At 41.4% G+C, this 72,089-nt stretch overlaps 1 long non-coding RNA gene across 1 annotated transcript; it reads left to right on the plus strand.

Moving 5' to 3' along the window:
• Positions 1-4,695: 4,695 nt before the first annotated feature.
• 4933416E03Rik (RIKEN cDNA 4933416E03 gene) lies at positions 4,696-38,644 on the plus strand. The gene is made up of 7 exons (NR_040498.1): positions 4,696-4,830; positions 8,324-8,463; positions 26,212-26,368; positions 31,605-31,683; positions 34,609-34,684; positions 35,590-35,710; positions 38,226-38,644. It is a non-coding gene; the product is annotated as an RIKEN cDNA 4933416E03 gene (long non-coding RNA).
• Positions 38,645-72,089: the final 33,445 nt, after the last annotated feature.

Consider the following 72,089-nt stretch of genomic DNA (forward strand, 5'->3'; position numbering starts at 1 on the left):
TCCTCTGTAAATGTTCTGGGTTTGCGCTGTTTACATATCTTCTCTGTAGTTTTGGAATCTCTGATTCAGAACAACTGCTGCTGCTATGTCTGTGTGCACATTTGTCTGCTCATGGTTCCTTCAAATGATGGGTTTATTTTCTCGACATTTCCCTTGCTTCCCAGATGCTTAGCAAGTTTAAATTCTGGCATTGTGTAGTTTATGTGGTTAAGAGTTAGGTGGTGTGTGTGTGTGTGTGTGTGTGTGTGTGTGTGTGTGTGCGCGCGCGCGCGTTCTTGTACATGTTCTTGAACTTTCATTTGTGATGCTATGAGTTACTTCAAGACAGTTCGCTACTTGGAAGTGTGCGTTTGAGTTCCTATTTTGCAAGAGCTGGAGACTCTTCACTGTGGAGATAATTTCTCTCCATGTGTGAAGGGAGACATTTCTGTAAGCCTTGCATAGCTGGTATGCGGTGAGTGTCAAGGTTTCGCCATATGATAAGAGCCATTAATATCACTAGTCTTCTAAGTCTTTCCAAAGACTCCTTCTCTACCCTCAGGTAATTTACACAGATACACAAAGAGAGAGGAGAGGAAGAGGGGGAGAAGAGAGAGAGACTCATTTAGTGCTAGAGGGAACCCTGTACAGGTCTCTAGAGTTCTTATTCTCCTAGAAACCTTAGCAGCCTTTCTATCCCCTAAGGTTTTTCTGAACGCTCAGCTCCTAACCTACTCCTTGTATCCAACAAGTTCTGCCTGGTTCTCGCCTTGCCTCACACTAGAGCTTGGATCTCTCTTAGGGCAGTAAATCTAGAACCATTCAAAACATCTCTTTATCATCTGATTCTAGTCTTCTGAAAAATTCCTGTTTGACTATATTATCCTCAGCTTTAAAATGCGTTCATTTATTTGGTTAATAACTCCAGTTGATGTTACTCTATCCTGATGTAAAATATAGGACTAAAGGCCAAAATGAATTGATATCTCCCCAATGCTCAAAGCTCTTCATTACCAATATATGGCAAAGCTGATACTGGACCTTCCTTAGGACAACGAAAAGAAGTTATTGGGTACATATTATGAACAGTTAAGAAAAACTCAGGAGCATACTATTATGCACACACAGGAGCCTTCTACATCTACAACACAGATAATTTCTCCATACATTTTCAATTCTAAGGCATCCAACATTCAGAGAACATGGATTTACCTCCTGGTATGCAACTCACTAGATCTCTAACCTTACACATAACATTTTTAAAAAATATTTTTATCTTTGTAAGGTGTGTGTGAGAGAAAGTGTGTGTATGTGTGTGTGTGTGTGTGTGTGTGTGTGTGTGTGTGTGTTCAGATGTGCTTGTTTGTATGGGCATTTGTCCAGGCCAGAAGCTGATGTCTTTTTTCCAATCACTTGTCTGGCTTGTGTTTTTGACACATCATCTTTGGGGTCGTGTAGAGCTTATTTCAGCCAGACTGTGGCTGGTAAGCTCCTGGGTTCTTCCTGTCTGAGCCTTGCAGCAGAGAAGTCAAAGATGTGTGTTTTTATGTTCAACTCTTATGTGGATTCTTGCATCTGAACTCGGGTCCCTGTGCTTGCTCATCAAGTACATTGCCCAGCAAGCTGTATTCACAGACACAGCAGGTTAACCTCTCCAGGCTTCAATGGCTCTGTCTGAAAAATGGAAATAGTAACAGCACAAGAGTGTGTGCAAATTGGATGATGAGAGACTTCAATGCAATATTATGCAAAGCACTTGACTTGACAGTAAATATTATTTTCCCATGTATGTGTTAACCAAAATGGTAAGTTAGGTATATCCTCAATAAATTCCAGCTGTTTCCCTAAATCATATTAAATTCTTTCTTCTTCTTTGTTCTTGTCAACATTATGGAGCTTGTTTCCTCCTCTCCAGATTCCTGAGATGTCTGTGCAGTAGGCACCTCTTTTAGAAACCAACTGGTCCATCTGGGCTCCATTTTCAGAGTCAACGTGAAGTGTTTTTCTCTTTGCTGGTGACACTCATGTTTGTATTTGTCTTTACTGGTAACATCGGCCACCCAATTTTTCTCTAATGTTCTTTTCTAAACGTTTGTGCTTTGTGTGTTTCCGACCTCATTCAGTAACTTTAGCACTGTTCAAACCCATGTTTTCCTCGCCCGACCCCCAGTGCTGCACAAATGGAATTCTCCCAGACTCACTCTATGTACGTCACCTAGCTGCCCACTACCCATGTAAACACATGGAACCAGGGGTGTGTCATCATTTCCTAATGCTTGCCACATGGCATTATAGGCACATTTGCATGCATTTTTTGTTTTCTGCTTCCATTGCATCTATCCTTTCCCTGGGCCTTGGAAGAAAGAATAACTCTTGTTGGTTATCTTTGTCTGACACATCCTGAAACTTTTTTAAACACTTTGAGGAAAAGGAGAACAAAGAGGAGAGGTGAAGAAGTAAAGAAGCAGGCTATCCCTTAGCTTGCAAGACAGTTTCTCAGGTTGAGGTACTCACAGCAAGAACCTGAGGACTCAGGTTTGATCCTTGAAACCCATGCTTGAAGAAGCACACACACACACACACACACACACACACACACACACACACACACACATCAAATAAGTAAATAAAGACATAAATAAACTTTTAAGGATTTTAAAAAGAAATGGGGCCTCTTCTTCAGGCAAGCATTTACTGTTGAGAAAACTGAGACACGAGGTTTAGAGATCTCCATGGTACACAAAGACACCTTTGGTAAATGATCTCATTTAACAACTGTCCCCGAGGAATCACACCCTGGTTTCACACATCTCTCTCACAATGCACTGAGACACTGGGCCATGTATTTATCATGTCTCTGGAGAGCAAAGACTTACATATAAAACTGGGGGAAAAAAATCTCATCAAAGTTGCTAAGAAATAATTATATTTCCATAGCTGATACTAAGCAAGAAGAGAGAAAACTGTTCTTTAGCAAAACTAGAAACATTGTATAGTCAATGAGATGGAGCTGAGTAGAATCTCATATAAAATGGCATTTGGGTCCCATCTGATTTTAGTGATAAGGGCTGCAACATGACACAAATGTACCTTGTGTAACATTTGTCATCTCATGCCAGCACTCTGACCTGGATCACCTTAGATGATGCACTTACAGACACACCAAACAGCAGAGGGACAAGAAAAGTAAAAGAAGCCGAATCAGGTAGGCCAGGCAGTTATGTCAAAATAAGGTTTATAAAGGAACTGGAACACTGTTAAGGCCCAGGTGATTCCAAATGGTGTGCAAAATAAAGGGGGGGAGGTGTCAGAATCCAAGGACTAGGTCCAAAGTGCATCGGCTAAGAGCAGAAGACTCGGATCCCACATGAGAAATCCTTTCTCTAAGTCTACAGCCTACTTTGTTTTCTCTTCACAGATCTCTCAGACACAGGCACCATTACTTTCATCTTGGAGAAAAACCAGAGCTCAGAGAGTGAAATGGAACGTTCCAAAGTCAGAAACCAATGCCAGAGGAAAGGTTCAAAAGTAATCTTGAGTTCTAATGCTGAGTAGAAATACTGACACATGCATCCACACCCACCCACAAATACACACTCACACATAAACACACACACCGAGAGAGACAGAGACAGAGACAGAGAGAGAGGCAGAGAAAAAGAGGAGAGAGAGAGGGAGGGAGAGAGAGAGAGAGGAGAGAGAGAGAGAGACAGAGACAGAGATACAGAGATACAGAGACAGAGACAGAGAGACAGAGAGGCAGAGAAAAAGAGGAAAGAGAGGGGGAGGGAGAGGGAGAGAGGGAGAGAGAGAGAGGAGACAAAGACAGAGATACAGAGACAGGGAGACAGAGACAGAGAGACAGAGAAAAAGAGGAGAGAGAGAGGGAGGGAGAAGGAGAGAGGGAGAGAGAGAGGAGAGAGACAGAGACAGAGAGACAGAGACAGAGAGACAGGGAGGCAGAGAAAAAGAGGAGAGGGAGGGAGAGGGAGGGGAGAGAGAGAGAGAGAGAGAGAGAGAGAGAGAGAGAGATGAGAGAGAAGAGAGAGAGACCACCAGAGGAGACTCATTAAACCCACACACTTCCTGGTAGCCTACCCTATTTGCATTTTACTCAGTTGCTCTGAGGTAGAAAACTGTGTGGGTGATTGAAGTAATTTGGAAGTTAATCAAGGAAAAATATACCTTGTCAGTAACAAATGACAAGCTTTCCTAGACAAAAATCACAAAAGATTGGAAAGCCCTCATAGCACTGAAAGTGGTGGGAAAGGGATCTCAGAGATGCTTTTATCAAGGTGATACCACTTACTGGGCAGCACAGTGGGGATCCAGTATGTGAGAAAATTTCTAAGGGCCTTATAACTCCCAGGGTCTATTTTATCAATAGATGACAGTTGCTAGGTGAGGTTTAGTAGGGTTTGTGAATTAGGTAAGCTCTAATTGGCTAAAAATCTGCTTGCTCAGACGATTTTTAAAGTAATTATATGTGTAAAACTTTGGGTTTGGTCCTGGTAGGTGCTTGAGCTAATGGGCCTTGTCCTGACGGTGGAAACATTAAACAACCTGGGGCCAGCACACAGAGACCACCTTTGACTCATCTGGATGACACAGTCGTATCCCCTTGGGAGATGACATCGCCAGGGTGTATCATAAAGCGCATGTTGAGAAAACAAAGCATGCTTCCTCCTCCCGGTGCCCCGCTGTCTTTACTCACCCACAGCCAACGTGAGCAGTGGATAAACAGGTCCATCGACGGTTTCCTAGGAGAAGGTGGCCACCCGGGAAAACAATCGCAAGGCAATCAGCGCAGGAGGTTAGCGTCAGTGTGCACACCTGCTGGATGGGCCTCAGGTTGGGATTACAAACTCGTTCTTCTTGTGGTAACGAGGACACATTTTGTTTTCTTTGCAATTTTCTTGACCAAAGCCTAAGGGCAGCAATACCCACTCAAGATCCCATTCTTAGACCTAACCCATTTGAGAGCGGGAAGGACCACCTGTGCCACATGTGGGCCGAGCCACAACTACAAGGCCAGTGCTGGCAGGAACCTTGCCTGGTATCTAACGTGAGCTTTTCATGGAAGGGCTCATTAACTGAGTTTGACTGCAGGACGTATGTGAGAATATCTATAAGTAAGCCGATGTACTTAGTGTATTCAGGTTGGTACACCGAGAAATCCACGAGGAGCTACTAACTCCGACCGGTTCTTCCACCATCGCTGTCAGACAGGGACTTCAAATTTTGCCTTTCCCACAGGGCAGACTCACAAACCCAGGTTTCTGGGGTTAAGGTGATATTTAAGCTAGTTGTTACCGAACAGATTTTTTTTTTTTTGAGAGTTGTAGGGATAAAAGAAAGGAACACCTTGATTGGGGGTGGGGGGATGGGGCTTGATGGGAACACTCCTCATCCCCTTCCACAGGGAGGACAGAAGAAGCCATCCAGACCTGCTAGCAATTTGCTCCCAGTTTTCTTTGCCCATCTCATTCTTTCTGACTTGGTCAAAAGTAATCTAATGTCAAAGTAATTCAATATTATATTACCGAAAAATGGTTTAGCTAGTGGTATCAAAACTGGTGCAGCCTCCAACACCAGATTCTGGTTTGTTGAGGATAGGCAGTGGGACCATGGTTACCTGGCAACAACTACTACACTGTTGCCTTTACCCCAAGCATCAATGCTCACCATCTGCTGCCTGTACGGAGGCACCATGAAGAGCTGGGTGGGACACATTGTCTTGTGAGTAATGAAGATGAAATATTCTAGTGTCAGCTTTCAGATAAGAAACTGATGTTTATCAAGGTTGACTTGATCAAAAGCTGAAGAGGCCATGCGTAGAATTAAGAGTCACACTTGAGCTTCCTACTCTTTTGTTGGCCAATGACAGTCTCAAATGTCTTAATTTGTAGACTCTGCTTCCCTTCGTAGTCAGAAGTGCAGGACCCTGGTCCAAACCTACGACTCTATTTGAAAGTGGCATACCTACATTTTATCTGTCAGTGTGAATGACACGTGTCTCACTGGGATACTTTCTTACCAGAGATAATGAATATAGACTGGTCTTTCTCAGCATTACCACTCATGAGGCTCCTATGATGCATCTACATTACTCAGGCTGCTTGCCCTCTCAAAGGGTTTGTAAAGCTTTGAAAACCATACACCCATCCCATTTTACTACTCCTTGACTCCGGCACCAACATGACTTTTTATTATCTCTTTACCCTGCCAATTCCAGAGAGGATTTTTTCCTTCTTTGAATGCAGAGTCACTAAGATGCCAACTCCATTACCCTAATGAGCTTTTCTTTGGCCAGCATCATTTCTCATAAACAAAGTGTCCACGTATGTCAGGATGCCAGCCTTTGGAGGTCTCATCTGGTCTGGAGAAGCAACCGTGGGAAACCCCACTCACTTTCACTGCCCTGTTCCCTGCCCCTCCCCATGCCAGGACCTATTTCCGTTGGCTCTTAGCCTACCAATCAACACTCTATCCATGCATCCCAACTCAAAACGGGATAACCTAGCCTGTCTCACAAACCATCTGACTCTTTAGTTTTTGCTAATGTTTTATTTTTTTTTCCATCTAAGCATTTAAAGTACATACGAACAGATGGAACTGTTTTTAAACACAGTTGCAAATATTTTCCTCATAGACACATGTCCACACATTCTGGTAAGTGAGTTGAGTAACCTGACTAAGCTGTGAAAGGTTGTCTGACAGCCACTTTCCAATGCATTCGGAGCTCTGATGATCTTAGTATGGTTGCTCTCCTGTGCCCATCATTTCCTTTCACAGAGGAAATATTAGAGCTGCTGCTATGCCACCAACTAACTACACCAATGCCAGCTCACAAGATGCTTCCTTCCGACGACCATCTATAAATCCTGAGAAACACCCACCTCCTGTCTCCCAGAACAGCAGGCTAAATCTCTCCTTAACTTTTATCTTCTAACATTGTCCTTCATACTTCTGGTGCCTTACACATTCCCCGGAGTGGCTGTGGCATCCAATGACTTTAGAATACAGTTTTCATAAGCACCAAGTGCTTTGGCTGAAGCTAAGGGTATTTATGTGAGGTAGGTAGCAAGGAAGGAAATTTTCATCCACTTATATGCTGGGGGGGGGGGAGGTTTCTTGTTTTGTTCTGTTTTGTTTTGTTATGTTTTGTTTTGTTTTGTTTTTGGTCTATTTTTTATTCTGGAATAAAAGAAAAGCTATAAAATAAAAGATTAAGAATGATTATAGACAAAACAAACAAACAAACAAACAAAACAATTTAAAGGGATCCCAGAAACATAGATTCTTCTGGAAACAATGACCCTAGAACGAGAAAACCCCACTCTATAGATGCCTGAATCAACATCTGTTTTGTGACTGGAAACCCTTTCCTGCATGGGGCTGACTAGAGCTGCATGTGTCCCAGGCTCTGCTCTCCCAAGTGTTCCGGGTTCTACTCTCCCAAGTGCTCCGGGCTCTGCTCTGCCAAGTGCTCCAGGCTCTGCGTTCCTAAATGCTTCAGGACCTGCTCTCGTAAGTGCCCAAGGCTCTGATCTTCCAAGCTCTGCTCTCCTAAATGCTCCAGCTTCTGTCTTAAAGTGCTCCAGGCTCTGCCTTGAGTGATCCAGGCTCAGCTCTTCAAAGTGCTCCAGACTCTACTTTTCCAAGTGTTCCAGGCTCTGATTTCCTAAGTGCTCCCTGCAAGCTCTGCTCTCCTAAGTGCTCCAGGTTCTGCTTTCATAAGTGCAGCAAACTTCTCAGAATGAGTGTGAAGAAAAGAGGAAGAAATGGACCTTCCAGCCCACAGTTTCAAGTTTTCCAAAGCCTATTTGCTTTGGCCCGCCTCTGCCATTCCTTTCTCTCTCTTTTTTCAGAAGTGTGAAATGGGTTGGTTGCTGGTATTTGTTCTGTGGTCTCTGCTAACTCTTCCATCTGCATAAACTTAACTCTGCCAATCCAGTGCTTTAGCAGCACTTTCTCTGCAGCTGGCTCTGAGGCACATGGAAGGTCCTATTAAGTGGTACTTTCAAGGCTTGCAAATGTGTGTGATCCAGGCTGTCAAATGAGAGCAAGAGGCTTAACTGTGCTGCCCTCCCAGATGGCTGGCCTTTACTTTATGAAGAGGAACTAAACAGATGAGGACACATTGGATCCAGATCTGGATCTGTCTGCCTTCCCAGGAGCAGAGACACGGCAACAGTGACTACCATGTGCCTTCCTGAGCCACAGGGAGATGGAGGTTTCTACTTTCTGGAATCTTCCATTCTATTATGGGGCACGAAGAGATCACAAGAAGGATCTAACTTACCATGTTCTCTCATTTCCTTCCTTGTTTATCTGTGTCTAGGTTGATCCTCTTCAGCAAGATATAACCCTTTAAGCAGCAGTGTCAATGTGTCAGCTTGGATACATTGATTCTCCACCAGATTCTGTCACACAGAAAACTATTGTCAACAGTGCTCATGTGCCTTGGGTCTGAGACTAAAAGTGAGTAAAGCTGATGGCATTGGGTGAACTCGACAAACGTGTCTGTGGGATGTAAATATCTTTTAGTGAAAAAATTGACACAGTTGAATAAACCATGAGTTGGATGACACATGGGCCATGGGAAGAACTATCAGTCGGTGTGTATAATGTCCAAGGAAGAACCCAAGTCAATGTCATCCTCAGTAGGGAAATAACAAAACCTAAGGAAGGCAATTACTAATAAAAAATGATTGAGCTATAATGCCTTGTTGCCCATAATAACATTAGAAATACCCCCAATTATATCAAGAATTAATCTCAAAAGCTCTTTTTCGGTTTTCTCAGGTTAGATATAATGGAGTGTTTAACCCATGGCTTCTTGGAGAAAATTTTGCTTTCAGTTACCAGGTGTTAGTAAACCTGGGCTTACTAAATTTATGTAAATACTTAACCTTCAAAACCTGTCTCCCCTTTATATCCATGATCTAGATCACTTGCTAATTTTCTATAATGGGAAAGTGTAATACTCCACAAAATTTATTCTCATACTTTTAAGTATCATGTTGTGGTCAATAATTCCAAGACATGAACCTCAAATGCAAAGACGAACATTCTTTTCATGGAAAATTGTCCCACACTCCAAACACCTTTTATTCACACCACACAGGGGCCATTTGCACTTTGGGATTTATATAGCAGAAATTTCTTATGATGGAAGCAATGGAAATCATTGGGAAATATTCCTGTAGAGCCAAAACACACATGAGTCAAAGCATGCACTGTTAGTGCTGTCAAGACAGGATAATAGGCAACCATAGGATATATCAAAATTCAATTAGCCCATGTGCTTCTGACTTTCTTCATCTAAGTTAGCACGGAACTTCCTGAAGGAGGAGCTTACATCTCTCACATATCTAAAATAACAAAGCACAGTGAACATTGGGTAAGCTAAGAGACTGGCTGAGGTTCAAATTTTGCCTCTGACATTTCGTACCTATGGTACCTCTGCTCCTCTGAGCCTTCAATTCTTTCATTAAATGAGGTGGTTTTTTTTTTTTTTTTTTTTTTTTTTTTTTTGCTGTGTGGTGTGAATAAAATCACTCTACATATTGAGATCCCAGAGCAGTGCCTGACAGAGATTCATTATGGGTAAACAATACCCCGTGCCATGGTCACCCCAGCATAGCCTGTTGCTTGCTTACCATCACTTGCCACTAGGTTTCCTTTCTTACTAACAGAAGACTCATTTGTGGAAACTACATGAAGAGATTCTATTCCCATTTTTTTCTAAAAGTGATTTATCTGGTGTTTGACTCATTTCTGGCCAGGGAGATGTAATGGATTTTGTTTTGTGGAACCATTTTCAGGGGACTAGTCTCCCTCAAAGAAGAATACATATGAGTGTGTATCCCCATACAAACTAAATGGTCAAAGCCACCATAACCATATGAAAACCACCGCCAGCAGACTGGCAGAATAAAGTCTATAAGGAGAGACCTGAATAACATGGGATGGGATGTGCTATGGCTAAGACACCAAGTCTTAAACTGCCTGTCTGCAGCTCTCACAGTGATATGACTTATGACATATGACATATGACATATGACTGATATGGTCATTGAGTGTCTTCTAACACATATTCACATAAATCTGTGAGAACAAGGTACATCTATGTACCTTGTACTTATAGTTTTCCACTCTTATATTTAATTTAATTATATTTAATTTTTAAATATCTCAAGTGCATGAAAGTTTCACCACATTACACAACATCTCTGCTTTGTACCTATGAACAAGACTAGGCAGACATTAATATTTTGTTTTATTTGCTTTATAGCCTTTTTATCTATCATTTATGAGATGAAATGAAACATTAAATTTTAGGCTAATATATCTCAACATCTTTCCCGTTAATGAAAACTAATTAAAAATATCTGGTGTTTATAGTTTTATTAATATCTCTCTCTATATATAGAAAACATGATTTTGTGTATTTTTCAATTTTCAACAATAGGCTCTATGCTCTACATATTAAGGACTAAGTCTGACCTTTTAATCCATGTTAATATAAGTAATGCTTGCTCCTTGAAAGTGCTGTATAATATTCCCTTTGTGTTTATCAAGCACATTTCCGAAGCACATTCATCCCCTGTGATATTTTCTACTCTGTTATCTTCCTTTTGGTTGACCTACTGAAACACATTCTAGATTCTAATTTCTGCTCTATAGCCAGTGGTGTGACTTGAAAGCAGCTCGCCTTTGGTCTTTGGCATGACTCCTGTTTATGGTGGTGTTACTATTACTGCCTTTTGCTTGTACTTTAATTATATGTATTAGACCTTCCCTTGTTGGTTTGGAAATTTTTGGCTTAAGAATTTCTTCCCTAGCCTAGTTTGGAAAGAATGTTTTCAATGTTTTCTTCTGGAACTGTGAAACTTTCCTTCCCATTTTTTGTTCAACTTATACTCTGTAGAATGTATTTCTGTATAATGTAAACACTAGGGATCTAACACCTGCATTTTTTCCATAGGAATAATCTAAGGCCTCAGAACCGCGAGTGGAATGTCTAGTTTCCACCACTCACTTGTATGCCTTTCACTCTGCATACCAAGTTCCTCCATACACAGGGGTCTATGTGGTAGTCATTAGTGTTGTTTACCACATGTTCTTATTCCACAGTCTCTAAGTACCCTGTAAATTTCCATTCCCTGACCTCTTTGTGCTCAGCTGGGGCTGTGGACCGGTTCTGCACAATGTGCTACCAACAAATCTGACAAGCACACCAAATGGCCAGTGTAAATCGCCACCAGAGAGGTCTATTAGTCAATAGTAAAAAGTGTGTCTCAAGTATAAACCTGGATACCCTAGTGAATTGTGAGAAAGTTACTGAACAACTTCAGGTGGACTTGTGGCTGTAGACAAAAGTATCCTTACTTTGCACGTCAAAATCGGGGGTCTGTTTGTTTCTGCTGCAAGACCTGGCTTACTCTAACTACACTATGAATAAATAGCAAAGACAACAGCTGCCACTAAACACAGTATAGATTGAAGGCCTGGGCCCCAGATGGTAAGAAGTAAGAAATAAAGAAGTTGGTCCATAAGTTGGTGGGATCTGGATCTGTGTTGTTCAAATGTAAAACATTTGGTGAAAGCTATCCCTCAAATAATTTGGAATTCAGACTCCACTTGCTGGACTTCTAGCTCTAATGGGAAAAAATGGAAATCAGAACGTAAGTAGAGAGTGCTGGATGGCTTTGGCTTTATTTGACAAAGTGCTGCAAGGAAGAGTTGGGTTCAGAAAAGAACTGACTAGATCACAAACAGAAGTAAGAGACAGCGAAACCCACAAACATGGGGATTCGCAGTACTAGTGGAGCCAACAGATCCCCCTGAGTAGCTAATAGAGCATAGTTCCGAGAAGACTCAGGAGTGGGGAGAGCTAGCTTTAACTTGAGAAGGTGCAGAGTCAAATCAAGAATATGACATGCTTCCAGAAAAGGTTTTCAATTACCTATGATATTCAAAATGGATTAAACTAAGAGAGTGAGTTTCCAGCTAGAGTGAGAGACTTGCCCTTGGCTAAACTGAAAGAAGGCATGGCCAAGAAGAGGCAGAGAAAAAAGAGGGAAAACATAGGAAGAAGTGGAGGTTAGACCATGAAGACAGAGAAAACAAAAGTTATTTCCTATGTCCAAGTCTGGAGAGTCTGCTTTTATTTTAGTTTCTTTCTATGTTGGTTGGTTTGGCTTTTTACAATATTATCTCACGTTTTAAATTTAGAATTGTACACTGTATATGAAAATCATAGAAAAGATATCTTGTGCAAAGAAAAAATTGTTTGCTCATATTAGGGAGATAAGCAATCACAAAGAAATCACAGTCTAACCCAAGGAATTCAGACTAATCTATACAATGTTGAGATATTTCATGAGTTTTCTTATTGCTAGGGGTTAGTCCCTTTAGAGTTCAAGCTACATCCTACTTGGGTGTTCTTAGAGCTCCCCATGTTCCACAGCAGCTGGACGTCAAGTGGCTTCCTTTGGTTACCTTAAGCTGTAAAATCTCTGGTCAGCTTTTACCTCCCAGTCACTTATTTTGGGGCTCAGAGAGTACCATCTCTCTCTCTCTCTCTCCCTCTCTCCCTCTCTCCCTCTCTCCCTCTCTCCCTCTCTCCCTCTCTCTCTCCCTCTCTGCAACACCAGCCTTTAGAAGCTTCAGTTTTAAATACGGTTCTATTCATTTGTTCTAGCTGTTCATACTAAGAGGCAAACCTGAATTTTGTTGTCCACCAAAAGCAGCAAGCTTTTAATGCTCCTGAGAACTAGGGGAGAAGCCCTTAATGAGCCTATACCAGACTTCCTAGACCTGTTTTCTTGCCACTGGAGCAAGAGTTAAGAAGTTTGGCCATTAGCCCATAACTCTTTATCACTTTCAATACACAAGGTCACCATGGGCTGAAGTGACCTACTTTCTGAAATTCCATTCTACTCTAAGCTTCCAGTTCTCCATCCTTCTTGACCGGAACCCAAGCTACACACACATGACAGCTGAGAGACCTGCCAGTGTGAAAAAGCTATACTTCAGCATGCCTCATTTTGGAGGGGCCAACATATTTGACCCCAGAAAAGAGCATTCAAGAACGTAAAAGTGTGGGCATTGTTTTTTTAAACATCTGGGAGGAAACTTAGAGGCAGGCAGATTGGATGATACCTGGACAGATCCAAATGAAACAGTGTCTACCTGGCTGTTCTCTCACTAGCCTCTATGGCAGGACCCAGGCCTCATTGAGAGCATCTTGAAAGGCAATATGATTGGTCATATGTGGTTGGTTAGCAGCTGCAATCTTTAGACCGGTTTAGTTAGTGACAAGATGCTACTATTTATTCTTAAGAAAAATCACCATATTGCCAAATATAACCTAGCAATTTTCGTGTCAAAGTGATTTCCCTATATTCAATGCTATCTTTGATGCATTCTTTAAAATGAAAGATGAAGAGTGGAAAGATGGTTCAGAAGCTAAGAGCATTTGCCGGTATTTCAAAGGAACTTAGTTCACAGTACCCGCATCAGGCAGCTCACAGCCACCTATAACTCCAGCTTCAAAGCATCTGATGGCACTACTGCACTCTGCAAGCACCTGCAGACAGATGCACACAGACACACACACAGAGACACAGAGAATATATAATAAATAAATGTCTATAGTGAAGCATGAGTCCACTCCTAGATGCAGACAAGATTATCTGTCTGAGAACAGTGTCAGAAAGGGAATGTGAGTCTTTGGAAGAGTTTATTACTGAAAGTAAGAACAGGACTCTGGGTGGAAAAGATCTGAGTAGACACCAAAGTGGGCCAAGCAAGACTTCAGAACTGGAGAGTGGCTTCCTCCATGTCAGAGCCAAGAATCACATCTTTATAACGTCCGTCTGTTAGTGGCAGTTTTTCCCTGTGGGATAATGTCAAACAAGTTTCTTTTTTCCATAACAACCTCATAGGTAATTGGATATAGAGCCCTTGTGCCTCACATCCATCCCTTCCTTGTGTTTTCTGTTCCTCAGGTGGAACAGGCTCCATCCTTTCAACTCTTTCTGATACTACACTTTGGTGGCATGAAACACAGATGGAGGAAAAAGTGTGAATAAGTACTTGGGGTACACTCCGGTACATGGCAGATCTCTCTCTGCTCTGTAAGCCAAACATCCTGACACCACATCAGAGCACACATTCAGAGAGGCGTGTCAGCAGGCAGCGCTCTGAGAGTCCTGCCCATCAAGAGAAACGTGGAAAACTGGCCAAAGTGTTTCTGCCATGTTAATAATGAAGTTCTTTCTCTTCGATGAATCTAATAGGGAACGGCTTGCAGGGTTTTTTTGTCCTTTCTTGGAAGTATTAATTTTTCATATTTTAACATCTTAATGTATCTTTCCTTAATATACATTTGGGATTGTTTCAGCATTGATTGCATCCATCTATGCATGTTCACATCTGCCACGGGTCTTTTACCTTACCATAGGAAATAAAAATAAACAAACACCATAATGAATGTCTCTGTTTTCAGAAACTGTGGAGCCAAGATAGAATTAAATAAGGCACAAATTAGTATTTCTTTTGGAATTACTGGAATCAGTTCCTACTAGCTGGAATTCTAGAGCCCACATTCTCCTGATCTTGTCTACCTTGTTTATGGAAGCAAACCACAGAAGTCAAGAAATAGACTTACTGGCTGTGCCAGTAGTAGGCAGATTCTGAGATCATTTTTGTAATCTTAGATCTGAAGACCTTGAGTCTTGAAAAGTAAGATTCACATATCTACTAATATCACTACTAATTATGACAAGAGCAGAGCTAGCCATAATGTTCTCTATTACACCAGAATGATTTTAGTGGGTCTTCATTATTGAGGGTGTCTTTTACTCAAAGACAGATTTTTAAAATCATGATTAAAAAAAATAACCAAGATGTTGGGACTAAATTGGGTTCAATGGTTAAGAGAATTCCTTATTCTTCCAGAGGAGCCAGGTTCACTTCCTAGAAGCCATTGGCAAATCACAACCACCTATAAGTCCACTTCTATGGGATCTAATGCCCCTTTCTGGATTCCAAGGGCAACTAGATGCCACACATGGGGCATATACATGTAGGCAAGCCAAACACTTATGCACATAAAATAAAAAAATCAAATTAAGAAAATAACCAAGACGTCTAGAAAATTTGATGGCTTTAATATTTTAAAACATTTTCCTATTTTGTATATTTTATTAAATATTTAATCAACCAATTGTTGCAATTGTTGGAAGTATGCATGATATGTTAATTAATAAGATATCCTAGCAGATTGTCAGCTTTTGTTGGTAATGACCACATGCTTTCATGATTTACCCGTCCCCAACATCACAGTTGGTAGTGAAGGTCTGGAACAATAAAAGTTAAGCCTCAGAGACAACCTAAAACCAAATCATGTCACTAGGTAACTTCTGAAAACACAAAACAAAAAATGAACTGGTCAAAACACAAAAGTAACAGAACTTGTGTGGTAGCAACATCAATGTAGAAAGAGGCAGAGGAAGGCGAGACAACATCCAAAACCAGAGAAGGGGGAAACCAAAATGGGCCATTGAGACTCAGCTAATTTAAGAAAAACCAGCTTTATCCCTTTTGCTCAGAATTGCATTGGTTATCTGGGTTCTTATCTGGTTCCATATGAAATTTAGAACTTAGTGTTCTACATCCATAAAGAATGCTCTGGGTATTTTAATGTGACTGCATTTAACCTGTAAATTGCTCTTGCTAGGTCAGTTATTTTCACAATATTAATTCTACTGATCTATGAGCATAGGACATCGCTCTATATTCTAGTTTCTTTCCCAACCTCTTTCTTCAAAGATTTGAAGCTTCACTGTAGGGGGGTTTCACCTCTTTACTGATATTTATTTCAAGGTACTTTATTGTCTTTGATGCTACTGTAAATGGGAGTGTGCCTATGAACTCTCTTTCCGTGTGTTTGCCTGTGGTGTATGATAAGGTTACTGATCTTTCTAAGTTGATTTTGTGCCCTGAGACATGCCTGAGATCACTGGGTGTTTCTAGAAGTTATGTGGTGGAATTTTTGGTGTATTGTATGTAGAAGATCATAGCATTTGCAAATAGGGATAACTTGGCTTCTTCTTTTCCTATTTGTATCTCTTTCATTTCCTTCTCTTGCCTTATCGCTCCAGCTAATGCTCCAAGTACTAGATTAAAATGGGATGGGGATAGTGGACAGGCCTGTGCTGTTTCTGATTGTAATGGGATCGCTTCACATTTCTCTCCATTAGGACAATGCTGGCTATGAGTTTGTCACATAGACTTTATTGTGCTGAGTGCTTTCCCTGTCCTAGTCTCTTTGGGATTTCTCTCATAAATGCATACTGTGTTTCATCAAAAGCATCTTCTCCATCTATTGAGAGGGTCATATGATTTTATTTAAGTTAATTAATATGACTTATATGACAATAATATATATTCACTTACATATGTTTAAGCAACCATGCATTTCTGAGATAAAGCCAAATTGATTGCGATGGACGGTCTTCTTGATATGTGCCTGTATTCAGAATTCCAGTATTTCACTGAAGAATTTTACATTTATGTTCATCTATATGTGAACATACATGTTCATCATTGTCCTATAGTCTTGTTCTTCTTGCTATGTCTTTAACTTGTTTGCATATTCAAAAACATAAAAATAGAAAGGTCATTCCCAAATTGTTCTGTGAAAGCCATGACCTTTCTATTTCAATTTTGGTGTGTAATTATTTTATTAAATTATTTTTACTTATTTACATTCCAAATGTTGCCCCCGTTCTCTGTCCCACCTCCAAAAGTTCTTCACCTCATTGCTGAACCACTTTGCCTCTAGGAGAGCGATGCCCCTCCCACCTACACTCCTTCCCTATTCACCCACCCCTGCCTCACCCTCCCCATTGCATCTTACTTCCCTGGGCCTTAAGGTCTCTATGGGATTAGGCGCATCCTCTCCCATACCAGACAAGGCAGTCCTCTGCAACATATATGCCAGGGGCCATGGACCAGCCCATGTATACTCTTTGTTTGTTGGCTTAGTCTCTGGGAGCTCTGAGGTGTCTGGGTTGGTTGACTGTTCTTCCTATGGGGTTGCCATCCCCTTCAGCTCCTTCAGTCCTTCCCCTAACTCTTTCATAAGGGTCTCCGACCTTAGACGAATAGTTGGCTGCAAGTCTCTGCATCTGTCTCAGTCAGCTGCTGATAGAGCCTCTCAGAGCACAGCCATGCCACAACATGACATCAGTAATAGTGTCAGGGTTTGGTGCCTGTCCATGGGATGGATTCCAAGTTGGGCTGGTCACTGGATGGCCTTTCCTTCAGTCTCTGCTTCACTTTTGTCTCTGCATTTCTTTTAGACAGGAACAATTCTGAGTCAAAAACTTTGAAGATAGGTGGCTGGCCCCATTCCTCCACTAGGAGCCCTGTGTATCTACTGGAGGTGGACTCTTCAGAATCTATCTCCTCACTGTTGGGCATTTTGGCTAAGGTCATCTCCATTGAATACTGGAAGTATCTCACATCCCAGGCTTCTGGGACTTTCTAGAGGTCCGCCTGTCCCCCACCACCTGCAGCTGCATATTTCCATTTATTCTCCTAGCCCATTGTGCTTCTCTCCTGTCTCCCCCCATACCTGAACCTACCCACCTTCCCCTCCTTCTCCTCTCTTGTGTGTGTAATTAAAGAAGTATTGATTGTAGTTCTCTGGTAGACTCCTTCCATGGCTTCATCTAGACCTGGGCCTTTTTTAGTCACAAGCTTTTTTATTACTTCCTCAATCTTATTTGTTATGGGTCTTCAGAAATCAAATCTAGAGTAAAAAGCAAACAACTGCAAATAAACATAATAACTAGTTAGGAGGAACAGGAATTAAAAGGAACAAAACATTAAAAATAAAAAAGAGATATAATGATTTATAAGAGATGATAATATACTGAATTTAACGAAAGAAGCCTCAACAAATGTATAGTAGTCTCCGATGAAAAGAAGACAAACAAGAAATAGCAAAATGTAATGAGAATGACAACTCTTCCAAAAATTAAAATCTGTGTTACAGTTTATAATAAATTATAGGTAATATAAATTCCAAACTACTCATTGAAAAGGTGCTGAGCCAGAAGAAGCAGTGCTGAAGCATCCTAATGAAATTACTGGAGCTGAGGGAGAAGTGACATTTTTGGCATTTATGTAGAGATACAAAAGCTTTACATGAAAAGAACATATGGGTTTATCTCATTGGCAATGTTCGAGGAAAACTGAAGCAAGTGAGGGGCTTGGTGTTTATCCAAGTGAAGACAGCCTATAAAGACTATAGATCATTTATACATCATTTAAGGACTCAGGTAGTGCCACTTCTAAAGAACCTTCTAGAAAACAAACCTAGGACAAACAAAATTATCCAAAGGACACTGGGACAATAATTGATAGTATGGGTAAAAATCAGGTTTACCTTCACTGTTTTTTAAGAGTTAATAGTAGCCTTATTTATAATAGCCAGAAGCTGGAGACAACCCGTATGTTCCTCAACAGAAGAACAGATACAGAAAATGTGTTACATATACACAATAGAGTACTACGCAGCAATTAAAAACAATGACTTCATAAAATTCGCAGGCAAATGGATGGAACTAGAAAATATCATCCTGAGTGAGGTAACCTAGACACAAAAGAACACAAATAGTATGTACTACCTAATAAGTGGCTTTATCCCAAAAGCTCACAATACCCATGATTCAATCCACAGACAATGTGGAGCATAGGAAGACCAGGGGGTGGATGCCTCAGTCCTGCATTGAGAGTGGAACAGGACTATTGTGGGAGGTAGAGGGAGAGGGGGACCAGGGAGGGAGGAAAAAGGGCAGGAAATAAGTGTGGCAGTATCCGGAACTGGAGAAGATGTGAGAGAGGTACAGAGGGAGGGTCACGAAATCAAACAAAAATATGTAGCAGGGGGGATGAGGAATTGAGGATAACCACTGGAGGGTCCCAGATACCAGGGAAACAGGAGGCTCCCAGGGCCCAACAGGGTTGACTTCAGCTGAAATTCTCAGTGAAGAGGGAAATAGAACCTGTTGAGACCTCCTCCAGTAGATAGGCATGGGCCCTGGTTGAGGAATGGGACCATCCACCCATCTCAATGTTTTTTAACCCAGAAATGTTCCTGTCCAAAAGTAGAATAGAAACAAAGGGGAAGGGAGAGGGTGGTGTTGGAATGGGGGATTATTGGAGGGGGTAACATGGAAGTGGGATATCATTTGAGATGTAAATAAATAGAATGATTAGTAAAGAAAAACAACAAAAAAAAAAGATGAAAGGACAGAGGCATAGCACGTGGTGCTATAAACACTGACATTATTTTTTAAATGCCATTATTTTTCAAGAATTGGGAAGGAAGGTGATAAGCATTAATAATATTTAAAAGTTGTTATATTGACAAAGTAATATTATGTGCACCATTTGGGGTAAAGTTCATGAGTAATGAATTTCTGCAATCCCCATCTTCTTGGGAACTCAGATTAATGACTACTGAAGAATGACCAATCTGTAGAAATGATCTAGAGAATTGGAGGTAGCCTGAGCACAGACTACAAAAATCAATATGAACTCCTAAAATGTTGAACTTGAGGCTTCATGACCAAAATGTCAATATGGCCGGTGTCTGGATCTATCTTAAGATGCTCACCCTTGGAAGCCAGTCACCAAGTTAAGAAGAGCATCGAGCATGTAAAGAGGATATTTGTTCTAGAATTAGAGCCAGTTGGGAACTCACTGATGCCTGGACTCTAACAGCATACACGGAAAGTGAGTCAGTCTTCAAATGATCCCAGTTCCAAGCCCAGGAGCAAAGATAGACCAGTCAGCCTCCATGTCAGGCCCTGCCTGGATCTGTAAACAGACTCACTGAAAGTGGTAAGTGATTGCCTCTTTTATATAAAATGTCATTGCTCTAAATGGTTCGATTAAGCAACATATTCATTTTTTCATTACTGTGAAAGAAAAAGAAAGAGAGAGAAAGAGAGAGAGAGAGAGAGAGAGAGAGAGAGAGAGAGAGAGAGAAAGAAAGAAAGAAAGAAAGAAAGAAAGAAAGAAAGAAAGAAAGAAAGAAAGAAAGAAAAGAAAGAAAGAAAGGAAAGAAAGAAAGGAAAGAAAGAAAGAAAGAAAGAAAGAAAGAAAGAAAGAAAGAAAGAAAGAAAGAAAGAAAGAAAGAAAGAAAGAACGAACGAACGAAAGAAAGAAAGACCCTGTCAGGAGAAACTTACAGAAGCCTAAGGGCTTGGTGGAGTCTCAGAAAGAAAAGTACTGCACAAATATGAGGGACTGAATGAGAGAAGTGGAGACAGGAGGATTGCAGGAGCTTCCTGGCCAGCAAGCCTAACTAACTCAGAGTTTCAGGTTCAATGAGAAACCATGACTCAAAAAACACGGTGTGAAACAATTGAGGAAGGCAGTCAGCATTGAAGCAGATACCCAACATCAACCTCTAGCATCCAAATGTGTAGAGACAGAGACAGGCAGACAGACAGACAGGCAAGCAGATAGAGACTGAAAAGCAGAGACAGGGAAACAGAGAGTGAGAGAGACAGAGAGTTACACCCTCGATTGTATCTCTGTCTTTTGTTTGTTTGTTTGTTTTCATTTATATTTGTCTCATCATTACTTTGGATTTGTTATTGATTCTTTTGTCCAATAGGGACCAATGAATTCCCTTTTCTCTAAATTCAATATCTGAACATGTATGTTTCTTTAGTATGTGAATCATTTAATTTTTTGATTTACTACCACGAGCAAATGCTCAACAACTAGTTCTCTGGTGGAACAAAAACACAATATTTTTAGGATGAGAAGAATTTCCTGAAATAATCCCACCATGGCTAATGTCATGTCACTATGATGTCAGCAGAGGCAGAGTTGGAAAGCAATTGTTAGGAACACATTGCCATTTACCACATACCATTTTATACACAACACACACACACACACACACACAGTGGACATTTAGAACATAAATGTAAAATAGACATAAATGACATCATGTTCACAGATAATCTAACCTGTAGCAAAACAACTAAGAAGTAGGGAGTCAAGTACGTATTTGTTTCTGTTTTAAGTAATTTGTTTAATTATGATTATATATAATTTAAGATTAGATAGTGGCTTTCCTTTACAGAGTAATGTGTTCCCTGACAGTCAGCTCTGGTGAAGATATTCCAGCTAGGTTCAACCCTTGGTCGCACTCTGTGTGCTTGAGAACACTATTATCAGTGTTCTTCCGCTTTTCTTCATTTAACTCTCCCATGTAGACACTGCAGCAGACGTTTTACAATATGAAAACTAAACTGATATAAAGTGTGTCTGATTTCAGAGAACACAGACAACCTGGAAGAAGTGGCAAGTGTTTTAAAAATTAAGAAAATAGTTATACTCAAGAATGAGAGAGTAGTAAGAAGGACAGTTGTTGCCAGAACAACCTAAAGGTAACTTAACCACAGAACTCAGGTTCTGGAAAAGGTACACAGCCTAGCATTTCAAGAGCAGTACAATAGGCACAACTGGAATTCAAATGCCATGTGGTAATTGTGGATTAGAAAAGTTCTGCCCAGTTTACAATCCCACCAGCAATGGAGGAGTATTCCTCTTTCTCCACATCCTCTCCAACATGTGTTGTTCCTTGAAGTTTTAATCTTAGCCATTCTGGTTGGTGTAAGGTGGAATCTCAAGGTCATTTTTATTTGCATTTCTCTGATCACTAAGGACTTTGAACATTTCTTTAGGTGCTTCTAAGCCATTCGAGATTCTTCAGTTGTGAATTCTCAGTTTAGTTCTATAACCTGTTTTTTGATTGGGTTGATTTGTTTTGTTTTGTTTTGGTGATTAGCTTCTTAAGTTCTTTATTTATTTTGGATATTAGTCCTCTATCAGATGTGGGGTTAGTGAAGATTTTTTTCCCAATCTGTAGGTTGCCAATTTGTCCTATAGACTATTCCCTTTGCCTTACTGAAGCTTTCCAGTTTCATGAGGTCCCATTTATCAATTCTTGATCTTAAAGCATCAGCCATTGGAGTTCTGTTTAGGAAATTTCCCCTTGTGCCAATGTGTTTAAGGCTCTTTCCCACTTTCTCTTCTATTAGATTGAGTGTATCTGATTCTATGTTGAGGTCCTTGATCCACGTGGACTTGAGCTTTGTACAAGGTAACAAATATGGGTCTATTTTCATTCTACATACAGACAGCTAGTTAGACAGCACCATTTATTGAAGGACTGAAGCCCTAAGGGCCAGCAGAAAGAATGGAAACAGGTAACCTCAGGAAATAGGAGGTTTGGGGGATGTTCCAGAATGCACCAGAGACCTGGGAGGTAAGAGACTCTCAGGACTCAAAGGGAGGAACCTTAGATGAAATACCCGACAGTAGGGAGAGGGAACTTATAGAGCCTACCTCCAGCAGGAAGACAGGACATCAAGTGAGGGATGGGGTTGCCATCCCATAGTCACATCTCTGACCCATAATTGCTCCTGTCTGAAAGAATTACAGGAATACAAATGGAGAGAAGCCTGGGGAAAAGAAGGTCCAGGGACAAGTCCAAAGTGGGATCCAGCTTCAAGGGGCAGTCCCAAGGCCTGACACTATTACTGAGGCTATGGAGCACTTACAAAAAGGGACCTATCATGAATGCCCTCCAAAAGACCTAACAAGCAGCTGAAAGAGTCAGATGCAGATATTTGCACCCAACCAATGGACAGAAGCAGCTGACCCCTGTTGTCGAATTAGGGAAGGCTGAAAGAAGCTGAGGGGAAGTACAATCCTGTAGGAGGACCAGCAGTCTCAATTAATCTGGACCCCTGAGATCTCTCAAACACTGAACCACCAAACAGACAGCATATACCAACTGATATGAGGCCCTCAACACACATACAGTAGAGGACTTCAGGGTCTGTGTTCATTCAGAGATGATCCACCTAACCCTAAAGAGACTGGAGCCCCCAGGGAGTTTAGAGACTAGGTAGGGTGGGGGGTGGGTTCATCCATGTGGTGACAGGGGGATGGGAAGGAGGTGTGGGTTGTGGAGCAGTTGGAGGGTAGATGGGAAGGTGGCAAATGGAATATGGAGTATAAAAAATAAATTAATTTATAAAATAAAAAAGGGAGACAAGAGAAAAATAAATAAGTCTTTTTTTAAAAAAAAAGAAAAAAGAAAAGAAAATTTCTGTCCACTAAACCCAGTGGTAGTAGTGCAGACCTTTAATCCCAGCGTGTGGGAAGCAGAAATAGGCAGATCTATGTGAGTTTGAGGCCATCTTGGTCTATAGAGTCTGCTTCTGTACAGCCAGGGCTACACAGAAAAACCCTGTCTCAAAACAAAAAACAAAAACAAAAACAAACAAACAAAAAACCAAAACAATGAATAAGACGGAAGGAAAAGAGGAGAAAGAGACAGAGACAGAGACAGAGACAGAGACAGAGACAGAGACAGAGACAGAGACAGAGACAGAGCAGAGAGACAGAGAGGAACAGAGTTCTTCCCACTGGCTCAGAAGTAAATCTTGCATGTTTGGCCTTGAATCAATGGAAAGAAAAATCACTGGCAAAATAAACTTCTACAGCTCCAACCACGGGTAGAAGTGTCTTCCAGACTCAATTTAGCTGGAAGAGAAGAATCCAAGAAATTAGCCTAAAAATCAGTTTCAGTCACTTAAACCATTTAGATTTCTACCAAACACTCACATCACCAACCATCTCAGGATTATGTAGCAGTAGTGACTTTGCAAGGAAGACATGTAAGACTTCCACACATTAATTAATTCCTTCAGAATTGACACATTTGTTAAAAGGAAGAAAAAAAAAAAAACAATAAGGAGGAGGTCTATGGGAGCCAGACCCAAAGGTCTAGATGACCCCAAAAAATTAATAATTGAAGAAATGGAAGGAGTTATACAATTATAGAGAAATACTTAAGTGCCAAAATATGATTAAAAGTATTTGTTATAACTAAAATAACAGAATTCCATGGAAAAAAACAGTTGAGTTTGAAAGAGAATTTCTGGAAATGAGTCAGTAGTTCATTAGATGTTTTAAGAGGAGAATAGATGGGTTTTTTTAAGTTGGCTGTATCTGAAAATTATGTCATTAAGGTGGGATATAGTAACTCAAAAAATCATTTTAAGCTCACATGAGATGTTTACAAACACGCTTTTAATACAAATACAAAAATAACCAGTATCACGGCATCCCTTTCTTAGATAACAAAGAAAAAAGAGGAATAAATGTTCACATAACAAACCACATTTTTAAAAGATGTAAACAAAAATGTAAACAGAAGAATGAAAATGAAAATTATGAAGTACTCCAGACCTGAATGTCAATGAAAATGCCAAGGTTGAAAATTGTGAAAATTCAAAAGTGGCTGGAACAGTATTGGAGAAGCATGGAAAACTTTGATCAAAAACATTCAGAAACTGGAAAAATAATGTGTTAAATGTTCAGAGCAATAAATTGCAAAATAGTATATTAAAAATGAGAAAGTAGAAAGTTAAAAATCAGAGAAGTTAGGGAACAAGAAAAACAAAACAAGATCAATAGAACTAAGAGCTAATTCTCTAGATGATCAATAAAACATGCAAAGATTTGTCAAGATTGATAAAACAAACAAAATCAAATCCACTAAATATCAAAATAAAGACAGAAACATATCTGATATTTAAAAATCATTATAAACATTATTCCAATAGTGTTAATGTAATATGAAACAGACAATTTCTTTTCACAGCACAACTGTAAGAAATATCAATCTCAGGTGATGTCAATTATACCTGAAATTTGTTTTATTTTTATTTCATACTCATACACTAGAATTTTTAAGTGTTTCTTAAAGAATTATCAATTAATACTCAAAAATACAGACATTTTTGCAAAAAAAAACAAAAAAAAGAAAAAAATTGGAAGTATTTCTTTGTTTATCTTTTCTTTTATAAATTAAACATTTTTAAAAGCAAGTGGACAAGACATTTTATGAAAATAGCACTATTTTTAATAATTAACTTACATTCCTGTCTATCTTCCATTTAGTGAATTAAAACTAGGCAATGTGGTTCTTTCCATGTGACCAATGGGGAAACTTTAAGAATGACAGTAAGTCTGTCCAAGATCACACAGACTGGAAGTGGTATGAACACCCACAGTAAACTTAGATAGTCCAGGTTAGGCTCTTCTCTTCTTCACTACTGAATTTCTTTCTTAATAAAATAAATTTATAAACCAAGTGCAGCTATAGATTCTTAATGCTCAGTGATGGTGTAAGGTTGGGAGAGCCATGTCTCCAGATGATTTCTTCTGAGTTGAGAATTCACATCATTATGTTAGGTGTCTCCAGTCACCTCTCTAGGATTCTGCAGCATTTTATAAATCAGAATGTATACCTTCCATCTCCAGCAAGCATTTGAGCTCAGATTTGTTCCTTTGCTGTCCCTTTCCATTCTAGATTTATAAGCATAATAGTTGATGGCCATATTGCTTCCTCACCATGCACGTCACCCCCTCCCCCATGCTCAAGGGCATTTGATTATTTATAAATACTTTTAGCATAAGAAGCAAATTGCTCAGAGTGGCCTCCAAGGTCGGTCTATCCATGCTGTCTTCTCCAGCCTTTGCCTGGCCTACCTTCTCCACTGCCTTCTGACCTTTAACTACTCTGGCTTTCCTCAATGCCTAGCATTTGTTCCTGGTACTTTGTCATGGTGTCCTTATACCTATCCAACTGCCCTGATTGTGCCCGGTCCCACTCTTCAAACCTCACCTCAGGAATCAAAACTCAGGAAATCCCTCTCCTAAATACTTCCCCACCCCACAACTAGGTCAGCATCCCTTGTTGAAACTCTCATGCTACATCTCTCCTTAGCACTGTGCACACTTTGTCATTCCCTCCCAGTTCTGAGATGATTTTATTCATCTTCCTCTTCTCCATGAGAACATGTGCTGTGGCCATGCGAGAATAGGGAATGTATGTGGTTTTTTTTGGTATCGATTCCTTAGTGTTGAACACAGGGTACTTACTTTGTTAAAGTAGTCAATGCGCTACTGGGAGGGACAGGAAAAGTGGCAGAATGTTGTTTGCAAAGTATCTGCTATTATTCTCCTCCCTGTACTCATGTTCTTGCTATGGCCAAGAGATGAGTCTGTTTATCAGGCTTGCCTTATGACTTCATTTCTTCTAAGGATCCACCAGAAGAAATGGATGTCAGCTCTGCCACGGATCCATATGACCAAATCCAGACTAACAGAAGGTGTCCATCCAAATGCTCAACTCAAGACCATCTTACATTACTCATCCCATCTCCCACACCCTGCCATGATGGTTAGACTAGCTAAAGAGGTAAGTTTTCAAAGAAAACACAAAGGTGAAACCTCACCTCTGACCACCACAATCCCTTCCGGTCACCACGAGGATCGAGCATATCTCACTAGAAGGTGCATAAGATTTAGGCCAGTGTGGTGGGGACTTTTAATTGCCAATTTAACCCAAGCTAGAGTCACCTAGGAAGTGAGTCTCAGTGTGGAATTGCCTAGATTAGGTGGCTTCATGTTCATGTCTGTAGGGAATAATCTTGATTACATTAAATAAATTTAGAAGACTCATCCCCTAGGGTGGCTGTAGGAGAGTCTGAGTTTTATCACGGTAGAGAATTGAGCTGAGCATAAACAGCCATTCATCAATTCATTGCTTTACATTCTTAACCATGGGTGTGATGTGACCAGCAACGTCAAGTTCCTTCCCACTGCTTTGACTTTCCCTCAGTGATGAATTATAACCTGGAACTGGAAGCCAACAAACTCATTTCCCCTTTAGTTGCTTTTGTCGTGGTATTTTATCAAACAAAAAGAAAAGAGGTCAGGATTGGCTTAGAGAAACAATCTTTAAAAGTAGTAAGTACTCTGCCAGGTCTCAAGTGTTATTATTATAATTCCCTACCTGGCAGGGTTGCTTTTCAATAGATAAATCTTGAGGAGACTGGCCAATGAAACTCCCAGATCCAATAATCCAAAATCCTTGAGGACATGTCCCAGTCCTTTTGGAAAGCTAATCAAACTATATGCAAATTGGGCAAAATACCATATAAATCTTGATTACTGTTTTATTTAAACCTCATTCTTCATTCTGAGCTGTTACTCTAGGTCATAGAAAGGAAACAATGAAGAACCTAAAATGTATCCATGTCTGTAGATCTGGACACACCAAAGTAAAAATATTCATATTAAGAAGGCACTAAAACATTGGACTTTCTCTGGACCAGGCTGCCCTCTGAGGGCTTCGCTTATTTATTCTTAGAAAATGTGTATGAAATGAGGTCTAGGATTATCTATCTTCACTTTGCAAAGGAGGAAAAGAAGCAGGGGGCAGGAAACAATCCTCCTAAACCTGCTCTAGTGTCTATTTCCTGAGCCCCTACACTTCTTCAAGTACTTGTGCCTACTCCTTCCTCCCCAGAGCTCCCACTCTATGCTATGGACTGGAATTGCAGTTGGTTTCTAGGCAGACTTTGCATGCAAGTTAAGACCCCAGTTACAAGTGCACATGAACCTGGATTTTCCAATTGAGCTTGGCTCCAGCTCCCTGGAGAGTTTATAGCAAATTGGGAAAGCTAGAACTGTCTCCTGCCCACTCTTGCTAATTAAACTCCTCCAACTGACACTTTTTGGCTGGTTCCAAGAGGATATTATTTTTAGCTTGTGAGGGTTAAAGGGGAAGGGAAGTGTGCCAGATTCAGGTTGTTAGAGAGGGAAGGAGAGAACAGAGCTCAGAGAGATGCATAGTGATGGTGGCTACATTTAATAATACGATGAGAAAATTGGGAGCCTGGGTCTGTCTTGGGCCATAAGGAAGGTTCTACACTCTGTTGACCTCCTAATGGCTCTGCCACATTAAACTGTGGAGGATTTCCATGCTCACACAGTCCCAGAGGAACTGAAGCTGCAGATATTAGGAAGATCCTGATGGGTTATTGTGATTATGATTATTGCTATTTACTGGAATAAAGGAAGAGTGAAGCTTCCTGGGCCCTGGTACTTGCAGAGCTCTTTTGCAGCAGAGATAATCAATGACTTACTAACAGGACCCTGATTAGAAAAGTTAGAGACACAGAGTTTATCAACAAGACCAGGCTAGACCCTGCATAGTGATTGATAAACCTCGGCTCATGTGACCCTGGGAATTCATCTGAGGTGGACATTCTACAGCCCTGTCTCCTGTGACCTCGTCTATCTAAGTTAGCTTCACTCTTCTGCCCACTAGCTCTCCTTCCTTCCAGTCCCTTCCTCTCACTTCTGTGCTGATGATTAAAGACGCCAGACCCCCAACTATTTACCAAGAGCTCTGTAAGCTATCACAGCCCGAGCAGCTCAGGCCTCTTTAGATGAGGCATAAAACCTTGCAACCCCATTATACAAACCATAAGACTCAATTCACAGGAAAAATAACCTTTTTTGTTTGCCTATGCTCTTCCCATGATTAATAGACACCATTGTTTAGTCTGACCGCAGAGGCAGCGTTGAACAACAGGCTAACATTTTCACTCCTAGACAGATCAAGGAAAGAAAATACTCCCGACATTCAGTAGATCATTTTTCTCAGAATTCACTACATTGCCTTTTTTTTTTAAGAACATGTGGGTGAAATTTTTAGGATGTACAATAAACATATATGATAGAGGTAAATTAATCAAAGTTTTGCTTTTGTTTTATGATAAGGACTCTTGTAAATCATACTGGCCTCAAACTTATGTATGGAAGGCCGACCCTGAAAATCCTAGCCACCTGCTTCTACCTCTTCAGGTGCTGAGATTACAGGTATACACCCTATGACCAGGATTCTGCCCATATATGTTAGGCAAGCATTCTATCAAATGAACTACATACCCAGTCTAAAGGTATTTTTGTTTTTTGTTGTTTGGTTTGGTTTGGTTTGGTTTGGTTTGGTTTGGTTTGGTTTGGGACAGGATCTCATAGTCTAAGTCTTGAAAGGAATCTATCATAAGAGTGATGGTTAGATAAGTGTGCTAATTGAGAAGGGGGAAGGACCAGATCAGAATTTGGATCTCAACCCATACCCTTACCACCTAAAGTACCTTAGGCAAGCCATGTCCCAGTAAGCATAGCTCCCTTACTATAGTAGTAGTTACCTGACAGGGTTATGCGCAGGATACCATGAGATGGTGCCATTAAACCTGAGGAAGGACCTGGCCATAGTCTTCCCTTGTACCAGTTATGTTATTAAGTTACCTGAGATCAGAAGGAGCAGGGAGTGACCAGGGGGAGGAAGACTGGACGGACAGCATCACTTCTGGCATAGGGTGGATGGGAGAGGCTTAACTTCTCAATTTTTACAAAATGCCTGGCCTCTAATAATCAATGAGAAACAAACACATAATTGCCATTGGTCCAAAATGATTGCTCACTTCTTTTCTTGACCTCCTCCTCTTTCTGTGAGCAACTACTATAAAGCATGCCCCAGCTCACAAAAGAAAACAGGGCTCACACTTAGGAGACAGCTTCCAAAGACTACTATGAATTGAGTTTTAAAAGTAGGTGGTCAGTTAGCACATAATGTGCTTTATAGTAAACTCAATAGTTTTACTAAGCCACGTCTTCCAAGGAAATGGGATAAAAAGCCATGAGAAGCACTGAATCTTATTAAATCAGTTGTTCACTGCTCCTCATCAGGAGGTAGTTTTGGTCAACTACCCTCCCCCTACAGACACTGGCAGTATCCGGAGACATTTTTGGTTCTTACAACTGCAATGGGGACAGTTTCTGGTACCTGCTGGGCAGATGCCAGGCACTCTGCTGAACAAGCCCAGAGTGTGCCTCCACAATAATTTAACATCGTCAAGATCATAGTGTGGATGTTGGGAAACCCTGTCCTAACCAAGTTTTCAGGGCCATGCAAGATTCTGCATATTATAATTGAATATTAAAATACTTAAATCGTCGGAAGAAATCTAGCTAAAATGTAAATCACTGGCTCCAAAATAAAGTAAATTCATCTCATTTGTCAGTGATTTATTATTCGTATAGTTCATGATTCATTTTTCATATTTAAAAGTATTTTCCAGAGCCAGGCATTGTGATGCCTGCCTACAAGCTCAGCAATAGCCAGGCAGTGGCAGGTATATGTCTTTGAGTTCGAGTCTAGCCTAATTTGTGTAGCCAGTTCTGGACCAGTTAAAGCTACCTAATGAGACCAAGTATAGAATGCAATGGCCATTTACACAAGCACTGCCTCAAAGATACTGGAGGCAGTTTTTATGGTTCGTGCCTGCATAGAAAATTTGAGAATCTAAGGCCCAGCTAATGTTGGCTGTGCTGTTCATGCTGATACTTGCTCCCCAAGAAACCTTCTGCCTGCATTCTTGCCAAAGGACAAAGAAGAAAAGAAGGAAAGGAAAGGAGAGCAAGCCCCTGTGAGGACCCCACTCACCTTAAACCCAGCATAAGAATTTTCCTCGGCTCCGTTCACCCTGAACATGGTTCCTAGCACAGGCATAGGGTTTCTCTAACGGCTGCCAAGGTGGAAATCAAAACATTGAAAGTACAAGGACCGGGGTAGAGGTCCCATTCGTTGTTTAGTTTTCTTCGCCTCTCCTGCCCACAGAATATGGCTTTGCCCATCTGAGAAAGCCATTAGTGAGAGAAGAGACATTATAAGCACTTCCTCTCAAAATGGGACATGTTTGCTTTTTTTGGAAACTGTCAGCCTGGAAGAGATCAGATTCAGTAGAGGGCAAAACTACCAAAATAAAATCACATGCTCCTTTGATTTCAGAGGCTCCTGATTAGAATTTGGCACCGTGGCTCCCCTATGCCCATCTGTATTCCCATGAGCCAACCAGGACCATGTTATGGCCTCAGGAAGTTCACTACATTGCTTGGCCCATGAAAATACAGGTCCAAAGAGGATCTAACTGGGTGTGTGACGTGTGGATTATTAGCCAGAAACCCTGCACAGTGCTAGGAAGGCATTGGTTGCTGCAGGGGAATTTCAGAAGGGGCAATTAGGTTAGTGTTATAAAAGAAATAAGAGAAGGTGGCTTGGATAGATTCTTATTTAAAGTTGCAGTAGCCCAATTTGGATTTAAAATGTATTTTTTAAAACATATCAATGAGTTCATAAAGCTACTGCCATATTTAAATATTCCCCCTCAGCCTATGGCTTCTTCGGAGGCAGGCTTCTTAGGGCCAGCAGCTATTAACATCTAATTTTTCTTTGTGGTGAATCATCATAGATTCTTGATGAATTATTCCACTTTAATCCCAACATAGATGGTGTCTCACATGATCCCTATAACACAGAGAGATGCTAATACAGAAAGAATGTCTTTTATTCTGACTTATCTGCAATACACTAAAGACGAAAAGCAAATTTTCCAGGGGGTGTATGGTCAAATGAGAAGGGACCGAATTCAAACAAAGTACTGTTACATAGTATTTAGTGACTAAATGGTGGCTCATTTATGTGGTGTTGGCACTGGGAATGGCTTTGTAAAATGAAGTAGCTCTATATCTGCACAGGAATCCAGATGAGATTTGCTGTCTCTGTCTCTCTCTGCCTTTAGAAGTCCCCTGGGCTAAAATAAGATGTTCACTGTGGAGCCCTTGTATGCACCTGATCTACATCCCACTTTAACTTACCAGGTTAGTACTTTGGGTGGAAGGATACTTCTAAGGTGTAAACAACAGAGCCTTCCTAAGCAACAGACACAAGGTAAACAGCATATAACCAATAGAAATGGATCTCCAGAGACCGGAAGCCCTGTGACTATGATTTGAAAAATGAACTTCAGCTTTAGAATGGGCAGAGGACTGCGTGATTTGCCAAGGTTATTTACCTGAGTAACCTGGCATCTAAATGTTCTTTCCATTGAATCCACTAATGGGGTCTTGAACTCAGTCCCTAGAGGTATAACATAGTGGGCCTTTGCTTCCTATGGCCTCTTAGTCTTTTCATGTATTGATCATATCACTGCGTTATTTCCTAGGATAAGACATATTCTGCCTGCCCCCACACATGCATCTTAGAGCAACTCTGGGGAATATATACATTATTTGTTGATAGTGTATAATAATGACCAAATTTAATAATAATAATAATAATAATAATAATAATAATAATAATAATAATAATAAATGACAGCAGTAACTAAGATTTATTGAGACTCTGTCAAATGCAAGGTATGGAGCTAGGAACTATCCTTTATTCAGAATCACTCCTTCCATTACTTAATAAACCGTTTTTTTTCTAGGATCACACATCTTTGCTCTATGCCTGGAGGAAACCGGGCATTTGTTCCCTCAAGTAACAGGTGTTACTAATATATGCAAATGGGTAGAGGCCAGGGAAACTGGGGTGAGATTTAGTATCAGGAAGTTAGCAACTATTTCATTAAGTGATTTTTCCCTTGTAATCTATTTGAAATAAATTACTTGAATAATAAAGATTTGAGAACATTTCACAGAGAGGTGGGGGATTAAGATTCCCAGCTGTTGAATACATGGCCAAGGAATTAAACGCAGAGACAGAATGACAGGGGCCTGTGGATTGGTGATTCCCTGTAGTCACCTGCATGATCCAATCGAACAAGGGCAAGAAAGAGTTTACTGGAGTCATTTTCAAAGACAGACTGGAGAAAAAAAAAATACCTCAGTGGAAAAGGACCACTACCCAGACTGAGCAAAGTCAGAGATTCAGAGTAGACAGAGAGAGGCTAGAGCCAGGCTACCCACATCTACAGGATGCTAGGAGCCTTGAGGTACGCGTAAATGTCTGAGAGTCAGAATGCAGCCTGCAGGATAGGATCCAGGCACACAGACGCTAAATGGCTTCTGTGACTGTCTAGTCAGATTTAGCACTCAGTGTGCCCTTCCCCCAACCACAGCCTCTGCCCACCTTCAAACACTTTCTTCCAGGGACTCTGTCTCCATTCCAACCTCTTCAGAGCCTTTAGGTAGTTATCTCCTTGGGATTTGATTGAAGTCTTTTATGTCAAGTGCTCAGACAGAGAATGAGCTGGCTGTGGCTGGTCCCGCAGCTGCAGGAGGGCCCTCTCCAGTTGTCTCCCCAGTAGAGCATCACCCAGAGTACCCAGAACTTTCAGATACATGTAATAAAACAGGTGCATCAAGAGCGAGCTCAAAATCCAAACTAGGATTTAAAACGATTGAAAATGAAAATTCAAAAGGAGCAGGAACATAGGCTCATTGTGAATCTACGTAGCTTCCTACTGTAGACCCAAGTAGGAGATCTAATGAGACCAGCCTCAGAGCTATTTGGCCCAATTTTGACTCTGCAGTCTCTCACTAGGCAACTTGCTTAACCTCTCCCTCTCGGTTCCCTCATCTATAAATTGGAGCCAAAAATAGAATCTCGTATGAGGTTTTTATGAGGACTCAGGAAGTTAATAAATATAAAGCCCTCAGGCCAGTGTAGGACCTAGGATGTGCTCCTTAAGTTTTATCTAAAGGCATGCGAATAAAGGGGCTTTGTATAAATCTGAGCCTGGGAGTAATTCTGACTGGAGAGAGGAGCTAGAGTGCTCAAAGATGCAAGACTGCAGGGTAAAGAATGCGGCTTCCCTTGTAACAACTGCCCATCATTCCTTAAAGGTTCTCCAGTGCTACCCTGCTCTCATCCTGCCTTAGCTTAGCTACTCTCTACATTCAAATGAGGATTCTTCCGTGGGCTTGGGGTAGGTGAGTGTGGGGACACAGATTCTAACACCACAGGACAGAGTCCCGAAAAGAGCCCTAGCTATGGATTCCAGACTCCTCCCAGGTGTATGGGTTGAGGCTTGCCACTCAACTCCTCTGCCTTCTTCCTCATCTGCATCTATGCAACATGTCTTAAATGACTGTTGAGGAAGTGAATTGTACAGGTAAGACTTAAAGTATTCAAGTGGCCACTGTGGCATTTCCCTTTCTCCATTGACCTTGTTCCCGACTGAGGTTCAGAAAGAGCAAGTTCTTATATATTAAGTATGGTGCCAGCCATAGTCGCTTCCTCATCTAAGGAATGCATTTCTATGGCACATGATGCTACCCAATTCTGCACAGTGAAGCCAGCGGTGTGCATCTGCCTCACAGATAGGCAAACCTTGTTGGGTCTTAGGAGCTCTTTGAAATTAAGTTTAGAGAACCCCAGATAGAAAGAAACCCCAAATGGAGTGATACAATGTGCATGTGAGTATTCGTGTATATGAGAATCCGTGTGTGTGTGTGTGTGTGTGTGTGTGTGTATGTGTGTGTGTGTGTGTGTGTGTGTGTGTTACACAGTCAAATGTGTACATATGTATGTGGAGGCCATGGGTCAACCATTCTTCAGTCCTTGATTGCCATTCCTCAGGACACCATCCATCTTGGTTTTGAGACAGGGTGTCTCACTGACCTGGAACTAATTCAGATTAGATTAGCTAGTGAGTGAGCTCCGGGGATCCTCCTGTCTTTGTTTCTCAGGTCTTGGATTACAAGCTTGTAATGCCTGGCTCTTTAATGTGGGATCTGAGGCGTAAACTAGGGTCCCTACACTTGCATGGCAAGCGCTTTACTGACAGAGTTCTCTTTCAGGCCTCTCGAATTCTTTCTCTTATGAAGATGAACTGTACAATGGATAAGCACCAAGGGAGCATGAAGAGAAACAAAGGTGAAAGCCTGCAAAAGTCAATTGGGAAGTAGAAATGGCCAGTCATCAGGGAGGCCATCAGGAAGTAGGAAAGCTTCCAGCACATGCTGCATCTGAAAACCTCCTACTGTGAGGAACAGACACTTCTGAATATCAAGAGCATCCATCTGGCTTCCACAAAGCACATGAGAGACAGAAATCCCAGGCACTAATTCTACTCTGGTCTTGCCCTATGGAAGCCAGGCTATCCATTGTCTCCTGGGATCTGGGAGGCCCAGACATGTGTTAAGATGCCTACCCAGCATATCTTTTACCCATAGCCCTTGTGCAGAGGTTCTCAGAAATAGGTGGTTTGGTCCCCATGAGGCACTGAGAATTGTTTGGGGTCCGTTAATACTATCGTAACTGGAGTAAGGAAGGTTCTCCAGCATCCAGTGGGCAGAGGCTGAGGCTGCTGCTAATCAGAGAAGCAGGAACTGGATGCCAGTGATGTGTTCCGAGATGGCAACCCTGAGGAACTCTTCCTGGGAGACAACTGCATTGCTGGAAGCAACCACAGCCTCTCTGTGCCTGTGGAAACCTAGAGAATTGAAGAAGCACGATGTGCTTCCCATCATGCCCATGATTACTCCTCCAGAGTACTTTGGGGAATGATAGGTTTGCATCCTCCACCAAGATCATCTCTTGGGCCACAGTGCAGAGCCATCATTTACTATAGTGGATTTGCCTTGTAATTTAAGTTGGGCTTTAACCTACAGATTAAACCATACAGACATCCCCACCCTTGAAATCACACTAATCACACATCACACTATGTATATACAACATGCATAGGTTGGGGGGAGGCACGTCAAGGGGCTCAATTTGTGCTGACTTTTATGTTTCAAAATCCAAAGTTGAAATGCTGGATGCTCTTTCTCTTCCAGTGCCAGGCACTGCGGAAGTCATGGGTTTAACATACAGACATGGCCATGTCCAAGAACCTCAGCACACACAACCAGTCCTGCAAATGGCACATGAATGACATCAAGAAACTGGGTCACAAAGGCAAGAATCTCTTAAGGGGGTTGACCCACAAGAATAGGTGTTGTGCCAAGAAGCAAAACAAGTAAGACCTGAGGATTCAAGCCAATAGTGCAAAGGCAATGAGCGCATGTGCAGAGGCCATCAAGGCCCTTGTGAAGCCAAAGGTGGTTAAGCCCAAGATGCTAAAAGGCCACAGCTGCAAACTCAGATGTCTTGCATTCATCACTCACCAAAGCTTGAGGGAGCGTATTTGAAGCTATATGGCCAAGGGTCATGAGCTCTGCCAACCTAAGCCCAAGGTTCAAACCAAGGCAGAGGTCACAGCTCCAGCTAAGGTCCAGGCTTCAGCTCCAGCTCAGACTCCCAAAGGTACCCAGGTCCCTGTAAAGTCCCTATGGAAAAGGTTTCTATCTGCCAATGTGAAGCTAGGTGGACTGCTGGGACATACATACCTACACATGATTTGCAGATGACCAGTGTCCTATGAGACAAGATCTATTTAAAAGAAAGAAAGGAAAGAAGGAAGGAGGTAGGGGAGAATGGGGGAGAGAGAGAGAGAGAGAGAGAGAGAGAGAGAGAGAGAGAGAGAGAGAGAGAGAGAGAGAGAGAGAGAAGAAGAAGAAGAAGAAGAAGAAGAAGAAGAAGAGAAAGAGAGAAAGAGAAAGAGAGAGAGAGAAAGAAAGAAAGAAAGAAAGAAAGAAAGAAAGAAAGAAAGAAAGAAAGAAAGGAAGGGAGAGAGAGAGAGAGAGAGAGAGAGAGAGAGAGAGAAAGAAAGAAAGAAAGAAAGAAAGAAAGAGAAAAAAAGAAAGAAAGAAAGAAAGAAAGAAAGAAAGAAAGAAAGAAAGAAAGAAAGAAGAAAGAAAAGAAAGAAAATCCAGAGATGGCCATCAGTATATTGAGACATTTTACCTGGCAGCATTTCCTGAGACTTGGAAATAGAACATCAGCTATGTGACCCACTGAGAGAAAAGACTAGAGAAATTTCTATGGGGGCATTGTGTCTCCTATTTGCACACAGATAAAAAGTGCACAGTAAGAACCCACAGTTTAGCAGGCTCAGTCTATAGTAAGTGACTCAGAAAGCAAGAGGATGCCTGTCTGCTTATATTGATTATTGACTGCATGGACACTGTCTGTTGACTGTATTGATGCAGGGAGATCTCAAGGAGAAAATAGAAAGACTCATAACATTGGCTCCATGTTCTAGGGAAATACTGGGGTTCATCACAAAGTCTCAAGGTTAGCCTATGTGAATATTCTCACATCCAGATCAGAGGAACAAGAGATTTTTGTGAGACTTGGCTATCTGTGGGATAAAGGCTCTGCAAGTAAAACAGACAAGTGAGAATCAAAGACACAAAGGAGGGAGATTGGTTGGAAACATTCCAGAGGGATTTTACCTAAGCTGGGACTCTTGAATTGACACAAAAAGATCAATAAACCCATAGAAAGCTGGGGAGATGTCTCATGGTAAGGCCTTTGCTACACAAGTACAAGGAACTGAGGTCAGATCCCCAGATCCCATGTAAAGCTGGACACATTAGTATCCATCTGTAACTCTGACATTACAGCATAGAGATGGTACACAGAGATAAAAGAGACTCTCTGGATTCTCATGGGATGGCAGAAGACAAAAGATGCAACTCTAAGAAGACAGAAGGTGATGACCAATACCTGAGGTTGTCCTCTGACCTCCATAAGTGTACCATGAGAGTACCCACTCTTAAGCACATGCACACAATACACACATACATACATGAGCACACACTTATATTACATACACACATGCATGCACATATACACATATTTTTTAAAGTACCATATAGGAATTAAACTTCTAACCAAAACAATACAGGAAACACTACTAGAGTAGTTATCTCCAGCTATTTCTTTGGTGCCCACAATATTTTAGCTTTCAGGCTTTGAATTTACTATCTCCTTTAATACAAAGGACATTATCAGCTTCATCTTCCTATTTAAGAGATCCGTGGATTAGGTACAGAAACCTACTCAAGTACTCCTAGTTCAAAATACTTTATTTGGGGGATAAAGATAGGCTGTTAACTCTCACTCAACCCAGGCCTCCGCCTGTCCATAGGTCAGCAAACTGAATCCACATCATCTGATGTGACCTCCAGGCTAAGGAAGGGGAATGAGAACAACTGGGCTGCATCCTCTCATACTCCTGTATGTAGGTGTATAACTCTGGCTGGTGTCCCTGCATTTGCACAGTTAGCCAGCTGCCAGACACTCTCGTGCAAGTGACTGTGGCTATATTGTCAAAGAGTTGTCAAGAACACGTGGCACTAGATTAGAGACAGCTAGATGTGGAGGAGAGGACTGGAAAATACACAATCAGAAACATATTCATTTCCCAGTGTAAAGTGCGAAAACTCAGCCTGAAAGACTCTATTTCTAAAGATTCTTCTCTTTTGTGAGAAAGAGCCCTGGAGTTTTCTCAGCCAGGAAGGGAAATAGCACTGAGGGAAACTTTCCTTCATTTGTAATCAAGGCTTCTACTTCACTGTCTTTCCAGTTACAACCTCCAGTTTGGAAATGCCAAGCCAGCTGCTCCTAGCTTTCTTCCAGTTGCTGGTAAGAGCTCATAACAAACTTTACACTAAATTCCATAACCCTATGTAAATCCACTGAAAGCCATCTTTCTGCAGAAGCTCATGGGTGGCTTTCAGTCAGATACAAGCCAAGAGAGTCTTTTCTGTATGTTTGAAACATACACCTTGTATATATTTATGTGTTTTCTATATTATTCAAATTGATTATTAAAGAAAGCATGTAGCATATATTAGGAGGCATTAAACTGCATTGAATTATTAAAATTAAAATAATTTGCAAATCATATGCTAGGTATTGTGAGGTATTACAATTATGCAACACAGGCCAAGTGCATCTTACTGTGTGTTTATTTTTAAATAAACTTTTACTGGAAAACAGTTATTCCTATGTAGTCATGAATTTTCAGGTAGTCTATGGTTGCTTTTGTCCTACTACTGCAGAGCTGGGCAGTTGTAACACAGACTTGATGACCCACCAAGTCTAAATCGTTCTTGATCCAATCTAAAGGACCAGCTTTCCAGTCTCTGTCTCAGAATAAGACAGGAACTGGGTTTCCCTCCATTAGAGAAGAGGTTTTAACTCGGTGACAAGTAAAACTAAGATTTCTTTCCAGAACTACAGTGATTTAATTAAACACAAATTTGGGGTCATCCTTGTATATCTACTAATATAAGAAAATGATAGAGCCATGTCCCTATATCTGCAATGATGCCTTGTGTGTCCTGAAGCCTCTCTACAGCCTTTATGGAAGGAATGAGTTCTTTTAGGGTCTGACTATTCTACTCTATTTGTGTGCACACACCCATCTGCACACTGACTTTTAAGCATAGATCTCTTCTTTAACTCCAGCATGAAATGAGCATCTCATACCCATTATGTTGCTCATGCTGTTTCGCTTATAGTACTCAGTGAGTTAACATTCTTGCGGGACTAAAATAGCTACCTCAAGGGTGAGTCCCAATAAAGCATATGTATCTGTCATGTTCCCTCCTTCACACATGCCTGCCCTTCCCCTTCCCACCGTGAATGGAAAGTGTCTCATGAGAAGCCAAGATAATCTGGCACTATACCCTTATGTGTCCCAGCCTCTGGAACCCTGAGCCAAAATACATCTCTTTCCCTTAATAAGCTATCCATTCTTGGGCATAGCTATTCTGTGACAGCAACAGAAAATAGACTAGGACAGGAGGAAGTCATACAGAAGAGGAAGAAACCCAGTATCTACAGCAGGGATGGGTAGGACTTCTCTATGCCTACAGCTTACCATGAGTCTTCTTCTTTGTAGGCTGTTCTATCAACCTTCTGGTCCCCCACATCCAATGATCTGAGGCTGTATGATGAATGCACTGGTCTGAAGACCATCTCTGCTGCCCTATGGCTTGACTTTGATCATCTCAAAACTTAGACCAGTCAAACGGAAGACCTGTGGCCTCACCTCACCAGGGCTTACTTCACATCAGCTCTGGCCCGTTAATCTAGAGTAAGCATTCCCAGCCACTGGAGACCACTGGTGTCTTGGGCGTTTCAGAAATAAATTCACAGACTTAGATGTGAAGGCCAAAAGCATTTGGACTACATTGAATACATTCTACTGAATGCTAACTTCAACAAGAATAGATCTGTGTATGTTTAAAAGATGTGTTTGTAAAACAACTAAGCCATTGGGGAAGGCTCTTATACGATATCTCAGGAGATAAGAGTGACCAGACAGATGAAAGTAAAATTGTTAGGAGCTTAAAATGCCAGACTAAGGCATTCCTGAGATGGTTGGCTAAACTGTAGAATGAATATTTGATCTAAAACTTTTAGATTGCAAAAGAGTTCTGCCCCCTATTTTAATGTTTTACTCCAGAAGTGACATGTCTCATAGTTAGGAAAATGAATGATAGAGACAAATAATTGGCTTGTTTCAACTACAAGTTTAATTGATTTGCTCATAGCTCAGTTTACTCTTCTGCAAAGCAGAAGCAATATCAGAAATCCCAGCCTCACATAAGCAGGCACAGACTGGTTTTTATCTACCTTGTGCAGGAATCTACACCAGACTGTTCGTGTCACTGATTTGATAGCAAATTATCATAGAGTAGGAACAAGTACTATTTTTGCTAAGTAGGTGTGGAAACAGAGGCACAAAGAATATAAGGAAATGCTTGAAGACTAAAACAAGAAGAAACAGCAGGATCTAAAAGCAAACACAGATCTTTCTGACTTCTAAGTCATGCTCAGGGTTCCAGAGGCTGGGACACATAAGGGTATAGTGCCAGATTATCTTGGCTTCTCATGAGACACTTTCCATTCACGGTGGGAAGGGGAAGGGCAAGCATGTGTGAAGGAGGGAACATGACAGATACATATGCTTTATTGGGACTCACCCTTGAGGTATCTATTTGCTAGTTGCTAGACTGACAACCACACTTGTGTGCATGCATGTGTGCATGCGAACTGAGCCTGGAAACCACTCTCTGTGACTTGAGACACAGACCCAGCTGGTGGAGGTAAGGACTGGTTTGCATTCCGCAAACACTCTGCTCCTGAAAAGAATCAGACACATGTAACAAACAAACAAACTGGGAAATCTGGGAAATCGTGGTGCTTTCTTCTTCTGAATTTTAGGTTTCTAATGAGGCACTTATCATCACGTGTGTTTTGCTGATCTCCAGTGTTTGCCCTTTCATTTCCTCCCTCATCTTCTTACTCTTGTAGCCCCCTCCACACACAGAGAGATAATGTGCATTTTCAGACTACTTTGATGCATGTTCCATGAGGAAGAAAATCCAAATATTCCTATTAAGCAGGGATTCTAAAAACTCTCTTTTTCACACTCATAATGCAATTATTACAGCTGCATAATTGATTGAAGAAATAATTGATCTTCGGAAGAATGAAAACTACATGCCATATAAACGTGTGTGTTTATAGTGAGAGTAAAAGATAATCATTTTTAATATATTTTATACCATATGCCTAAACATATATGCATATACATTTGTACACAGAGAATATAGCAAATGCATGTATGTGCATACATACATCTATGTGACTGAAAGGCTATTGTGCCATGCACATATGATTTGCTGAAACTCCATCAAGGGCAGGTCCATATTGGAAAGATTTTGCTGTTGGACGTGTTGAGAGGAAGCAATAAAACTGTCAGTTTACAAATAGATAAATCCCATGTTGACCCCAGTGAGAAGAACATGGCCATGAGTTATAACCTCTGAAATCTATCTGAACACTTTAAAGAGGGTAAGGCTGAGAAGGGGGCAAAGACCAAGGGGCAGAGGCAAGAAGAAGAGCTTCTGTTTGAGTTCCTCTGGGAAAACAGAATCCATTGGGGTCTCCTTCAGAAATTGGCTCTCATGTTTTACATCAACAAATATGTTGTCAATCTCTTGATGTAGTTACTATTGTTTTCCAGATAGGTAAAGTGAGGCTGAAAGAGCCTCACTACCTACTCAAAGACATGCCACTCCTTCTTGGTGGAAACCAGTTGCCTGATCAACAAGAAGACTGCTTCTACAATGGAGACCCTCAAAAATACAAAAATATGCTTGATAGAGGCTTAATAAGGATCAGGTAGGAGTGAATTGAGGGCAGAGGTTACAAAGACCACACAGCAACAACATAAGTCAGATTGGGTAGCAACAGCATGGTTGTAAATGTAGAGCTACACCTGGAACCCAAACAATGAGAAAGAAGGAGAGGAAAGGGATGAGGAAGGAAGCAAGAGACTGAAAGGAGGAAAAACAGTGGTGGGCGAGGGGACATCAACGTTTTAGCAGACATAGCAAGTTTCAGGGACACCTTCAGCTGCAGGAATGAAAAGCCAAAGGGAAATGAAAGTAGTTCAGATAATTAGAGAGAGCCTAAGTTTAGGTCATCCAAAGACTTAGACACTTCATCGAAGACCCAAGTTCTTTTCATTCTTCTGCTTTCCCATCTCCATATCATAGTATCATAGAGCAGTATGTACATTTATATTCAGAAATGAAGACAGAAGGCTGTCTATTCTGATGTATCTTTCTCACAAGTGGGGAAGGTTTGCACTCTTTTATGAAATCTACCAGCTGTTCTCTTTATGGAGCAAACCAACTACAGACACTCTTCTAAACTAATTCATGTTAAGGAGAAAAGACGTCTATGCATACACTGACTTTTGAGAAAAAAAAATGGATCTGGGAGAGTTGGTAGGGATTGGTAGGACATAGCCAAGAAAAATCTGTGCCCACACCAAAGGGGACACTTCAGTGACATATGTTAAGATGGCGCTGAGAAAGAGACACGGTGTCCCAAACACAAGAGCAGAGGTCAGATGGGAAATGATATAGGGCTCAGAAAAGAGTGAGGTTGTGTGTCATGTGTATTGTCCCCTCTGTCCCCAGGAGAATTACACATCCACTAGAGTTGCATAAACAGTCAATGCAGAGAAGGACAGGAGACAAAAATACAGTATGAAAATAAAGTTTATAATGAAGAAAGCATAAGGATATGTTTTATAGTACATAAAGTATAAGTACTAGTTGATAATATGAACTGGGATGAGGTGCATCCATAACCGAGAAGACCCCTTTTATCTCTCATGCTGCTTTCCAGATGAGGTGACTCAGTTCATCTTCCAAGCGCCAGGTTAGGCACCAGTACCCCCAAGAGACCCAACTTTGTGAAGCTCTCCCTTCTCCTCATCAGACTTTTTCTTTTTCCCTCTCAGTCTTCCAGACATAGGACAATCTGTTGTGACTCTACCATGCGATGATGCGCCTCTGAAGAGAACATCAGTCAAATGTCTTCGGGAATGGAGCCAGAAGTGAGAGGACATCGATGCTTTCAGAAATGAAGATCAGCTTGTGCTCAGATCACATTCACAGTGTTTATAGAATAACTTGAAATGTTATTTTTTTTTCATTATGAACTTATAGGATCTTCTTGAGACAGGTTTCATAATAGCCCAGGCTAACCTAGAATTCACAATGTACCCAAGGCTTTCCTTAAACTCACAGCACTTCTGCCTTTACTTCCTCAGTACGAGGATAAAAATACATTTAGAATTCATGTTTTTACTGTTAAAATATATGCATCAATGTCTCATTAAGATGTAAAGATATTCTTGGAGAATTAAAGAGGACTCTAGAGTTTTTATTTGCTTTTTCGTGAGTGAATGGTCTCAAAATTATTTTCCACGTGCAGTTAGACCACTCTAACCGGTCTGTATCAACTAAACATGATACAAAATATTCAGGAGAAAACTGAAGATATACAGAATTTTCATGTCATTATCCCCTAAACAATGGCAATGATTTACATAATTACATAAGGCATTTTAAGATGTAGCTTATGGTATACTTTTAAAATTACTGTATATGTTATAATCAAATAGTATGTCATTTTATGTAAAGGATTTGAGCATCTATAGATTTTGTAATCTACAGAGGGGGTTGTGAGACCAATTCCCTCATATTCTCATATTCCAAGATATCCCCTCCCCCCTCCTCTGTGTGTGTGTGTGTGTGTGTGTGTGTGTGTGTGTGTGTGTGTGTGTGTGTTCAACAAGAGAAGAGAGGATCATCCTAAGCGTAATTCCAATAGTTCTTCATTTCTTTATTGCCTAAAGGATCTCCAATAAAGATGCAGAATGGATGAAGCAACCTATGTAGGTTTCCGTTTTTATCTTCTCACTCTAAAGAAGAACAGAAAGGACTTGAGGCAAAGCTCCCTGTTTCAATCATCCAGGAAGCAATTCTGAGCACTAATAAGAGAGGATAGCAAAGGAGGAGGAAAGGGGGAAATTACTGGCTTGGTCAAAGCTTGCAAAATGGCACCAGTGATTAAAACATCTTATGCGGTACTCCGGCTGCAGAAGCTATCACTGACAAAAGATGGCATGCACACATACGCACACACACACATGCACGCACAAAAGGAAAGAAATTAGCCATTAAGAAATATTTCAGCATAATGCAATTATTACAGCTGTATAATTGAATGGGGAAACCATTGATCTGTAGTAGAAAGGAAATTGCTCTTCTCATTGTGTTCCTATGAATATGTGAACATTAATCTCCATCTATAATCAACGTTCATTTCAAATCTGATTGCGTGCTACTAAACACCCGTAGCTATGCTAACATTATGTTAATATGGTTCAACATCATAGCTCCCAGCTTCACAGCACAAATATTTTTCTTTGGCAATCAATAGTAATTTCAGCTGAGTGGATGAAAGTCACGTTTTAATGGTAATCTTTCCTCCAAGCCTCCGAGTGGAAACTCAGTTGGTGTCTTAACATGGCTGCAATGCATTGCATATAATCAAATAAATTAACCTGCATGGAAATGGAGAAAGAGGAAGGAAGGGAGAAGGAGGAAAAGAAATCAGAAGCCCACCTTGACCAAACACAAAATGTAGCTAATAGTTAAAAGTGTTTGCTATGTACAAAAAGTATAAGGAATGTCAGAGTAGACCTGTCAGGTGGGTCTGTGTTGGTGAAGGTGTGCAGAAAGGGGGTCACGATGTTCTGAATTGAGGCTGTTGCTTCTGGCTTCTAGGTATAGGGACAGAGAAGACAAGATCCTGAGTGAGCTAGATTCTGACAAAGCTGCCAAGCCAAACAAAGACAGAGTAAGAAGCTTGACAGGTCAGGATGGATAGTGCATGGAAGTATCTTTGCTTTGAAAAGGCCTTTCTAACATTCATTCATTCATTCATTCATTCATTTATTCATTTATTAAAACCAAGAAGAAACATATAACTTTGAAAAGCGAATTTCTGTTTATTAGAAACAAACACAGACAATGTAGGAAATAAAGAACTGTGAAGGAGGGAAGCTCCATCGGCAAGCACAGCTGGTGGAAGACAGCCAACCCCAGACAACGGGATAGTCCAGAGAGAGTCAGACAGATGCCTCATGGGAGCATCTCACGTTGCTTTGGAGTCTCTTGCTCCGTCCTTCTTGTGTTTTGACAGAAGTGAGAAAGAGGCACAGACAGGAATAAAATAAGGAATATAGTCACTTGTCCAGTACCCTTTCCAGTCCCTGTAGTCTTTAACTGATGGAACAGAGAGATCATTGTCCAGATCCCACACCCAAGACTGATGCCTTCCATTGCCTCTTTTTAAACACACACACATGTTTTCTTGAAAGAATTAAAGTTTGTTCTGTGTGTTGTTTTTGTGATGATGGTGATGATGGCGATGAGGATGAGCAGGATAAAGATGATGACGACGATAACTCTACCTCTGTTCTTTATTATAAGACAAAGGAAAATAAAACAATTCAAAAGGCTCTTCAGTACTCTGTCAGCACAGAGAACTTACAATGTTGTCATTTTCTCCAGCCACCTCCCCACCCCCATGTGTCCTGGACTCTTGTTTGAAGATCAAAGAAAGAAAGCATTTTCGTCTTATTTAAGGATGCCTTGCAGACACTGATAGTATAAATGAGGCCCAGAGATAATAGGAACCAGTAAGAAAAGACAAGGACGCCCCTGGAGAGTTGATGCCATCAGTGCTAAGAACTGGTGGTTTGACGAAATCAGACGGAGGAGGTTAGTGAAAGAGAGACTTCCAAGGCTGTGGCTAATACTGAAAATGAGAAGTCAGAAGAGCACAATTTTGATGGGTTTCCCTGCTCACAGCTCCCCCTACCCCCATGTTTTTCTAAGGAGACCTCAGCTACTGAATTAATACACTTAATCCATTTGTTTTCTTCCTTATAAGGAGAATAAAATTTGTTTGAGTTTTTCTTTAAGATGACAATAAATAATACTGCCAGTGGACGTAGTTCATAGAGCAGCAGTAGGAATCACTGAGTTTCTTTTTTCAAACCTGTCCTCGCTCTGTTTCTCTGCATACTTGCCTGGCTTTAACCTCAGTGTCCTGCTCTATTGCCATGCCCTCCTTCCTTTGTGTCTCCCCTAAACTATGTGCTGTGATCTGTCATCAACAAGCTGGTAAACAAAATCCACATAAGGGAGCTAGAGGGATGGCTCAACAGTTAAGAACAACCAAGGCTGTGACTAATACTGCTCTTGCAGAAGACCCAGGTTCTATTCCCACCTCCCACATTGGTGGCCCACAACCATCTGTAAACCCAGTTCCGGGGAACCCTATGCCCTGGCCTGGTGTTAACGGGCATGAGACACACACATGCTGCACAGAAATACAAGCATGTGACACACACACATGACTTTGTTTGTTTGTTTGTTTGTTTGTTTGTTAGTTTTCCCAGGCATGTTGTTTCAAGTCACACAACGCTCTTTGAAGTGCTTGACAGTTTGCCTAAACTTATGGTTGTGCTTAGAGACCTACTTTGAGTTTTTGTGCTTACTAAACAAAGTTTAAAAAAAATGTCATTGGGGAAATATTTAATCTTCCTACCACAAGAGAAACATCTGAAACATGCCGAGAACCAATATGGAAAGAAACAACAGCATACAGCATACTCCTCTATCGGCAGAATGTTTTGGGAGAAGCGGAGAGAACCTTGCTGAGGATTCGAAATCGGGTGTTAGGAGGTATTATTTGGTGTGTGAGGGTTTCCACACAGCCCAGATGTTCCTAGCATCTCTGTCCTTCTGGAATTTACCACATGAAATGTAGATAAAACTATTTTTATACACTAACAGCAGTATGTGAGAGAGATGAATTACTCTGAGCAATAAATGAGTTCATGGTTGAGTCCATACCTTAAGAATAATTTTAAGTCCATGTACTGATAAACTAGAATCTTATCCAAAATCACCAAGTCAGCCCCACACGTAAAACCCACATACCTTTCCATCAAGACTACAACACAAAAGCAAAAGAAAGTTGGAATCACTAGTGAGCAAAGCTGCTTACAAGCTGTCATCCGTTTGTTTAATTTTATAGAAGAACTTCAAATGCAAAAAAAATGTTGCTTTGAGAATGAGATAATAACGATAAAAATACTTATTATGAAGCAAAAAATTTTAGGGTTTTGAAGTTATCTTTTTTCTTTTACAAATTTGCAAATGCTCAGAATTACTAAACACAACACGCAAACATACAGATGCATGCACGCACACACACACACACACACACACACACACACATACACACATGCTCACTACAAGATGGACTTGCAGTAAAAATGTCACCTGGCAGATAGTTAAATAGTAACAATTACGTTTCCAATAATGAATAATAATAATAAATACAATCTTTTGCTTCAAGCTTGAGATTGCATTTTAAAACTAAGCAGCAAAGTATCTGGAAAGTAAATGAAACAGGCATTGGAAAAACCTTTTAAGATGAATGTATAAGGTCTGTGAAGATGGTTCAGTTGGTAAAACACTTATTGTACAATTGATAACATAGAATCCAGGGAGAAAGCTAGGCATCGTGCTGGGAATCTATAATCTCAGCCCTGGAACATAGAGACAGGAGCATCCTTAGGACTCACTGGTCAGCCATGGTAGACTCGGTAGCCATTGAGTTTCAGTAAGGGACTGTCCCTTTTTTTAACACCGATGTGGACACCTCTCTTATTTTATTTTATTTTATTTTGGTGAGAAGGTTGCAAGGGTGGAGAGGCAAATACGAAGGAGATGAGATGGATTTCAGTGTATAATGTGAAACTTACAAAAAAGTCCATTAAAAGTTAAATAAAGAAAGAATATAAAGACAAAAAAAAAAACTGTTTCCAGTTCTGTTGATCAAGAATGCTGCCAAGAAATGGACACTATCATTTGGACAAAATGGCAGTCTACAGAATGAGAAAAAAAAATTTACCAGCTACAAATCCAATAGAGGCCTAATATCCATAATATATAAAGAACTCAAAAAAAAAACCCTGGATATCAAGTATACAACCCAATTTAAAAATGAGATGCAGATCTCAGCAGAGAACTCTCAAAAGAGAAACCACAAAGATCTGAGCTGTAGTTAAGAAAATGTTCAACATCCTTTGTCATCAAGGAAATGCAAATCAAAGCTAGCTTGGAATTTCATTTTATACCAGTCAAGATGGCCAAGATCAATAAAACAAGCAACAACTGCTGCTGCCCAAGATGGAGTAAGAGGAACACCCATCCATCGCCAGTGGGAGTGCAACCTGGTGCAGCGTCTATGGAAATCAACGTGACTGCTCCTCGGGAATTTGGAAATAGATCTAGTACAAGTTCCAGCTATATCATTCTTGGACTTATGCCCAAAGGACTCTACATCTCACAACAGATACTTGCTCAACCATGGACATTGCTGGTTTTTCATAATAGCCAGAAATTGGTAACAGCCAACATGCCCATCAATGGAAGAACGAATAAAAAAACTATGGTATATTTACAAGTTGGAATATTACTCCAATGTTTAAAAAAAATACAATTTGCAGACAAATGGATAGATCTGGAAAAAAATTCCTGGGTGAAGTAACCCAAACCCAATAGGACAAATATGGTCTGTTCTCACTTATGTGTGAAAGTTAGTTGTTAAATCTTCTATAAGAAAGCTACAATCTATAACCACAGAGGTTAAGTATAAAGTAAGGGACTAGAGGGGAGGGTTGGATATTCCTGGGAAGGGGATATAGAATAAATAGTTGTGGATAGACAGGAGGTTGGGGAGGGTAGAATGGGTGGATTGAACAAGGAAGGGGAGGGAAGAGGGGGTAACCGGGGAATACAGGGAGTGACAGCTAGATGGGGACAAATGGAAACCCAGTATAGTGGAAGTTTCTTAAAATTATACACACATATGGAAGAAGTCTAAATGAAATCGCCAAAAAATGGAGGAGCTACCACCCCAACTAGACATCTCTTGTTACCAAATGAACCCTCCAGTTCCAGAAATAGGATATATTTCTGCACAATCCCAGACAACCCAGGTTATTGCCAAGGCTATTGGCTGCTCTCTACAAACTAATGGTAAAGCCCTCTCCTGAAGACAGAACCTATGCACCTCATGGAACACAGAGAGATTGAGCTGATGTCTGTGTGGGTCTGAGCCAGATGGAATCTCAGAACTGACAGGGGACGTGGACCCAAGCCTCTGTCTCTAGCCAGAAGCTATCACCAATCGATATCCACTTGCAAAGGAAAAAATGCTTTTCTCCAACTGAGCCTCACTGGACATACAAACCATTCCTAGGGGCAGAACCCATGCCCATCCATTGCCAACACAAAGTGAACGCAATTGCTTTTTTTTTTTTTTTTTGATTTTTGTCTCTGCTACAGCAAAGGTTCTCAACCTATGGGTTAGTTCCTTTGGGGTCAAATATCTGATACCTTACATATTAGATATTTATATTACAATCCTAACAGTCACACAATTACAATTATGATATAACAACAAAACGATTTAATGGCTGGGAGTCACGACAATATGAGGAACTGTATTAAGGCTCGAAGCGTTAGGAAGGGTGAGAACCACTGAGCTTAAGAAAGAAATCGGACCTCTGTCAAAGCAAGGAACTCTGTCCATAGAGAAAGAACAGAAAACAGCACTCAGTGACATCATCCATGTCACTATACCAAACCCATGTGTCTGAAGGTACTGCTGGTCCTAAGGCTGAGCTCAGACAATGTAAAGAAAGTTTGGCCAGGCACTGTATGAAGCTGAAGTCTTTTTATGTAATGATGAAACTGATCCCTGTTTCCTGTTTTCTTTGGACATGGGACCTGACAACGGGAACTGTTTGTTTTGTTGTTGGTTGTTGTTTGGTTTTGTGTTTAATAGTGGCAGACAATATTCATTAAATATTTCTATCAGACTAAGCTACCTTCACAAATAGCCTTTATGGGAGTCTCTCTATAAACCTTTGGGGAGGCGAGTTGTGTGGTTGAACTCCAGAGAAGAGCTCAGAATTGTGCAACTTTTTCTAGGTCACACTGCCTTCCGATATCCATAGACTTGATGACAGTATAGTATTGCAACTGTACTAGAGCCCCTAAGTGAGAACCACTTTGAGGAGACCAAACAACAGAACCTCATGAGATCGTAAAATCTAGGTTGGAGTGACTCTTGGCAAAAGTTCATTGAGATCGGACTCAGAGATCAAAATGCAAAAGACAGGCCTCCCAGCTGTGTAGCCCATCCTCATCTCCCCAGGTCATTTCATCCAGTTCTGAGCAGCTAGCTGTGCAAACATCTGTAAAGACAAGCTCATCAAATTAAATGTTATTGTAGTTTCCATAAATTGCGGGCTTTAATTATTTGTAATTTTTAATGAGTTGGCCTAGTTTATTAAAGTAGATCACAAAATAAATTAGGGTATATTCTTTCTAAGGATAATATATGAAACTATCCTAGAGAATGAGAAGGGTCAAATCTATTCATACATTCACCCAGATCATAAACACGCTGCACATACAGACTCGCACGCACCTTACAGCTTAATGCAAGCCGTTTAGATGCCATCACGGCACTCCGTTTAGAATAATTGTGTACAGGCTAAATAACTTTGTATTTAGACGATGTTGATATGAGAACTCCTATAATGAACTCATTTATATTGTTTTTTAGCCACATAATGATGTACTCATACAAAAAGAGAGAAAACGAAGACAGGACAAAATGTGTTTCCACATGAGAGACTGGCTCGTGTAGTTCGCATTGAGGAGTGAGATTTGGGTTTTGTTTCTTTAACATCGAGAACGGATACTGTTTCCTTTTGTTAATTTATTATTTTATATACCCTCTTCCCCTTTCTGGCCCCCTCCTCCCCTCCTCCCCTCTCCTTCTCCCTCCCCTCCCTCTTTTCGTTGTCTCCCTCCTCACCCCTATCTCTTTCTACCCCTCCCTTCTCTCTCTCCCCCTCCCTGCCTCATCTTTCCCTTTTGCTTTGGAGACGATCCCTTGTTCCTGGAAGCGAACCTCCATACCTAGGCTGTGGCTATTAGGCTCTCGGAAGCTCAGTCAGCAAACCCAGCCTCCCACCAGGACAGCTTCTTCCCAGCCTCTGAGGCTCCTGGAGATGTTCTTTGCCCCACCCTCTACCTCTCTGTCTCACACTTCACCTCTTCATCACAAATGTTGGGGCCCTGCTGGGTCTGAAATTTTCCTTCTGTGCCTGTGCTGTGCGAACACAAGCTAAGACACTATTTGATTTCTCTGTGTGTCCTCATGCTTCTTATTTAAACAAGTAGGTGGGGCTAAGGAAGGCAAAGCTAGCAGAGTACAGATCCCCAGGGCCCAAACAAATGTTGGACGAATGTAACAACCTACCTGTCACTCAGAAGGCAATGACTGTGGATCCCATGCAAGCAAACATATGGAGCCAAACATTATCAGTGAACTCAGGGCTTGATTGAGAAACCTTGTGACATGAAATATGGTAAAATACGGTGACATGGAATATGGTGAAAAATAGATCAAGGAAGATACCCAGGATCAACCCCTAGGCTACACATACACATACACACATTTATACATGTACATACGCTTGTAAAGAAAAACAGTAATTAAAATAAACCTATGTTTAATGACCAGGAAATAGAGTCCTCTAAGGCAGCCTAGGTTAGTATTACTATTGCTCATACTAGGCTTCAAGTCACCCTCGGTCTCTACCAGGGGAGATGAGGACATATTGAGGGCCACAGAGGCATGGAAAAGAAACAGGACTCTTACAAGTTGGCCTTCCCACCCATTGCCCTGTAAACAAGTGTCCTGTCTTGCATTTTTTGTTTTCTACCCATTCCCTGGCCATTTTTTAATCTAACTGTTATATATCCTTCATCATGAGGCTCCTAAAGGATGCTTGCTTCATCCCAGCACAGGGGCTGGGCAGAGAGACTCCAGGGATTCATGGCCCGTGCCTGACACAGTGCCCTAGGCCCTGGCCCTGGGGAGCTGAACAAAGTCGTCTTAAGATTACAAGCCATTTCCACACCATCAGGGGTTACGGCCCCTACTTTTTAACATCCTGCTTTTATTTGCAGGCTATGAAGTGTAATAGTTCACCATTTTGGTTTAAGTATCACCATAAAAGTCAGTGAGATGGAACAGGCAATAAGTAGTTCTTTTACATAGTGTGGCTGGGGCTGGAAGCTTACGTCTTCATTAACCCACAGAAATGGCTTTGAAATAAAAAGGAAATAGTGTGCCGGGTGGGCACTCCTCAATGCCAGCGACCAGCCTATCCCCTGCTGCCGATTCCAAGGGCCTCACTTTGTCCCTTCTGGTCCCCCATGATGAATAAGGTGGAAAAACAAGAAGGCGCAGAGAAAATTAACTTCATAATAGTAACTCTACATGTGTGACAGGCTGCCAGGCTGGGGACACAAAGTGTAAGACTCCCAATTTGAATGTATTTGCCCAAGCAAGTCACCTCTGGGTACCCTCCTCTGGGTTCCAATATTTAAGTGCAAAGTAACATGGCATGTTTCTCTTTCCTTTTTGAGAGGCATGCCCTTCTGGATATGAGCATCTCTTGCTGGCTATCTGTACATCAAGCAATCCCAGCTTTGGCATCTTGGAATGCTTCCTCCAATGTAGTTAGCCAAGGTCCTGTAGCTCACACGTGTGGGGTTTGGCTAGTATGTTTCTCTCTTGGGAGTTTTGGATCACATTTGCCTGTACCCATCTTCTGGTGACTAATGGGGGCTGGCCTATCTCGCCTCCATGAAAAACCTTCTCAAACACAGGGAGTTCTTCCAAGATCTGAACAAGACTCAGCTTCTTAGTCCTTCTGTATCTCACAGCACAACCCCCTAGAACTGCTGAGTTTATGGCTGTGGGCTATTTATTGCTTGGGCCCAGAGCACAAAACAGAACAAAGGAAGACTAACAAAGCAAGGCTAAGAGCAGCAAATGCAGAGTTCTTCAAACAACTTCGTCATCTTTTTCGAGTCAACCTCCTGATGATGCCTTGGAGACATGGAAGCGAGGTCCGACACCATAGATATCTCTCCCTTACATTTGCCAAAGAGACCTCTCCGTCATCTGTGTATTTCTTTTCTCTGCATAGGTATACCAACTCACACATTACTGGTTTTGTGGATTTCCCTTTCTGTGTCTGTCTAAGACTAGGTAAATGGTTCACCTGCGGGCTTTTCCACATGTTTTAGATTGCTGGAGGTCTGAACTCGGATTTATAGGATAAATGGGGGGGGGGGGGCTTTTTAAAATCTAATTCAACATGACATGTCACACAATCTGTCTATGGTTAGGAAAAGCAACTTTCCTTGTATCAGGCAGAACTAGACACAGCCAAAGGCCTTATGTTTCCTGTTTAACTCAGCAACCTGCACAAATGTCTCTTTTACATATTATCAATGTGTCTTTAATAGTCTTGCAATTCTTGAAGCGATCTCAGGCTGAATAAGCAAAAACACAGCAAGCAGTGTTCACCCAACCAAGCAGCATTTCAACACACCCACACCGGCCAAGAACAGCATCTTTTATGCTTCTTGAAGAACACACATCCTTGATGGTTGCATTTGACCAGTGTTCAAGAATCGTGGCCCAGGAAGGAATCTTTCTGCTTTGTTTTTCTGGTATTGTTTGAATGTGAGATGGAGCTGAGCTGTGATTTACAGCTCGGTGAAGTATTGAAACAGCGATGATCTTTCCTGCAGTCCCTATCAGGAACATATTTATTACGAAGACTTCCCATATGCACAGAGATGTCCTTATGTGCAATGTTAGCTCAGGGAGATGATAACTGTGCTGAAGACACTCTCTAGTTATGAGGAGGTGCAGAGATATACTCTCAGGGATGGAAGTAATAAATTGTGAGTCCCATGAGGATGCCTTGCTGAGCCCTTAGTGCTAGACTTTCAGCTTCCCAATGGATTGCCTGTGATACATGTCCAGTAGATCATCATCAATGATAGGCAAGAGGACTGGTGCTTAGATACACTAGAGACAAGGAACAAGAGGCTCAGAATTATTCTCCCTAATACAAGATCCTCTGTCTCCATTCACTGAATAACTAACTCCTCAAGGCCTAACTTGGCTGCACATTGACCTCAGAAAACAAGAATGTGGGAGAAGATTCTTGATGATAATTAGAACTATTTTTTTCAACCAGGAGGAAGTTCTAGACACTGGCTTGCTGTTTGCTGCCTAGTCTGTCTATGTTTTATGAGCTTCTTTATTATAAGTGTGTTCCAAGAGTTCGATCATCAGAACAACTAATCACATCAAATGTCAGGAAGTTAAAAAAAAAGGGCCTTGTCAATCAGGGGCCCTTCTTTACTCTGACAAGCTGGAGTACCTTGTGTTAGGAAATTTGAAGCTTGGGTAAGCCATTTGAACTGTCAGAAAAAGTTCCATGAGATTTTTGCATGTGTTTAAACGGCCAAAACTGGTCCAATTGCCATGTATCCCGTCCTCAAAGCATAATGGTTCAACTTCTCTTTGCTTCTGTAAGCTATGCACTGTATACTTACAAAAAGGGTGGGGGTAGGGGAGAAGAGAAAAAAAGAAAAGAAAAAAAAAAGCAAGTTTCCATTAGCCAGGTATAGGTTCTATTTCTTGCAACTGGGAACCCTAAGTCAATCAGCTGGCCATTCTGGTACCAATCAACGGATAAGAAAGCCACAGTGTCTTTGACTGGATTTCAGAACCCAGGGGCAGGATAAGTAACCTTTTATTAGGGGAGGTGCGAAAACCTGCCTGCTTGCCTGCCTGCGTTCCCCGGGCAGACAGAACTCCACCCAGTCCAACTGAACTTGTGATTGTCTACACCACATGCTCAGCACAGGCAGGAGCTGCTGGAGCTTGCCCAGGCAGCCCTGGCCAGCACAGAGAGCTGGAGGGCCCAGCCTGGGAGGAGGTTCTCCTGCCGCACCCTGGGCGGTCGGATGGAAATGACTGCGTCTACAGCCTGGGTCTGGCAGCAGAAGCCATTCGGCACAGGGGAAGTTCCGACTCCAGACCCCCCAAAAAACCAGGAAATTCCAAACTGCAACTAAAACTGTAGTTAGTCTCTTGAGCTAGGGCAACCAGTTTGCTTGTCCAGCAGCCTCAGATTGTGGACTGAATGAAATAGGGGCACAGAACAGCCAAGCCTGCAGCCTTTCCTAACTCTCTGAATCCTGGGGGCAAGATCCTTCACTAGTGGTTTGCCTTGCAATTTAGAGGGAACTGGCTGTGAGTTTTAACCAGAGCATCAGATACAGGAAGCTATTGTTAGTTATTGTGGGCCAGAAACAGAAATTTATCTGTCTGCTCACTCTTTTCAACAATTCTCAGATCAAAGTGATAACACCTTCATTGTGCAGAGACTGTCCAGAATGATAGGAGATGTACACACAGCCCAATTCTCTTGTTCCCAAAGATGAGGTGACTGTAGGATATTTTCTAAAAGATGGACCAAGAAGAGTAGGGATGGAGCTCTTCCCAAGAACCATGTTCAAAGAATGACTCCAGACAATCCTGCTGGTAGAACCAAGAGATGCTCTGCTCAAAGCCAAGGGTTTTCAGTCTGGTGAGACCCACTCTCATTAATAGGTATGACCACCCCCACTCCCCCAGGGAATTCTACGTGGAGAGACCCTAAGTTAGTTAAGAATACAGAGAATGGGAGATGGCTCAGTTTGTAAAGTCTTTGCCACTTACCCATGAGAACCATAGCTTAGATCCCTGGCTTCCATGCCAAAGGATGAGCGTAATAGCTTGTGTGTAGAAGAGGGTTCTTGGAGCTCGCTAGCTAGCTAGTCTTGCCCCATGAGTGAGCTCCAGATTCAGTGAGAGACCTTTTATCAGGAAAATAATGTAGAATGATATAAAAAAGCCTGACTGCCATCAGCACCAGCACACAAGTATGTCTATACACATCCACACAGGTCATGCACACACACCCTGCCTCATACACAGTTGAAAAAACTATAATTAAAATCCAGCCATCCTGATAGCTCAGGCCTGGAATCTCAGCCCAGACAGGATATGGCAGGGGAAGATCCATAAGTAGAAACCCAGCTTGGTTATACAATGACTTTAACAAAGTCAGTGAGACCCTACCCCATAAGAACTCTCTCTCTCTCTCTCTCTCTCTCTCTCTCTCTCTCTCTCTCTCTCTCTCACACACACACACACACACACACACACACACACACACACACACACACACACAAATTAGGAATGAAAAGCCAACCCTATGTTGGTGCAACATGGGCTCTAACATGCATCTTCACACCTCTAACCTGTCTCCTTACAAGACATAACACAGCAATGTTTGGCAGCAATAGCAAAGTTCAGTCTGAGCAAGGTAATGGCCTGCCAGAGAGCAGGGGCTGCCTGCCCAAGCCCTGGTTTGGGCATGTTTATATCATCAAAACCACAAAAACCATTTAGATTGGGAAAACAAGGAGAGCTTTTAATTGACTGTGTTGTTGTCTTTAAATTCTCTGTGCATCATGTCACCCTTATGACCTATAAAATGTAGTCCCCAACTACCCCTCTTTTATATGTCCTGATATCAGAAATTTACTAGAAGAGTACAAAGCAGTTTCTGTGAAAAGAACTTATAGACCATGGGCATCAAATCTGTCACCCACAAATTCAGAAGTTGGGGCTTCTTAAGAAATGGCTAGCCTAAGATCCCACAGTGAAGAAGAAACTGAGTCAAAGCGAGGAGTAGTCACTGCTGACGTAAGAAAGGTCAGGGCATAAGTCTAGAGAGGTGTCACACCCACATCTAATAACTATAGGGTGACTCTGAATACTCCCAAAGAGGCCACTCGCTTTAGACCCTAACCCTTGAGCGGCATTTGAAGAAATTGAGGCAATGCCAAAGGTCGGCTATAGAGACCCTTGCTTACATATTGGGATGTGACAGCCTTGCAGGGGAGGGAAGAGAAGAAAGGGCAGTTAATTCACACTGTGAGGTAGGAATGGATGCCCAAAACATCAGTGTAGGACGCGTCAGAGCAAAGCATGGCGACCTGGCAGAGTAATGCTGCATGAGAGTGGTGTTCCAGGAAAGAAGAAGAGTAACCCTCTTGACTTTTCTGTGATGGTGGTGTCCCGTGGACTCCCTAGGCTCCAACTAGGTAATCTAAACAGGTGATTTGTTTGATAACGATATGGCTATGGAAAAAGAGATTTGGAACCATACACATAATTAAAAATAATAAAAAACATTTTAAAAGATTTCTACATTAGAAGATACACATACAAGGATGTCTAGATATTGGTACATTACTAATTTTTATACACAGGCAAATGTTTCAAGATACTGATTATATTTTCTTTATTTTCATTACCATAAGAAAATAAAATCATTCTTACTTTCCTTTGTTGGAGTGATACCCATATATAGATAGATAGAGATGAACATAATAAATGGAAAACAAACATGAATTTAGTTTACTTTTATGGTAGAATCCTAGAAAATGTGGCAAAATACACTATAACATAGATCAGATCCAACCAAGACTTAAAACCATGTGTCAATTTAAACGTAAATTGTGTAATGAATTGCTACATCTAACGCGGGATTGGTAGACCTAACTCCCCAAATCACCAATTAGTAGAGTAGGAAGTTGCCACTCCTTTCAAGATCAGGAGCAGAACCTAGAGAAGGGGCACACGGAGATCTCTCTTCCTAGCCTAGAGCCAGGAGCCACTTCTGATCAATGAGTGGTACTTGGGCTCGAGAACAATAGAGGAAACTCCCTGAGCTGCGCATTTATGGGATGCATTTATGGGATGCTGTGTAAACCTGCCCGTGGACAATGGTCCTGGTGGTAGAATGCCACTGGATGCCTCAAGGGCCACCTCTTGCCAAAGGAGAATCCATATTGGAACCAGGAGAGAGTCCACTGCAGTCTGGTATCTTCAGTGCCCTCTACTGGCCATGTTTTTCATTGTGTAAACTGGCTAAAGGGTGATGTTTGAGGGAAGAGAGGGTGAGGATACTGCTGAGATGCAGGCAATCCTGCACAGCAAAATATCAGAAAATAAACGAATAAATAAAAAGATTAATAATATGCCCAACAACTAGAAAAAAATCTTCTTCTGAGATTTCAGTAATTATCCTTCCTGGACACTTAATTTAAAGAAGGGATATTATTCTTAAAAAGAATAAAAAAAAGAAAGAAAAATCTTAACATAACATTTTACACACAACAGGTCTATGTTGGCTTGTTATCTTGAAGTCACAAACATGTCATTCAAAATTTCCTTCTACATCACGTTGGTGAGTACACAACATTCCACAATGAAATATTTGCAGGCCCCTTTATCGTTTCATTCTTTTTAATTTTGTTTCTAACAGCTCACTTATATCTAATGAGACCCATGATACTTTATGTACTCCACATTTCAAAACATATTTAATATTCTTAATATATGTTTGAAGTTATTGCTTGTAATTTTTAAACCAATGTGCAGTTCCACAAAAGCATATATGTAAATGCCCATCTCACTTCATCCTCAAGAATGGAGCAGTGTCATGTTTAAATGCATAGCTTTTAGACTTAAAAATGACTTGGTTTTTACAAATTTGATCACTAAGGAGGTTAGTAATTTTTAACAGTTTTAAGTTCCATATTTGATAGCTTGTTTTAGCCATTGACTTGAATTCTTGGGACTTTTAAAAAAAATTTTAACATGTAAAACAAGTCCCTAGGTAAACACCTCAACATAAAGGTATCCTTGCTAAGAAAAACAAATCAGTAACAAATAGCTAAGACCATTATCATTGTTGTGAGAGTTGTACAATGGGTAAGATGCTTGAACCAGAAGAGAAAGAGATGCACACTTTCACAGTGAAGGAAGAATTGCTGTTATGAGCTGTTTGTAATATTATCGGTAAAAATAAAGGAGGAATTTTACCTTAAAAAAAATCTGATGTTTGTATTTAAAGAAACCAAAATAGGAAAGAAAATGCAAGAAGGAAGACTGACAAGTAAAAAATAAGTTGTGATGAAGAAAGAAAAGGGAAGAAAAGGAGAGGAAGAAGAAGAGAGAGGAAGAGAAGAAAAAGAAGAGGAGGAGGGGGAGGAGGAGGGAGAGGAGGAGGACCAGCAGGAGGAGGGGGAGGACGACAAGGAGAAGGAGAAACCGCTCCACACATACACAAAGGGTTGGCCTGTGATAGCTAAAGCACTCAGCTCTAGGGGTGAACACTATTCCCTAAGTGTTTCTAAGGTGACTGAGCAATTAAACTATCTCTCTTTTCTCCTGCCACATACTCAGATATATCTGAAAGGGATTAAACGATCGATATCGAAACAAACAAGTGAAGTGCTAGATTGCCATAGAGTTGCTGGATCATTGTCATCTTGAGGCAACCAGAAATTAGAAAGATATAAAGATACTTGAAACAATTAAATATTTCAAATAGCTGATTTTCAGGATGTAGAATCTCATGCTGGACAAAATAGTGTATGGGACCATTACGGTAGGTGGGATGATTTGATAGATACCTTCTTAACAACTTAGACAAATCAGGAAGCAAAGCATAGCAATTTGATGGGTTTTATTTAAAGGACAGAGGGCATGCATGCTAACTATGAAGTTGAAGCATGAAATGAACGTGAGAAGGGAGTGTCCCGGCCCATTATCCAACAAAGAAAACCACCCTAGCTAAGAACAGTGCAGTGAAGTTGGGCATGGGCCTGTGCTGGATTCCAGCTGCCATTGTACGAGGCATCGCCACTGCTCCTTAAATCAGTTTCAGACAATGACAAATTCCTCAAGTCCAAAACATGCTTTTCTTCAAATGAGAATAGCTGTGCACCATAATTTCTCCTCTCTCTCTCTCTCTCTCTCTCTCTCTCTCTCTCTCTCTCTCTCTCTCTGTGTGTGTGTGTGTGTGTGTGTGTGTGTGTGTGTGTGTGTGTGTGTGTGTGTGTGTGTGTCTGGGAGGGAGAGTGTGACATGGAGGTTCTAAATAGGCGCCCAGACAGATGGGAACCGCAGTGTGACCTTCCTCTCTCTCAGGAGCTTCCAGCAAAATGGTTTAGAGTTGTTTTGGAATGGCTTCCCTGGAGAAGTATCCCCAAGAGGCCTCTTGCAGACTAAACCTTTGCTGTGCTTGGCAGGAGGCCTGAAGTGGTCAGGTCCTGGGAAATGCTTAGGATCCCTGTGGGGGAGGTGGGGGTTGAGAGCTGAGGAGCCCACAGCCAGCTGTCCCCTGGTCTCTCTGCTGCTGCTCAGGGTTGAGCTGGGCAGGCTGCTTCTAGAGTCCACAGAGGCAGAGATGTGGGGTTTATTTGTGAATTGGCCCTCCGGGTTCCCCTCAGTACCCACCTATATTTCAGAATGGGAAGAATGCTGGCAGACATTCCTCCTCATTAAACCACTTTATGATCATAGGATAAGGTACATAAACCCATGGATGCCGACCTTCTCACATAGGACATGGGGTCAATATTGGCTCTGCCTATGTTATTGGCTTTCTAAAGAGATGCAGCTCCATTCAAGGTGACTGAAACTTTGGGGATTCAAATGCTTTTTAAAAAAATAAAAATGTTTATTTTTACTATTTTAATTACTTGTATTTCTGCATGTGTGTACATACAAGAGGACAGGTGCTCAAAGATGCCAGAGGTATCAGATGCCACTGGAACTGTAGTGACAGGCAACTGTGCCACCTGACATGGGTCCTGGGTACCGAGAGTAGGACCAACACAAGAGCTGTTAAGTGCTCTTAAGTGCTGAGCCATCTTTCCAGCCAGGGCTTCAAATCTCCTTTCTATAGCTTTGCATCCCAGAACAAATGCACCTAACCTCTCTCTGCTCAAATTCATGATCTGTAAGATGGAAAACATTTCTTTAGGCATTCTTATGATGGCCAAATTATACAATATATGACGATTCTGTAAGAAGCTCTGGAACAAGGATGTTATTACTGACACAGTTCTCCCTGTTTAGACAGTGTTAGTTTCCTCCACTCTTATCTTAGTTCGATCTCACCCAGCATCCTGTCAGTCCTGTTCCCATAAGACAACATTTTGCCCTTTATTTGGCCCCGCCTCCCACATACACATTTGATGCATGATGCACATCTGCCGTAATGAGGATGAGTTGCATTTGCCAAGATAATTTTCATGTACCTAAGGCCTGTGACCACACTTACTCTTTCATTTAGCAAAGGTGCATAGAATTGTCTGCTTGATCCCAGACACGTGCTGGGTCCTTGAATATAATCTAAATGTAAACTTGGTGTTGAGTATTTAAATACCAGCTCTCAGGTTCTCACTTCAATGTCAAGCAAGTAAGTGGGAGATGAGTCAAAAATAAGATTAAGAGATCAAAGCCCTGAGGAACCACAGCGGGGTCAAATGATGAAGCCATGGCTGAGCCTTGGTGGTGGTGCAAGTCTGTAACCCCAGCTACTAGGGAAGCTGAGGCAAGAAAACTGGACATTGAAGGCTAGCCTGGGCAAAGACCTTGCCTCAGAAAAACATCATCTGTAGCCCAGTGGTAGGTATAGTGCTTGTTTATCATGTATGAGGCCCTGGGTTCAATCCTTAGCCATGCCATGGGAGACTGGGGAGAGCATGCTGCCCCAGCTCATGTGAGTAGGGTTGGAAAATAGAATCAGGCCAAAGAGAGAGGGAAGCTATGAGTTCAGAGAAGGATGTGCAAAGCCATGGCGGTGTGAGCAAAAAGGCCTTTTCCTGGGACTTGGGAAGGTTCTTCTAGACAAGTCTAGAGTTATGTTTGGAGGGATAGTGGCAACAAGATGGATGGAGAAAGCAGCAGCAATCAGAAGATACTTTATATATGAGGCAATCTCCCTAAAAAATTCTGCTTTTTAAATGTGTGGGCATTGATGGTCTGAGAGTTGGGTGTTTAGCATGCACTGGCTACCTAGCCATGTTACCCTACACTGGATGCCTTCCCATGTAAACATTATGGATTTGTTAGCAGTCTTGCTTACTCTTATTCCTAAAGAATTGAAACCAGATATTGACCTCATACACCCACTCTGCAGGCTGGGAGAAGAAGATAGGAGTGACAGGGATGTGAGATTCTGAGGGCAGCTAAAAAGCCACCCTCGTGGAATGAGAAAGACTGAAAATGAACATTTGCAAGGATGGAAAGAAACCAAGGCTCTCTCCTACTCTATAATTTCTGGAATTCTCAATTGGTACAACAACTTTGCAAACATGTTTGTCAGTATTCATTAAGCTGAACATCTGCAGACCCTATGACCGGGCGGCTCCACTCCCGGATACATGCTCCACAGCTCTGTGTGCATGCCTGCACCCAAGAGTCATGTTCAGGACTGCTGATAGCAGCCTGCTCCCCAACAGCTCCCAACTGGAAACTGACCACATGCATGTATGTGGAGAAATAAATTTATAACTGTATGCTCAACCTATATACAATACAAAAATAAATAAAATCTCATGAAACTATTAAGCGGGAAAAGAAACAATTAAATGTTACATGCTCAATGGACTTGTGGATAAATACAAAAGCAGGTGACAATGACATGGGAGAGCATTCACTTGCTTATTATTGGAGGAGGGATATGCAAATGCCGGGATGTTCATGTGGAGATCAGAAAAGAGACAATTCTCATCTTCTACTTTGCTGAGGCAAAATCTCTCTTGTTCCTTGGTACTACACTGCAATACTACAGGTTAGCTGTCCTGTGGACTTCCATATAATTGTCCTGTCTCCGTACTCCATCACACCACAGGACAGCCAGTATTACAGATGGGCACCACTGCATCTGACTTGTTATATTGGTTCTGGGGTTTGAACTCAGGACCTCAGGCTTGTGCAAAAAAGTGTGATTGCCCGCTGAGCCATCTCACCATCCCCTGAAATCTGTTGTTGAGTAACGATGCCCACTCAGGGGCAACATCAGACTCTGTGTGAAAGAATCGACTGAGAAGTCTGCTGGCTTCTGAGAAGTTAGTCACATTGCTTGTGTTCCATTCCATGATCTGGAGACTGTTACTTTTTTTTTTGTTTTAATTTTAAAAATTTTGAATTTTAGGGAAAGGGTCTCATCGTATTTCTTTCTAAGGATCAACTGGAATCCACAGTGTATCCCAGAATGGCCTTAAGCCTCTTCATTTCTCCTGTCTCTGCCTCCTGAGTGTTGGGATTACAGAAGTGTACTACCAGACCCAATTGTACTTTGCCGACTATTGGTCCACTTTAAATTATTGCTAATTAAAAAAATTAGAGACTGGGCAATGGGAGCACACACCTTTAATACCAGCAGTGGAGAGGCAGAGGCAAGCAGATCTCTGAGTTCAAGAACAGCCTGATCTACAGAGTGAGTTCCAGGACAGTCAAGGCTACACAGAGAAAGCCCGTCTTGAAGAAAAAAAAAATAGCCAATTAAAAAAAAAATAGGTTAGAGGTCATCATTAGGTTAGTGGCAGAATACCAGATAAATACTAAGAAACAGGAATATAGAAATAACTCCATCAATTATTCATTTTTTATTGTTCAGAATTTGAGGATTTACATGCACCAGAGAATCTCCTAGATTTTAAGAATCCTAAAGCTAATCTACACACAGGCATGGAAGAGGAAAGCAAGCATCTAAGCAGTAAGCAAAGGCTATGGCTGAACAAAATCAAGGGGCTGAGACAGGCAATAATGCAGATTTTTAGGAGTCGTAGGTGCTGCTTTAGACAGGAGAGCCCCTGTACTTGCTTCTGGTGTGCTGGGATTAAATGATTCAACGTAATTAGTGATGTTGCAACTCATAGACCTTTCTATATCCAAGGTCTAAGACTTTTATTCCTACTGATGGTGAGGTAGCATTTTTGATGGTGCTTCAATAAAACCCATACCACACTCAATAATAGGGCATGGTTAACATTTTATAGCATAGAACTGTCTATTCAATGTGATCATGGCACCACTACTGGGGACCAGAATTTCCTTTGCTCTGTCTTGGAAAATATTCAGCGGGATGGTTTAAACATAGAATGCCCCCACAAAAACTCATGTTCTGAACACTTGGTCCCAGATGGTTTGGGGAAGGTTCTGAAAACATTGAGAGGTGGAATCTAGCAGAAGGAAGTAAGTCAGTCACTAAATGAGGACTCTTGAGAAATCTTTTACCCCTAGCCATTTCCTGTCTGTGTCTCTACTTCCTGGTCCACCATGTCGTGATTCTCTCTGTCCCACCTGGCTTTCTCTGTCAGGACTGAACTCTCTGTCACCATGAGCCATAATAACTATCTTCTTCTGAAGTTTGTTCTCACAAGTAGTTTGGTAATAGTGACAAAAAAGAATAACTAATACAAATGTCATCTACCGGTGTGCATGCCTTAGAAAATGATTAGGACGATGTTCCAAGAATAGTCTGTTAGTGAATTTACCATGCTCTAACTTCAAGCCCCCCACCCCACCCCCAGCTCCAGGCAGTTTTTTAACTTCTTTGCATCTATGGGCATAATGGCTACCTGGGCTTTTTACTTTCAAATGATTTCTTAGAGCCTATTCTTTTATACCTTTAAATATCTGAAAAGTTCTAGATCTCACGGTCCCGCTTACTCTGAGATGAGTTGGAAAAGCTTGCTGGAAAGAAAAGTACACATGTTTTCTAAGGAGGGCCAGCATTAATATTGAAGGGTTGAGCTTTTAATAATATCACTAGAGCCTCTAAAAATAAATGTGCAAAAAAATGTAAAACTCAAATCACTATTTTTCATGGCTGAACACACAGGAAAGACAACTTGAAAATATCTAAACCTCTCGAAAGGACTTGTTATTATAGTTAAGTTCTATTTTATTTCATTAATGCTGGCCTTCCAGCTGGTCCTTCGATCTCAAGGCCTATCAGATTTGGGGCTGTGCCTTATGCGTTTCCATTTCTTGAAACCCTCGTGCTGACTCCATGCAAGAGTGTCTTTGGCCAACTGAAGTACTGCACTATGATTTATGCCTTTCTCAGAAGAGACAGACTGAGAATATGACTGTCTTCCAACTACCTTAGTGTGTCTTCTAAAAATCGGCTGAGTTATTTCTGTATTGTCATCACCACATTATCCTCAACACCTTCAGCCAGGATTCAATTGGAGCGCCTACCTTGCAGTTACAGGATGGAGCTCAGTTAATTAAAGGAGCCTTATCTCCTTTAATTCTCCCACCAAGCTCATGATGAATGTCTCATAAGGACTCAGTTCCTTTGCAGATGAAGGTATCAGCACTAGGAAGGGCCAAGTAACCTTCAATCTCTTAATGTTAGAACTTAATTCATAGAGTATGTGACTCCACCCTGGGTAGCATAACCACCATTTTTCCTACACAGCACAGAACTAGGTACCATGAAAATTCATGAATATCTGTTAATAAATTGACTAAATAGAAATGAAACAGGTAATAAATTCAACTTCAAGATTTTGCCATAACTTTGAGGAAGACTGGAGGCCTTCATTCCAAGGACCCCTGTCTGAATTGTCGTATATGTTCTATGAGCACGTGAGGATGACATCCATGATCAAACAGTCTCATGGCCATTGTCTCACATAATGTGTATGCATCTGCTGGTAGGATTCCCCCAGAGGCACACTGTGAGGACGGGTGGGTTTCTCATAGGATGGAACGGATGCACACTTAAGCAGTTGGCAGTGGCACACTCTTTCCATTCCCTTTATTAACTCCATTGACTTCCATTATAAAAATGAAGACCCATTCCCCTGGGATAAAACATTTGGCCTCACAACTAGACAAAAATGACCTGTACAAAGGAAGCAAATCCTTTTCAATCAGCTGTTTAAGGGAGGAAGGATAATGGATGAGACAACCTGAAGGAAACATCTTAGGAAAGCAATGTTAAGCTCCATAAAACGTTAGACACGGGAAAAAAATCTTTGGGCAGGAAAAAGGTTTGGGGAAATCTACCAAAAGAATTAAAAGTGATATGCACATTTATTCATTAAATTATTTCACTTACTTATTCTCTTATTCGCTTATCTACCCAAATGACTTCTTATTTGTAAATTACTTAGAAATTGTATATAAATGCTTTTCTACCTTTTGATGTCTTTGTTAGTTCATGAACAATGAAAATTTTATATATGTGTGTGTATATTCATGTGTGTATGTATATGTAAATATATAACTACATAGCATATACACATAGGGCATATACACACAGGTAAACTTGTAAGCCAACTGCTCAACTCTAGATGTCAGGGGCTTACAGACCCAGGGAAAGAAACGTAAATGGGAGGAATAGGCTCAGAATGAAGAGGGCTATAATTGCTCTCAGAATGCATTGTTTCCTGAGAATTAGATGCCTTCCTTTTTTCTCTTCTTTGATGACTCTTCCCAACCATAGTGATTGTTCACTACCGGTAGTGCAGGGTGTGCCATTTAACATGTGAGTGGGGTTAGAATAAAGCTACAGGGTGTCTGGAGTCATTCCGGAAACCTTAGACCTAACCTGTGTCAATCTTCTGGCTATAGACATCCATCTTCAGACATAAGCAAGATCCAGGTGTAGGAGTCAGTCAGCTAGGTGAAGATGAAATATTACACATTACAAATGAATAATGGAGAGAGTGGTAGAGGGAAGGAAGATGACCAAAAAATCAGTATATACATTTATGAAATTGTCAATGAATACAAATTTTTAAAAAATGAGTTATGATGAGGCAAACAAAATTATTACACTTTCTCTCACATGCACAAACTTTATTTAGCTTTATACACATATATTCATGCAGATCGACATATATGACATGGTAGTATGATGAGAGCATTTGAGATGGGAAAGGGACCCACATGAGGGAGGGAAAAGTATTCAGGTGGACAATGGGGAAAAGAATATGATATTATATGTGTGGGATGTCATAATGAAACCCACCATTTTGAATGTCAGCTAAAAGTTAATTGAATACATCTTTTCTGACCCCGTATGATTCATGTGGCCGTGAGGATTCCATAATGAAAACAAAAATATATGGGCATATGGTTGCTAACCTTAAGGCTCTTCCACCTCAGCTAGTCGCTCTGACTTGGACCGCAAAGGCACAGAAATACTCAAATACAGAACAATAGGGAGGAGAGAGATGTGGTGGGGACATTTGGATGATCAATAAGGGGCCTGCGAGGTTAAAAGAGGACCTGACAGGAAGATATGCATATTTAGTGTGAGAAAGAAGATACGGTTTTACTATAGATTTAGAGGTTATAAAGAGTTGAATGGGGGAGCATGAGAATGCTATAGTAGTTAAGCCACTGTAAGCTAAATTCTTTTATTTACTTATTTATTTATTTATTTATTATTAGGTATTTTCCTCATTTACATTTCCAATGCTTTCCCAAAAGTCCCCATGCCCTCCCTCCACCCCCCCTATCCACCCACTCCCACTCCCACTTTTTGGCCCTGGCGTTCCCCTGTACTGGGGCATATAAAGTTTGCAAGTCCAATAGGCCTCTCTTTCCAGTGATGGCTGACTAGGCCATCTTTTGATACATATGCAGCTAGAGTCAAATTCTTAAGATACAAGGGAGAAAAGTTTACAATCCTGGAAAGGAAAAAGAAGAAACAAGAAAAGTAGTAAAGTTAGAACCATAGAAAGAATAGAGAGAAAAGAGAGAAAAGGCAGAATAAACATGAGCCCCATGGGTTCAGCCCAAGAAAGGGTGAAGGTAATTTTCACGGTAAACATGAGGTCACCTCAGAGAAGCCCTTGAGTGGCTTTGCAGGAACTCTCAGAGAGACTTCGCCAAGATTGGGGGCCAGTCACTCTAATGTGTGTAGCACTACCCCAGGGGCTGGGTCGCTGATGAACAAAGGGGAAAAGGAGGAAGCTCGGAAATTTCTGGTGTTTCCTCTTCCATTTTCTGGTCTCTGAGATGTAAGGAGTCCCAGCTTTATGCTCCCACCTCCACAAATGTCACCACACCTTCACAGATGTGGTGGACACCACCCTCCAAAATGCTTCCTCCCAGTAAGTCACCTCATGGCAGGTCACAGAAATGAGCCAAGTAACTCCCTCAGAAATCAAAGCCTTACATCTAGCAAGCTGCAGAGGTGCATGGGTTTGTTAAGTACGCCGTTTTGATAACAATTTAAAAGGCCGGGCTTTGAGACACTTCCTATGTCATGAGGCTCTTGCTGCCCAGCAGAATCTCATTTCCTGAATTTGCTCGCACTCTGCTCATAACTCTTTACTCTACAGTTTACCAAGAGCTCTCTTACATCTTGCTTGAGCCTCGCCTCGCCAGCGAGCAGCAGGCAGAGCCACGATCATTATCTCCACTTACAGATGAGGAGGAAATGGATTCGGAGAGGCTAAATAATGTGTCCGAGGGCTTGCAGATTTACTGACATCCTGCAACACACTTGCTATTCTCTGCCAGGCTCTGGGATGGAAAGATTGTGCCTTCTGAGATACATTTTCATAAATAATGCTCTATGAAAGATCTTAGAGGGGTATTTTGGACCCATGTAATCCATGACATTTTGGAGAGCCACCTTTAAGTAAATCCTTTTGGAGAAGAACTTTTTAAAAATGGGTAGCTATTCCCCAAACCAGATACTGGGAAATTTTCCCAGTGATGGAGAGACAAGGGCAGATAAATATATCCTCATGAATTTTTTACATTCTGCCCTATCCCCAAAAGACAGACGGCTGAGCTGGGTGTCCAGAGTTGCCTGGCAGTAGGCTGGGTGATGCCCCTTCCCTATGGGTGTTGTACTTCCTCCACCCACTGGCCCAAGACACGTGCAATCTCTTGCATGTTCCCATATTGCTGCTGCTGACTTAGGGTCTTGGGTCTGCTCTGGTACCCTCCCTCCCGTCTTACAGTCAGACCTTCCCATTTCTAAAGTCGAGAGCTTCCCTAAAGCATCGGGACACCGGATGTCAACACTCAGTTACCAAACAACAGGAGATAACTGGGTGGGAGAGAGATGTGGCCTCCTTAGAGGTCAAGATGAAGGAGAGCCATGAACAAAATCCCTCCAGAGGATGAAACATAGACCTGAGATGGTGTGTCACGCACCATCTCAAGGGATTCCACTGGTGGTCTACTTGATAACTTCTGTTTAAAGCCAGTGAGTGTGTAAAAAATGGTAGATTTTGGAATGTGAGAAATCAGAGATGGAGGCAAGCAAAAGCTAGATATCCTGGCAGAGATAGTCAAAAGATGGGCAGGGGCAAGTTCCACAGGACACTGGAGTGCCACTCTGCCTACCGAGGTCAAGGCAGTTGTGAATGAATGGAGCTCATATAAAGCAGGGCATGAAGGATGCACACCTAAACCCAGGTAAGAGACACCAAGGATCTGACAGCAAACTATTTTCCTGTTCCACAACCAGTGGCTGTATAAGGTGCTGAGCTCAGAACTCATGAACCTAATTTTGTCAGTAACAGCTGCAAGAACTCAGCTTACAGGAACTTGGGCTAAGAGGCAAGGTCCAAGAGAGCAGTGGGGGCTAGAATGGACCTTGGGCATCAAAAGAGGTAACAGTGCCAGTGAACATAAGTCTCCTATGGGGCATAATGGAGTAAAGGAGGCTTATGGAACCCCAGTCCAGTTTGTTGCATATGCTGAGCTGTCCCAGAGCTCATTCATGAGGACCTTTTAATCAACATCATAGGTATTTGCTGATAATGGTGACCATAGATTGTAAATTATGTTAGTAAACCATTTCTCATTTTATATTACTCATGTAATTCTTTCTAAAAATCAACTTGGATGCACAAATGAATATATGTTATTGCACATAGAAATATCACATATATGCACATAGAAGTACAATATGCACACATAATGTATAACTAGTCTTCTGACCCAGAACAAGCACATGCCAGAACCTTAGAAGCCCTGGTGATACTTAACTTTGGGTCCTTTGTTTTTGTTTTATTGTCACTGAGACTGGTTCTTCCTAGGTAGACCAGGCTGGCCTCAAACTTGGAGCTACCCTCCTACCTCTGCCTCCTGAGTGTTGAGAATACAAGCTTATGTTCACATCGCATAGCTTATTTTGATACTTGAAAAAAAGTATGTATTATGTGGCTACTCAGGCAAACCCAAATAATGCCTTTCTAAAGGCACATAATGTACTGTATGGGGATTCTGCTCTCTGGGACTCTTTGTATGAAATTCTCTTCTGCAAAAGAGATTAAACTTTGTCTCCAGCTTGACCAAAAAGCCTATGGAGCTTCACTGTTATCATACAAACTGGAGGCCAAGCTGCTAACAGCAGCTGCTGAGTGTATGTTAGACTTCAGTCTACGAAAGACCGAATGCACCAGCCCTTGTTTCTGACGCCATCTTCCTTTTGTGTTGTGGGGAAGAATCCAGAATGGAAGAACCGCCTTCCATGGCCAACCCACAGCACCTTGGAATCCCTAGGAGTCTGCTTTATGGCATTTGGAGCCCAGAGCCCAGAGGATAGGGAAGAGTGGCTGTGTAAATTCTCCCTCGCAACTGTATGCCAGTCTATTCTGTGGAGATCCTCCAGGTCAGACACTATATGCACACCTTGCCTTTCCACCTTAAGGTCCAGAACTTTCCCCCTCAATGGTGAGTTATCTGAGAGCAGAGGCACTTATCCAGGCTGAGCCCCTGCTGCTATTAATGACAAGGTCAGGTTCACTGGTCCTGAGCTCAGCAGCCTTACAGCCCCACTGCTTGTGGAATGGGAAAATAGTCTGCTACAAGATCCTTGGTTATTTACACCTGTCAGTTGGTGTTCATCCCACAAACTTTGTATAAGTCTGTTCATGCAATACCCACACTGAGATGCCTTCCAGTACTCCCAGATATGACCCTGTGCAAATCAACAAAACTGGAGAATTCGGATCAGGACCATCGCCTGCCAATGAGTGACTCTGCCTGCTACATGATGAATTGCTACAAAGTCTAGTTTAAGCCCTCTACCTCTTGGATCTCTCTGGGGAAAGCTGAGATGGGGAGGAGGATTGCACCCAGCATAATCTGTATTTTTTTAGATGGGCAGATCATAGTCAAGGCTGGCTCCAAGGTGATATTGCCACCCAGAATAGCCACAGGAAAAGGCAAGGGCAGGGTGCCCTTGTGGGTCTCATCAAATTAACAAATCATCTCATCACCTCAAGCCAAGCTCAGCCAGGCAACATCCCTCTGTCCCTAGGGACAACCCATAGCGTTTGAAAGGCATGCATGCACGTGCACATGTATACACACACATCACACACACACACACACACACACACACACACACACACACCACATCACATGACTCTGGTCACTTCTAGTTTTAATTGTATCAAGTTCATAATTTCCAGCCTTAGCATGGCAGTCCCTTGAGAGGGTGAGGTAGGTTGGTCTGTATGGATCACTGTAACTGGCACAACCCCATCCCTAGAGGGTACCCAACAAGTGCCCACTGACCTGAAAGGTTCCTAGAATGAAATATATGGCTAACTTTAACCTAAAAGTATGAGTAAAGTAGTGTAATTAAATCCTTACATTCTCCCTTTTGTCCCTTACAAAGTGAGGTAACCAGTAGCCGTAACAAGACCATCAAATGGTAAAATGGATTAGTTGTGTAGTCACTGATAGACCTGTCTTCAAGTCCTGTCTGTATGCTCTTCCATACACTAAAGACTCTGAAGACAGTGCTTCGGGGGATTCTAAGACCCTCCCAATCAATGCCTATTGACTTAAGGTGTTAAGTGAACAGTAAGTCCAGTAATATTTTCCAATCCTGCTTATTAATCTCCTAATTTGACTGAAATCTCAGCCTGGGAGAGGTGACTCTTGTCCTGGAGGTGTTCCACCAGAAAGAGAAGAAAATTAGTTAAAAAGGTCTCAGAGTCTCATTTAGATTGACAAAGGCATAACTAGTAACTCTGAGAAGTCGAAAAAATGAAAAATATTAACAGATTTCAAATGTGATGACATTGGCCATAATAATTCATATCACCAATGAATACATTTAAGGAACCAAGTATGGGGTAGATGGAGAATTATGAATAATGTATTTTTGAAGAAGGCA

This window comes from Mus musculus, chromosome 2, assembly GCF_000001635.26.
Source record: "Mus musculus strain C57BL/6J chromosome 2, GRCm38.p6 C57BL/6J".
NCBI classification, from domain to species: Eukaryota; Metazoa; Chordata; class Mammalia; order Rodentia; family Muridae; genus Mus; species Mus musculus.